The following is a 71611-nucleotide window of genomic DNA, read 5'->3' on the forward strand; positions in this document are numbered from 1 at the left end:
GCCTGCTTCTGGGCGATATTTTGTCAGAGAGAAGAAGTCGACCTGCTCTGGGTTTATGCTGCAACCTTTGGAGACCAAATACTCCTGTAAACGTCTGTGCGCAAAAGTAACCATCCACAATTTTACGCGCTGCAATATTCGCCCAACTAGTTCATCTCCGCTCTCTCGCCGTAGGAAATAAAACAACAAAAGACTTTGTGAGAGTTAAAATAAGTAAGGAATCTGCGTTGTGTGAATGTGCAGCACAAAGTCAGCTGCACAAGTTTCTGCTCTCTGCGGTGCCACAGGAGAGAATGGGCGAGAAATTAAGCGTTGTCCGTTTCAGTGTTTGTGGAGTGAGGGAGGGGTGGAGGTGATGGATGGGTTAGAAACCGTGCATTTCTTTAATCAACAGAGAGAAAGTGAACAACATACGCACATCGATGCAACTTTGAAGCTTCCAAACAAATCGGATTTCATGCTTTTGTTGGTGAAGTCAAATCATTTCACCTGCATTTTTAAAGCTTTGTATTTCTTTCCCTAAAATGTTTCACCACTAAAGGTTATTAGCAGTTATCCAAACAGATCTAAAAGGTCCTGAGCATAATTAAGCCTATTAAGACAAAAAGCTATACTCTTTTGGCACCTGGTCACACCTCGGTGGCTCCCCGTGTCCAATTTATCATTTGGAGAAAATCTATATAGCCATTGAAAGGAAGGGGGGAGTCACTAGGAGCTGGCAGTGAAGGATGACTTCATACGGAAATGAAATGACTGAATACTGAGGCATTTAGAGGGAAAATAGGATTAGATCATTTAATTACCACATGGTATTCACCTTTTGTAGTTGTAAGTTTAAAAACAATGGGTTGTAATAATCAAAGTGATAGTTTATTTATCTGAATTCTTATTTATAAAACGATTCCAACATTGATTTTTAAGGTTTAAGACCAATGTCTTGTTTGGATAAAAACTTAAACACGGTGGCTTTGCTGGGGTTTGAGTGATGAAAGGCTAATTGCTGGCGAGGAGGGCAGATGATGATATGCTCATGAATGCAGAGGCTGTCACTCTGTCGATGGCACCACTCGACCAGGTGGAGAGATAGATGAACAGGAAGTTAAAAACACGGATAGAGTGATGGTGTTTTTTTGGAGGGAGGAGGAAGCTGATTGCAGCCTCAATGAGATGCAGTGAAAGTTCAAATACAACAATGTTTGTTTTTAAGTTTTTTTTTTATAACAAAAAGTGCCAGAAATAACATTGTTCAAAAGACACAACAATAGCAGAAATTACAGCAAAACATGCAATTATTTGACAAATTCATATAAATATTTAAAGGCGCCATATGTAAGAATGTGACCAAAAACAGTTACTACGCTCAAATTCAAAATACCGAGGTGTTTTAGGTTTGGTTTTCTCTGCCATTGTAGCTCTGACGTAACTGGCAACCCGTGGTCGCTCAGCAGCTAAGACTCTACTGACTGAAATGATTGGTAGACAGCGGTAGGTGGCGCCACATGCCAAAACATAAACATGATTTGCGGTCTGCGAAATCTTTTTTGTGAATATTTTGGCTGTACTGTTGTTGTACTGTAGTAGTTCAGTATGTTATATGAATATTCCTGAGTCTCTGTGAAATAGGAGGATTTTATGGCCAGTTGCTTTAGATTTATTACATAATGCACCTTTAATTCAAACACAGAAAAATGCATTTTTTACACACAAAATGAATGTTAAAGGGGAAATAAGTAGTTTATAGTGCCATCTAGAGGAGAGGCTGAAATTTACAACAAAGACCTGCTCCCCTGCTCACCCCCTCCCTTCCCTGAGCGCTACGGTATCCGCAGCTGGTCAAATGTCGTCCTCGTCGTCTTTCTCCATGTCAGCAGATGAGGTTCGTGAGGTGAGGGAGAGGGCGAGCTACCACGGCCGTAGCAGACGAAGCGGAGAGAGTGGAGGCGGGACTTCCGCTACAAGTAAAGAGACGCTTGTTTTGTTCTCTCGCGTTTGTCCTTACAGGCTCCGGTAGAAACATGGCGTCTCGCTGCTAACAGTGGCTATGCAACCGCGGTCCGCGGTCATGTTATTTTAAATGACTTTTTGAAACACTACGAAAATGAAACAAAGAATATTATACAGCGACTAGACAATGCAGGAGCACATAATCTCCTGCTCCTGCATTGTCTAGTCGCTGTATAATATATATATAAAAAAGTGGATTTTGGGTTATATAAACCCATAAATACTACATATTGTACCTTTAAATGAGTGTTAAAATTAAAGCTGCAGTGTGTAACTTTTTGTGATTTTTTTTTTGTTGTTGATGTTATTGTTCTGCCTCTGTTTGGACTTCATGAACAGAGATAATGTAACATTTGCTGTTTTTTTTCATCTGAAAACTGTCTCTGTCAAGCAGTCCTGTCAGATCTGACTGGGGGAGCATGTCTGTGTATACATCAGCAGCACAGGGAAGCGCAGAGACAAGAAGCAAACTACTAATGTCGCTTTTCCACTGTACAGTTCCAGCACATGATATAGAGTCGAGACATAATTTTATACCTGACACACACAAACTCGTGACTTGTGACTTGTAAAGCAGTTGTTTTTGGCGTAACTGAATCATTAGAATCAAGTTAATTAAAAAGATTTGTTCACAGAATCGTTCAGTACTTCCTGCATGACCAGAGCACAGACTCCGTCTGACACTGAAATTACATGCGGCTGAACTGGTTGTGATTCGACTCATGATCGCCGCTTTCAGCAGTGCTGTCACTAAATACACCAGACTCCTCTGTTAAATGTTGAGATTTTAGACATTTCCTTGCTAAATGTTGGACATTAAACACATGTTTTCAAGATTTCTAAGCCTTTTTAACCGATCTACAGTTCAGCATTTAGTTTTGATTCCTGTGTCGGACGTCACTCATGACTCTTCGAGTGATGACAATCTCTGACCAATCAGTGACCGGTAGACTGTCGACAACACATTTTAGTATCCGCTCAGCTCGTTTGGAACCTCGTCGGAGCAGGTACTAAAAAAGAACCAGGTACCAGGTATTAAACCTAATGGAAAAGCCGAAAAGAGACAAGCCGTGCCGCGCCGTGCTGGAACTGCGTAGCGGAAAAGCAGTTTTTTGAGCAGTAGAATTCACTGCTGAAACTTTTCATTGTTGCTACTTTGTGTTTTCAGTCATGCTCCAACCTGTTTGCAGCTGTCAGACTTTACCAGCACAATATTGCTGTTTCCCCCTATTTGTCTTGACATGAAACAAATCACTTTCTGTGTGCAGAGCTGAAATGCTGATCTAAACACAGTTATATGAGAAATTCACGGAGAGAGTTGCTGACAGACCTAATTAACACTGTGCTAACTTGTTTGACAATGGTTTGACTGGCAAACTGTTACCATATCTCTTGGGATTTAAAGTCTGTTATAATTATATACAATTGATTGTATCTACATTGAATTTAGTCATTGGAGCACATCAGAATGTTTTGAGAGATTTTATTGAATACTGTATTGAATTTCTTTTTTTTTTTTTTTAACCCACTGCAGTAAAAACATAAACCTGAGTCAGTGGACTTCGGAACAAAATGTCTCAGCCTCTTTTGTGGTCCGAAATGAGCACATCGTTTTATATACTCGTAAATATTGTCCATCCATATTGTTTTTATACTCAAGGTTAAAAAACGATTTGTTCACATTGTAGATTAATGCAGCCTTTTTCTGTGTTGGTGTATTAGCTATACATGGATAAGGGATGATGTCACATTATGTGCACTAATCAGGATTTTCAGCAACATATGAGTCAGAATCAGATAACAGTCGTTGCTGATTAATCCCCCTCATCCTCATATGACACTAGAAATCCATCCACACTGTGTGAAGTATGGTACAGTATGGTCTCTCTTAAGGTTTTGAACTGAAGCCAATATTTTTAAATGAGCTTCAACCATGATATTCTTATTAGTATTGAATAAACAGCGTGTATCATGTTTCAGATCAGAAAAATAATAGTTGACCAAACTGAGCAGGCAGGTCGCCCACCGATCAGAAGGTCAGCGCTTCAATCCTCACCTCCTACTTGTCAAAGCGTCCTTGAGCCAGACTCTGAACCCTGAATCAGTTTGTAAATGCATGAGTGATGAATAAGTAAGTGGTGGAGAAGGGTTTGATGCATAGAAGTGCTGTATGGATGAATGGGTGACCTGCTGTTAAGGGTTTGGAGTGGCTTAAATAAAGGACTGAATAAATACAGGAGTATACATTTATCGACACTATGGATAAAAACAGCGTAGTTTTCAACAAAATGACATACTATAAATGTATAGTAACAACTCTTATTTAAATAGAAACTTGTTTGTGTGACGAATAAGCTCAAACAAGGCAGTACAATCTTATTGATTTTTAAACTGCTGCATCATAATTGGGTGCTACATAGAAAACCTTAAAATACAGTAGAATTTCAAAATTACTCCTTTATTAGATGTCACTATGTATTTCCTGGTTTTGTTTGACTTTATTTATGTATCTTTGTCACAGTTGACGGCAGTTTGTGTGAGCTGAAATTCATTATCATTTCTAAAAGAACACGTTTTCTGTGGGATGGGTGCAAAGTGAGAAATAGGAGAGTATATCATAGAATAGCATATAAAAGCACACATGCACAGTGGGACATACTGTGGCGCTATGAGTCAGTGAACACTTGTTAGTGGTCAGGCTCTTTTCCTCCAGTTGGCACAAGCCTCTGGTGACTCAGGGAGACTTGTCAACCAGGAGACAGAGTGAGCATTGGCTTCAAAATCCACCAAAAGCTGCAGGAAGAAAACACAAATTGTCTAAGAAAAGCTCTTCAATGTCAGTGTAATTTCTTTCTTCTCTGTTTAAAAAAAACACAAATTTAACATACGTCTATCTATAGTGGACTTTCATCACTCTTTTTCTGGCACACGATCCGTGTCGATTAGCTCACCTCCTCTGCCATATTGAAAGATTCCTCTGTGGTGAAGAGCTCTGACAGGTTGTTTTCACTCCCCCACTTTAGAGTTCATTTACAACCAGTCAGGCAGGAGTCCTGTGGGAGCCTGATGATTTTTGACACCCGGACAAGCAGATGTTCAGAGGACATGAATAAAACATACAGCCCATCTGACCACAGAGCGGAGGCTTTCTGAGGGTTTAATGAAATATGAGGCATGATTTCAATTCACATACACACAGATTGAGGGGAAAAAAGCTCTTTGTCAGTAAGAGTGTGATGCTGCATGAAATATGTATGACATTCATGTAGTCTGACCTGGGTGGCTAAGCAGGGTTATGACAATCAAAGCTGAGACAGGTTTGTCAAACAATTTGCGTGGTGAATGGAAAGGAAAGTGAATGGACCTCTCATTACCAGCTGGGAATATAAACAGAAATATTATGTGACCACTGACACCCAAGTGTTTACCAACTGATAAAACATCAAGTGCGCTACGGAGTGATGAGATTCGTGTAGGTTTCACGCGTCCTGCTCTTTCAGAATTTCACTGTTTATTTTTCTTTCTACTCAGAAAAGGCTTTTGCTCAGCAGTTCTGCTCAGCGGGGGGGACAACAGTGTGCGTTACCACACCACCCACTCAAAGCTGGTCCTGTACTGTATTTAAAATCCAGGAGCAATCACAGTCGCCCAGTAGGGAAGGTCTTTAGTTACATACTGCAGAGCTTTTCATTCAAGTGAAAATCTAAGTGTGATTGCTGATTGTTTTGTTAGATTTCATAGTTTACTTGAAGATGTGAGCATATTGAATATAAAGACTTGTCAGAGCTTTGACAGTAGGTCAGTTATTTATATTGTGCGAGACGGCAGTGGGTGAGTGTTACAGCGAGTTGTCTTTCAACTCAAGGAAGGTCGAGAGTTTGATTCCCAGCTACATGCCAACGTGTCCCTGGCCAAGACACTTCACCCCACGTTGCTCCTGACAGCTGTGCCGGCAGCGTGTGAATGGGTATGAAAGATGTGCGATAGAAAGGGCTGCACATGAATGTGTGAGTGCGAGGGTGAAGGGCAACACTGCAGTATAAACAGCTTTGAGTGGTCATCAAGACTACACAAATACAGAACACTTTACTTATCGACTATATTTTCTTCTCCCCTCCAAGCATGTTACTTTTTAAAATAGAGATTTTAAAGTCTGTAAATATGATGTTGAGTCCCATGTCCCCAGGACGTCCTTGGAAAATAGATTTGCAATTAAAGTAAGGTTAAATAAAAAAAAGTGTGAGGTTGAGAAAGAGTCTATTCATCATATAATAATCTATTAAATATATCAAACCTGTGGGGCACATGCAGTCTGCCACTTAATATCAAGGTATGATGAGTTATTCTGTGTGTGTTGTTTTTTTTTTTAATTTCTAGATTAATTTTGCATCCTAAATATGTCCTAAACTTCTTTTATTTTGAAATTTTGTGAAATAGGGTCACCACTATCATTATTCAATCATAACTATCTATCATAACTGATATACATGGCTTCACTTACATTTGACACAAGGGTTGCGCGCATCTACTGAACCTAAAAATTCTTATACCTCTCTCAAAAAATATCTCGACCAAATGAGAAGTAAAACAAGGATCTGCATTGGAGATCCATTAAGATGTAGACTCATGAAAGCAGCAGAGAGGAAGTTGAAAAATCAGTGGGGATTCTTTTCTCCCTGAGGAACTTGTGGTCACCTTGTCATCTCCTATCATCATGTGATAATCCTCCACTGCTGTCCTCAAGCAGACACACTTTCACTTTCAGTCTCCTGTTGTTGCTGACGTAAAAAATAGTTTCAGGGTTTATCATAATAAAACACATGGTGGGATGGTTAAATACAGAGGTATGCAAAAGTTTGGGCACCCCTGTAAATTTTCCTGATTTTCTTTTATAAATCATTGGTTGTTTGGATAAGAAAATTCAGTCAAATGTATCATATAGGAGACAAACAGTGCTATTTTGAGAAATGAAATAAAGTGTATATGATTTACAGAAAGTGTGCAAGAATTATTTAAACAAAATTAGTACATAAATTTAGGCACCCTTGTCATTTCAATAACTTTAGCACTAATTATTGGAACTCAAAATTGGTTTGGTAACCTCAGTGACCCTTGACCTCCATACACAGGTGAATCCAATCATGAGAAAGGGTATTTAAGGAGGTCAATTGTAAGTGTTTCTCCTCTTTGCATCTTCTCTGAAGAGTGGCAACATGGGAGCCTCAAAACGACTCTCAAATGACCTGAAAACAATGATTGTTCAACATCATGTTTTAGGGCAGGGGTCTGCAACCTTTAGGATGAAAAGAGCCATTTTTGTCGTCTCTCCACCCAAAAATTCATTTGGAGCCGCAAAAAAACCCACAAGATGAAGATAATAACACATATGAAGGTTTTTATACAGACAAACTATATACAATAGTAATAGTCTCTTTCATTTATGACATTTAAGAACTACAACATTTTCTGTTTATACCCAACCTCTATACCCCGTAGACCTGGTTCTTCCATTGTTTCATTGTTTGAGGCAAATTAAAGAAATTAAAATGAACCCACTTTGAAATAAATGAAGCAAATATTTGGATTGTATGTTGTTCGTGCTCAAGAAAAACGGTATGTGGATCCAAAGATGGACAGGACACATCCAAACATGTTCTGAATATTGCATTTTACGTCGACATTGGATGTTGCACAAGATACTAAAACACTTTTATTTGTCGCCTTGATCTCTAAAGCTACAAGGAGCCACTGCAGAGTGGCTGAAGAGCCACATGTGGCTCTAGAGCCGCAGGTTGCAGACCCCTGGTTTAGGGGAAGGATACAGAAAGCTATCTCAGAGATTTAAGCTCTCAGTTTCAACTGTGAGGAACATTGTGAGGAATTGGAAGACCACAGGTACAGTTCTAGTTAAGGCCCGACGTGGCAGAAACAAGAAAAATCTCAGATAAGCATCCACATCAACAACTGCACCTCCTCCACTGCTCCACTGTCCCAAGGCGTCCCCCAGGGCTCGGTGCTTGGTCCTCTCCTCTTGACACTTTACCTCCTTCCCCTTGGCAACGTCATCCGCCACCATGGTCTTAACTGTCACTGCTACGCCGATGATGTCCAGCTCTACATCTCCACCAAATCCATCACCTCTGCCACTCACTCCACTCTCTCCAACCGCCTCACTGACATTAAAACCTGGATGCCATTCCCAGCTTCTCCCTCACTGTCGACAACTCCACCCTGTCTTCATCCCTTCACAGTCGCAACCTCGGAGTCAACTTTGACAAAAACCTCTCCTTCGAAACACCACATAAAACAAATCACCAGAACTGCCTTTTTTTACCTCAAAAACATCGCCCGACTCCGCCCATCACTCTCTTTCTTCGCTGCTGAAACCCTCATCCACGCCTTCGTCACCTCCAGACTTGACTACTGCAACAGCATCCTCTACGGCACACCATCAAAAACCTTAAATAAACTCCAGTACATCCAGAACTCTGCTGCTCGTCTGCTCACCCGCACCCGCTCCTGTGACCACATTACCCCTGTCCTCCAGAACCTCCACTGGCTCCCGGTCCCACAACGAGTTCAATTCAAAATCCTCCTCCTCACACACAAAGCCCTCCACCTCACTGACCTGCTCCACCTCCACAACCCATCCCATAGCCTCCGCTCATCCAACGCAAACCTCCCGTCTCCACCACCAGGACCAAGCACCGAACCTTGGGCGACAGAGCCTTCTCTGTCACTGCCCCCTCCCTCTCTCCCCATACATATCCGTGACTCCACTGACCTCTCAACTTTTAAACCAATGACAAAAACTCACCTTTTTAAAATTGCTTTTAATGTTTAGTTTAGTCTGATGTGTTTTTAGTGTTTTTCTTATTTGATGCTGTTTTTACTGCTTTTATGATGCTTTTATGATGTATTGTTAAGTTATTATTATTATTATTATTATTATTATTATTATTATTATTAAGCAGAGGTGAAGGATGGTGAGAACAGTCACAGTCAACCCACAGACCAGCTCCAAAGACCTACAACATCATCTTGCTGCAGATGGTGTCTCTGTGCATCGTTCAACTATTCAACACACTTTGCACAAGGAGATGCTGAATGGAAGAGTAATGCAGAAAAAGCCTTTTCTCTGCACCCGCCACAAACAGAGTCACTTGAGGTATGCTAAATTTATAATAAATAATAAATAAATATGTGGGCAACACAAGGGACGTTATGCATGGTTAAAAAAGAACACAGCATTCCAAGAAAAACACTTGTTACCTACAGTAAAATGTGGTGGTGGTTCCATCATGCTTTGGGGCTGTGTGGCCAGTGCAGGGACTGGGAATTTGTTAAAGTTGGGGTCGCGTGGATTCCACTCAATATCAGCAGATTCTGGAGAACAATGTCCAGGAATCAGTGACAAAGTTGAAGTTGTGCCGGGGCTGGATCTTTCAACAAGACAACGACCCTAAACACTGCTCAAAATCTACTAAGGCATTCATGCAGAGGAACAAATACAACATTCTGGAATGACCATCTCAGTCCCCAGACCTGAATATTATTGAATATTTGTGGTGTGATTTAAATCGGACTGTCCATGCTCAGAAACCATCAAACCTGACTGAACTGGAGATGTTTTGTAAAGAAGAATGGTCCAAAATACCTTCCTCCAGAAACCAGACTCTAATTGGAAGCTATAGGAAGCGTTTAGAGGCTGTTATTTCTGCAAAAGGAGGATGCACAAAATGTTTCTTTTGTGGTGCCTAAACTTATGCACATGCCTAATTATGTTTAAATAATTCTTGCACACTTTCTGTAAATCATGTAAACTTTATTTCATTTCTCAAATATCACTGTGCCTGTCTCCTATATGATATATTTAACAGAAATGTCTTATTGAAACAACCAATGATTTTTTTTATCTTATTTTCCGTATTTTGGAGAATTTGGCAACCTTCTTGAACCACACCGCTGCATAAAAGGTAGTTGTTTCTGATATTTTTTTAAATATCACCTTTCACAAATTATTTCGTACGCTGGATAAAATGTTCCAAAATGTTCTCCAGATGAAAAAATAAATATAGACCGTGGTGCATTTCAATGGTTATATTTCACATCATAAATAGTGCCATTAAAAACATTTATTTTTATACCAGCAATACACAAATGAAATAAAAAACATTTGAATTTGAGGCCAGAAACCTTTTGCCCATTTGTCTGTAGGTGTGTGTGTGTGTGTATAACAATCTCCTGGGAAATTCCATGCTTCTTTGTTACTGGGCTGTTTTGATTGCTCACAATAAAACTGGAATCCAGGATTACAACAAAGGATTATAACAAAAACAAATCCCCAATGCAACAAGAAGATGAAAAAAAAAATAAGTAGATTGATTTTCATCGAGATGTCAGTCGATGCACTGTTTCGCTGATGGCATCAGAGGGCGGAGTGTCACATTTTCTGCCGATTAGATTGAGCGGCAGCGAGGGGCTTAGTGGCAAATACAATCGAGGAGTGTAAACATACAGAGGGCCACAAGAGGCCGATCAATGCCTCCAGTCTGGGATTGATTAATTACCCCAAGAAAGAGACTGAGGTGTGAGGGCACCAGAGAAACCTGATCAGAACAAGATTTATCACCCAATCTTTGTATCATCACCAACCCTCCCCCCATCTGTTTACTCTTCTTGTACTTTCTTTCTTTTTTTTTTTTGCCAAATGTGTCCTTCTCCATTTATAAACTTGAATGTGTCATGATTAAATGTAAAAGACTCTTGGACATGCAAATAAATGGAGACAGAAAGAACAAGGTCAGTGTTGCTCAAATGAAAACTTTCAAGGATCTGTCATAAGAAATGACCTGAAGAGACTATTGTCCGACAAAATACCTGAAAATTAAGTACTGTACGGAATATCAATTGACAAAAGATGAAGAAGATTACATTTTATTTAAGTGATTTGCTCTGTTGGTTGTAAAGAAAATGAATTTCTCTTGAATAAGCACTATCCACTTTATTAGGTACACCTGTTCAACTGCACGTTAATCCACACATTCAATCAGCCTCATATATTGCATAACTTGATGCATTTAGGCATGTCAAGACAAACGGGTGCAGCTTATATCAATCAATCAATCAATCAATCTTTATTTATATAGCCCACAGTTTACAAAACATAGTTTGTCTCACGGGACTTCACAGGGTTGGTAACATCCCCTGTCCTTAGACCTTCAAGCATTAGAGAGAAAGGAAAAAGGTGATTTTGGTGACTTGGTTTCCTCCATCATGGCTGTTGGAGGAAACGGCTGACCTGCACAACTTGTTACGTTTGATTCCTTGGAAACTCATGACCTAAAGGAGATTCAGACAAGAAGCAGATCAAATAAAGTTGTTACTAAGACTTGAGACTTTTGAGAATGATGCAAATTGCTCCTAATGAAATTCTTTACATGATAAACTATTGCAGGTAAAAATGAAGCAGGTAGTTAACGGCTGAGAATTCAGGAGATAGCAAATGAACAAGACACAATTTAGTTGTTAAAAAAAACGACACGACCACAAATGTTGACGGAACGAAAGTGGCAACGAGAGTCTGGAAGCAGCAGCTCATGTTGCGTTCCTGAGCCCATCAAAACCAGTTGGAGGTGGGATTTATCCTACCTCCAACTAGAAAAAGTGCACTGGAATGCCTGTCGAAGTGGGATCTACTCGGGAAGTCGGGGCTGATCGATCTACCCCCACTTCACCAAAAAAGAAGAATAATGGCGGCGCCCATGGAGTCACATGAATAGGCTATAAACTTTACTTTTCTGAGTGTAGAGTTGTTTTAGACACAGCAATTTTATCACAACTTGTTTTTCGTGTTATGGAGTGAAATTATGTCGTCGTTGTTATCTGTTAGGATGAAGATATGTAGGGCTACGGTAAAAGTATATTCTTGACGTTACATATTGATCACTTCTACATATACAGCTCGCTTGTGTATGTAAGTAGACTGAATTGGTGACAGTCAAAACAAACTAATTATGCAAGTCACAGCTGAAGCCGTAACAAAACTATATCTAAAGTTTAGAGACAATGGTCCAAAAAGGAGAAAATATCCAGTGAGCAGCAGTGAAAATGCCTTGTTAATGTTAGAGATCAGAGGAGACTGACCAGAGCGGTTTGAAATATAGCTCAAATAATCACTTGTTACGACAAAGGTATGCATAAGACAATAATGTGAACATGTCAAACCTTGATACTTCAAAAAGTAGAAGTAACAGATGGCCAGTAAATATACAATAAATAACATAAAGTTAAAATATAAGTCAGCAAACAATAAATGGAGCTGCTGGGCGGGAGGAAAAAAAGGGAAGTCCACAGGGAAGGTTCATGGATGTTGTGAATGAGGACATGAGGACAGTTGGTGAAACAGAAGAGGACACAAGGGAGAGGACAAGATGGAGGGATATGATCCACTGTGGCAACCCCTAAAGGGAGACGCCAAAAGAAGAAGAAGAAGAAGAAGAAGAAGAAGAAGCAAACAAGCAAATAAACAAAAATTCTCAATTTTCACAAATAATTGTGAAAGGTTATAATAATTTTTTTATGGTTTGACATTTTGGGAAATTAGGTTATTTGCTGTATAAGAAATAAAGAGGTTGAGAGGAGGCATAACTGGTTTTTCTTAGCCGCGGCTAGCTTTGGCTATGCTAAGCTAATAGCTGCTCTCATATTAGACAGGCAGATTTGCAAAAAGTATTAATGTTTTTAATGAAGTCAATGTAAAGGTCCTGAAAGGGAGATAATGTTTCATTGAGACAAAAACTGGTCAACTTCCTCCAGTTAATGTTCTGTATAACATCATATAACATGTACACATGAATGTAACATGTACACAGTGGTCTCGTTTAAATTTCTTCAAAACAGGCTGCTGCTGTTGTGGTTTGTCTATGTATTTTAGTGTTTTAATCAGTTTTAAAACGATTTTTAAAAAAGAGTTGATTTGAAAACAAATCTGGCTCACTCCAACCAAACATCGCTCTCGAAATCTCTTTTTCCTTTAAATTGACAACGCAACAGCTGAATGCAAATTAACATGCTTGACATAGTAATTACAACAGATTTAAGCACAACGAGCCACATGTCATGAGTTAAAACAAACAAACAATGCACTTTGTGATTGGAGTTACTGCAGGTAATTCCCCACCTTCGAAAATGCACGTCTTTCACAAACAGCACATTTGAAATGCAGTATTTTAACACAAACTAAAAATATTGTATTTAGATTATGTTTTTATGTTTACGTTTGACTTCCTTGTTACCAGACTGCCATGCTTAGCCTTACACAGTGAGGCTAATTATTATTATTATTATTAGAAGGTTTGAGTTATCTTCAGGATTTGATGGAATCAACACAACTTTAAACCTCCTGACATGTCACATCTCCAATTCAGTCAAGCACATATGCACTTGCTGCATAAAGATGGTATCTTTCAGCTTCTCGGTCTAAAACATAAGCCCCCAGATTTTAATCAAATATTTACTTCCTTCCTTCCATGTGTTTGTCAGACTACAGTCTACACGGACGGTCAATACTTTCAAATGTGATTACTTCAGAAGCATACTTCTAACATCTCAGGCATTGATAAACTTAGAAATATAGATGGATATATTAATTCAAAGAGCTTACCAGAATTAATCATTTATTCCCTTGGGTGGGGGAGTCCATAGCTTATGGAGTCCCCCAGGGGTCAGTATTAGGTCCAAAACTGTTCTCTCTATTAACCCTAGAACACTATCACGCAAATTCAAAACACCATCACTAATGGCGGGTGATTTTTACCCGAGATAATAAATACACCCAATAAAAAGTACTTGTCATCAAAATATATCAAAACATGACAATACATGACAAATTTGAGTCGTGTTCTTTTATTTTAAACTGTGTCATGTCTAACAAAATGAAAGAAAAGCATCATGAGGGGACCATATAAAAATGCTCCAAAATTACTGGGAAATTAGGAATTTGGGAACAAAAAAAATAAAAAAAATTGTGAAGATGAAAACTTGGTTTTCATGAAAATCACATACATTTATTTGCTCGGGTGAAAACCACCCGGCAATGGTGTTCTAGGGTTAATGACATCATGAGGATTGTTATATTTTCAGATGATATAAACATTTACAGCAGCTCATGGAGCATATCACATCAGACATTTAAGTTGAGTTAAGACATGGTTTGAAAGAAAAAGAAAATATCATTCAATTTGAAAAAAACATTGGTGTTAGTTTTGACTGGTAGACATGGCAAGCACCTGTTTTTCGAAACACCAAATGATGATGAGTTCGGCATGTTCAGAAGTTGGTGGAGACCAAAAGCAGGATGAAATAGAAAATGGATTAGCATCATCACATGGGTGGTGCCAAAACTCAAAATAAAACACTGGGCACTCATCTCATCATGTCAGATTTCATATAGCCAAGTACACACAGTGGAGCATGATTAGCATTGTTGCCTCACGGCAAACGGAGCAAGCGAGTGAGCGAGTGAGTGAGTGAGTGAGTGAGTGGATAAGGATTTGGTTAATTGGACATTCTTGAATTGACCATAGGCCTGAACGGGAGAGCAAATGGCTGCTTGCTTCTATTTTGTTGGCTCTGTGATGCACTAGTGACAAATGTGGACCCAGCCTTTCACCTTATGTCAGCTGGGATTGGCTCCAGCCACCCCAAGTGACCCTAAAGAGATAAAGTGTTAGAAGATGAGATGAGATGAGTTGAGATGAGGTGAGATGCCTCTGTGGAATTGTTCTTCGTTTAATTTCAGTCAAGGCATGAACCAATTAACCATTATTAAACACTATATGACAATTAAATATGTCAATACAAAATACCTCAGAATAAACGATATTATATTACATAACGACCAGTCTATAAGATGAATCTCCTCATATAAAACACTGCACATCATGAATAAAGACTGGTCATCGTCATAACAGGGGAAGCCACATGACAGCGTTGATGTGTGATGCATGACTGTCTCTCTGTCGCCTTACATCCTCACCCGATCTAATGATGACCTTTGATTCCCAAAGGATGTCAAGAGATGAGAGGGGTAAAAAAAAAAGGAAAGTGAGCCCACCCAATTAAATTAGGGTGCAGAGGACTGGAACGTGTGAGCACGTCATGCTGCTGGAGTGAATGGTGAGGGGTTCCAGGAAAGACAAAACTCGGTATAATTAGGATTCAGGAGGCCCTTTGTCAAAGATAATTAAAGCTGACAGCTACTGTGGAGTCGAGAAGAAGAGCAGAAAACCCACTCAAACTCCAGGCTTCACTTTAACATACCCTCTACGTAGACTTTCAGTCCCTGCCCCTCACACACATTATCCCTAACCAGTTAATGCCTAACCCTAACCTTAACCTGAACACAATTAAAATGTTAGCCCTAAACTTAACCACTTCCCTTAGGAAATGAGGTTCTGCCTCATGAGGACCAGGTTTTGACTTCTGGTTCTGACAAGGTCAGTGTTTATGTCGGAAAAGGTCTACAGAGGTAACAAACACAAGCACGCACACACACACACACACACACCCTGCAGTACCATTCATCATTCACAGCTCGCTTGGAAACTGCATAGTAGGCGATAAAATAGATGACAGATTAATAGACACACTAAAGACAGTTGTGGTATCTACACATCCAGTCTTTTGAGGCTGACATAAAGCTGAACAATATCATTATTAGAGGTGACGCTTTAAGCAGACAGCTCATATCTCATCCTCTCACAGATCTGTGTGGTGTCTGTGGAGCGACCTCAGTCTTTTATCACTGAAGTGGAGATTGTCCGCAGTGTTTTGCAGATTTTTTTTTTTTTTTTAAGTTTAGTGTCAACATAACAACGATCTGTCCTTCATTCGCTGTTACACCTCGTCTCCTAAAATTACTTGTGACACTGACATCTCTTATTCCATCGATTGACTTGATTGAAGTGACACTGTACAATTATCAGTGATAGTGACATCTGGAGTCATAAAGGTGAATTGTCTTCATTCTAATGAAGCCCCAGACCCAGTTCTGGTCCACTTTGATTTGGAGGAAAAGAAGTTGATGAGTTACTCATAGAAAATGTAATTTGTCACTACATAATATACAGTAAAACTTTGTTTGTGGCACAAAACAAAGAGCAGCATGACTATGTATCGTCCTTGCATCTAAAAGTAAATCTGCGGAATCAAATAATAAGGTGCAGGTGTGAAGATGGCCCGTTAAATCTGTCACAGGTGAGTTCACTGACACAGACGCTGGTGCTTTGTAATCACAATCTCTCACGTTATACTCTCTCACTCGCGTGCTGAACCTGAACGTGGGGGGAGAGGAAAAAAATTGGAGCCGAGCATTGCGTGGAAAACATGCAACAGCATCAGTGTATTGTATATATATGTGTGTAAAACAGTCATCTTTGTCTCTAGTGTGTGTTTTTTTCCGGCATGAATATCAATTTGTGTGGACAGCATTTACAAATAGTTCCCATTTATGTGCCCTATCCCAATCTAATGTGTAATATTGTGACAAACAGAGGACTCCTCCGCTCATGCCTCCATTTCCACAGTGTGTCAGGGAGGCTTTTGATAACCACAAAGGATCTTCTTTTTCTTCGTTTGTGAAGTAAGTTTTCCACTTCAAAACATGCAACATATGAGCTGGTTAAATGTGAAAGTGGGGAAGAATTGAGAGATACAACATGCACGTAATAATTACGAAAAGTAATCGGTAGATTGTACAATAAATATGGTCATTATTTGCAGGTCAAATGGCTGCGTATATAAAAGAACCTCTACAACTTTATCAGATTAACTGTCAATGCTTAGTTTTGAGCTTCTTCTGTTGTTTTTTTTATGGCCAAAAGGTAATTTTGTAATCAATTAATTAGACTTGAAATGTATAAGTCAAATAGTTTCTTCTTTTTCTCTTTTTATCTGATTATTATTGATTTTATTAATTGAAATCCATTTTTACCTCCATGTTTCTGAAAAAACTAAAACAATTAACCAAGACAGTGGGAATTACAAACTACAACAAGAAAGGAAAGAGCCCTCAGTTGACAAATCACATGCCTAGTCACTGGTTCATTACCAGGTGCCAATGTATATAAGTACATACATACATACATATATAATACAAATTTTGTCACAGTTTCTTCACCAATTCCAAAAATAGGCTTATTATCCCCCTTAGTCTGTCACTCATTCAAATGTAGCCATTTTGGTTAGTTCCATTCACTCCCACTGTCTATATATTTTCCAGTTTTATATGCTTATCGGTATTACAGAAACTCAGGAAGTCAGATAAGTGGCTGAGGTCACTGAGATATAAAAGATCCTACATTTTAATCAATTTAAACCTCATGCATTATTTGGACACCTTTGAAATTAACGTTTCTGTTTTTAACAGTTTCTTATTTTTGGCCCCTCCTTAAATTCTCCTTGATTAAATTAAGGCGGGATTTGATTTGAAGGCAAGATGTTAAATAATGCATTTGTGACATTTTGTGACACAGGATCTTCACGGTCAAAAGATTTGACCTACTTGTCTCCTCGATAATTCCGAACACATCTGAAAATGCCTTCCAAAATAATGAGACAAAAGATAGATGTTACATTTATTGTTGTTTAATTTATTTTCTACAAAATCATGTCTGAATAATCATGCAAATGAGACCTTCTTTTTTTTAAATATATTTCCCATCAAGTGCAGCCTACAGGAATGCAATCGTTTAACAGTTTGTACACATACATAAGGTTTGAAGCATCACATTTTCTTTTTTTCAATTGTACCTTTTCTTGAAGCTTGGCAATGACATTAACTAGACTCAGATCTACGCGACATACATCTTTCATAATCCTGACCAATACTAGATGAAGCAATAGTTTCTGCACTAAACTCATACACGTCTCTGAATTAATTTCTGGTCCGGTATGGTTCTGACACCAAACGGTGAATTGTCCAAATGAGAGAGCTGTAGAGGCTGCAGGCGTCATCACAGAGACCCCCAGAGCCACTGTAGAGAAGGCACTTGCTAGTGACAGATAAACTGTAAAATTAATGGCTAAGATTATGTTTGTGGTTCTTGACAACCTCCCTTTGTGCGCAAAGGAAAAGCAGAAATTTAAGAATACTGGAGAGTGAATTTCTGGTGGAACTCCTTGACTTTGTTCAGGAGGATCTCCAGCTTGTCCTTTGGCGGCAAGATGGTCATTCTGCATTTGGGAAAGACAAAAGGTTACATTCAGATTACCAGACTGAAGTGACTCATCTGTATCCAAAGGTCAATCCAACCTGCTACACTATGTCACACATTTTTATTCCCCGTTTATTCCATTTTGGTGCTCTATATTTGATACCCTCTCATGTATGCACTACCGTAATATTCCTATTACTGCTCTGTTCGGAGAAGCTCCTGACGGCACAGCCCTTCAAACACTCAATCTAACTCCTTTGCATTTGCTTCCCTTTTGGCTCGCCGGCTCGTTCTGGAAGGACCGGGCCCCGCCCTCACATCAGAGAAGTTGCAGCACATTTAAAAATAACTGGAGAAACTACTAGCTTTTTTTTTTTAACTATTTACTCACTTCTATTAACTGTTCTGTTCTAAATGTTCTGTACCTGAAGTGGTACGTTCCTTCCTTTTGACCAAAGCCGCTTCCAGGTACGAGACATATTCCAGTTTCTTCCAGCATCTTCATGCAGTAAAACATATCTGGCAACTGGCCCTTTTCCTGTGTGGAACGAAAATCGACAATGAACAACTGGAGCATTAATACTCAATAAATAAAATAAAACTGGACTGTTTTAAGTAGCAAGACTTTGATCAAGAATACAGCAACTTGTGTATAGCAGTTCTGCAGTAAAAACACATTACACTATTTTAATATTTGTTATTATTTTCCTTACACAGGATTTTTAATTTGCAGAAAATCTACTGTAGAAGTGGGCCAAAAATCTTGCAACAATCGTGCCATTAGGGACGATCTGAAGAGCCACTGCGATTGATCAGGTATCAGTAGGTCAAGCTTTACTCTGACCTTATCCTTTGTAAGGCTAATCAGATTCTCAGTGGACTGGCTCATCCGCCCTCCATGAAATAACTACTGAGCAGTCAACCACAGGACAGAATTGAAACCACAAGCTATTGGAAATCATTTGTCCCTTTTAGTAAACAGGGTGGTGGATTCAGAGTGCAACTGTTATTAATTAAGTTATATAACCATGCATTGCATGAGTATGAAATGGTGGTATTATGTGTTTTAACCTCTTGTCAGCCCTCGTTTTGGTTGGTTTTAGTGGAACATGAATATTAAGGGCTGTTGAAACCACGAAGAGGAACAAGTGTGTGAAATAAGTGCCTCAATAGAAAGCAATGTCTCAGTGGTAGAAAAGAAAATCTATGATAACTGTATTATTTATTTTGTTCCTTTCTTTTTTGCTGTTCCTGATCAATGTCATTTCCTTCATTTGATGAAACTTTCATAATGAGAAGGTTGAGGACTGACCCCGGCCTCTTTGATGGCTTTTTCAGGGATGGTAATGCGGGGGAAGGAGTACATGGCACCCTGCACAGGATTGCAGCTGATGCCTTGCACGGTGTTGAGAACTTGTTCGGTAAGTTTAGCCTTCTCTTCTAAGGCACTTAAGGTGGCTGTGCGTTCCTGGAAATGGGGAAGAGAAGAGAGAGATAACCCAACGAAGAAGATAAGAATCAGTAAACACTTGTCATTTCATGTGTGCTTGTGTAAGATTGGACAAAAACATACACTAAATGTAGCTGTAGGCCTGTTTTGATTTTCCTTCAGACCTTGAACTTAATCTCAGCCTCAGAAAACAGTATCAGTCACGGCAGCACACAGTAAAAAAAAAAGCTTCAACTGAAACACTGTCACTCACTTTGAGTGGAGCAGCGCTGAGCTTCGCTGAACTGCATTGTGGGTCTTTTTGCTTTGCTCGCATTACATGCTTGATTCCAAGTAGTAGCCTCAAATGTCGACCAATCGAATCACGTCATGCAAATGTTCCAGTGCCAGCCAATCGAATCACATGTGTTTAAGTCAAACACCACAGGGCACAAACAGAGCTCATGGACAAGGCTATTCTCCCTGTTGCACAACAATGGTGTAAACAGTGGACATTATGTCACCGTGAGATAAGATAAGGTCACAACAGACGAGCAAAACAAAACATTAAGAGATAAGGATTTTGCACTGAAATGCACCGACTTCTGATCCACTGATGTATGTGTATATTAGCAGCAATAGCAACTCTTGCTACGTAGTTAGCCATGACAGACACCGTTAAGCTCGACTCCAATAACAACCTGCACGACTTAAGTTATGTTATGCAAAAATGATGGCTGCACTGTATTTCAGTAACATCAAATCTTACCTCTGCCATATTGTATTGGTTTTAATTAAAATGACAGACTATATATACAGTACTTTGCAGAAGTCTTAGGCCACCATTAGATTTGTTGCTTTAGCAATGCAATAACGACAATAGAGGATAATTATTTCTATTTCACTTTACTGGAACACATCCAGAATCTTTGTATGTAGTTTTTTGTCGTTTAAAAAAAAAAGAAAAAAAAAAAAACATCCACTACAGGTGTCAAGTATTTAGCGTGATCTACCCTTACACTTGAACAATAACACAATAACACAGCTCTGTTAATACTGGAGTGGAACCTTAATTAATGTTACTGGTAAATCCTGTGTTTGTCCTTCTATTTCATTAAAGACATATCTGCTGTAAAAGATGTCTATTACGCCAGGTTTATTCAAGACATGCTTGAGCAATACATACATGTTGCATGAGTTAAACTCATTGACAGCTCGCTAATATATAAGACCAGCTTTAAGTCGCATCACTTTCCAAATTCACATGATCACAGAATTTGACAGATGCCTGAAACGTTTGCACAGTTCTGTATATACATATATATATATTAAATAATAAATCAAAGGTTCTCCCTTACATTTTTCCAGGCTCCTAAGTTCCATGCGATAGAGTCTGAATAATTCATAAGTTGTCCAATTAAAAGCAGCTGATATTAGCCTTTAATTGATATCAGTGTTTATGTTTGCTCGTATGCTTTTGTTTCCCGAAATATACTGTGTATAAGTGTGACCATATGAATCCACATGGGTTTTAATAGGAAAACAAAACAAATGGCAAGATTCCTTTAAAGTTGAAAAATTGTGAAAACGATTGGTTGTTTTCTCTTCCCTTATGTATTCCATCGGACAAAATAACAAAATATTACTGAGAAAATGTAATAGTCAAAGGCAGTGTACTGACTGTGAACGGAGAATAAAGGGTCTTGGGAGAGTGTAAATGATGCACCTTGATGAATTTGTCATATGAAGGCTCCCCGGGCTGAGGAGGGTTGACCACCAGGTCCATTAAAGCCTGACCAGGAACAGGAGAACACAGACGGACCGAAACCAGTTTAGACAGCTGGGCCTTCACCTCATCGTCCATGTTGATGATCTCCATGTAGCCTCCACGGAAACCACACCTAAGACGAGTACGAAAACAAGACGTGACTGAGTAGCACTTAAAAAAAGTATTAAGTTCCTGCATAGAACTGTGCTGATGACTTACTCTCCCATGTAACACTTGGAGGTCGAGTGGAAGGATACCAGTTCCACTGTGTTTGAGTATTCTGGACCCATCTCATACAGAACCTTCTTAAAAGAGTGGAACTTACAACCATCAGCATAGACATTATCCTGGTACACCTGGGAGATGGAGACAGAGTGAGACATATTATGGGATGGAAATGAACAATAAAGTAGGCAGATGTGAAAGGAGAAGCAGTACCTCATCAGCCAGAAGGAAGAGGCGTTCCTTTGCTGCAAATCGGATCACATCTTCAATACACTCTCTGCTCTGGACCTGACCTGTGAAAAAAGGAGGCTCATTAAGGAGAAGGGATTGAAATGGTGATTTACTGCTGACTTGTGTTCCTTTGCTGCCATCTAGTGGCTCCTCTTTGTCGGGCCTTAAAATATAAGGCCCGACTATTACACAGTATGTGAGGATATTTTGGAAAGACAAAAAAAATGTGTTTTTTCAGCAGATCTCAAATTGAAAGAGATATTTTGACAATGTATTTTGCACATGGGAAGGTTTTTCAAAGGTTACTGTCACATTTTCACAACTTCATTAACTTACTTTCATCAGAGGGAATTGTAGCTCTGATGTGAGATATCCAGACAAAAGAACTTAAAATTAACTTTAGACAGAGGGGATTTTAAGTGTGTGCTTTTACACTGTCCTAAAACTAAAAGACATAATGATGTACACCAATATTAACATAATTAAGCATGACCTATTTACCTGTGGGATTTCCAGGGTTGATGATGCATAGAGCTCTCGGGTTGCAGTGTTCCCGCGCTTCATCCAGGGAGCGCTGCAGCTCATTGATGTCTAGACTCCAGCAATTTTCCTCATTAAGGTAATAGTTGATCTGCACAGCACCAAGTTCAGCCAGTGCAGCGGAATACAGCGGGTACTGAGGAATGGAGATCATGACACCAGTGCAGCTTGCACCCTCACCGCACACCAGCAGCTTCAACATGGTCTGAAGGGGCAACACAGGGGATTAGATACTGTACATGTTACAGCTGAGCAACATGGTAAAAGAAAAGCATTATGTGATTAACTTCACTTTTTATGTGACTGAGATATGATTCATTTCTGTGTCTGTAAACAGTTGAAACAAACTGGAACTGCTTCAAAAACAAGTAGCTGAACATTGTGACCTTCAGCATCATGAGCTCTCACAGTCATTTTTTTGGAATGTTTTATTTTGTATCACTATTTTCTCACTGAAAGCACGACAAGTATGATTGTGTTACATTCAAACTGCTTTCGCTTGTTTCGTGTGTTTGCCCTGACTTGATATTCATTTTGAAATGTGTTATATTGTTGTTGTTATTATTATTCTAATAAACGGTACATTTGAACACGTCTGTACAAAAAGTTCAAAAGGAAATTCATGCTGCTACGCCTCTGCTGCAAACTATCCGAGTGAAATGTAAACACTTGGGCCTCAGTGACCGCTCATATTTTGTCAAGGTCAGTTACATAAAAATTTGAGGCAACCTCCTTCTTTACAACAGGGGGCTATATGTTGATGAGACATTTCTAAAGCATCAACATCAGAAAGTCAAAAGGAAGGTTTTCTGTACCACAATGCCGTCACTGGCCCCTGTGGTGAGGTAGATGTTGTCTGGGTCGCAGGGCACACCACCATCCCTCCGCTCAATGTAGCGGGCCACATCCTCTCGCACTGAGTTTATGCCTTGACTGGCACTGTAGGATCCTGAGGGCGAAGCATACGGAGACACATGAAGTTTCTTTGACCTTGGTATACGATAAGGCTTTAATGTGACAAGTACATATAGGGGATATAAAAAGACGGAATGACGCCAGAGTTATGTTGACCAACATGCTTATACATACCCATACTGTTCCCTCCACATGACTGCAAAATGCGGCGTGCTCTATTTTTGGCGTCCTCTGGGAATGTGCCGTCATTCAGTAGTTCAGGGTAGGAGCACAGTGCCAGCACCTTTTAAACAAAAGGACTCATGAAATAAAGAATCAAAAGGGACATTGTATCACATCCTGCACCGATTACAGGAAGGAAAAAAAAGCAAAACTGATTGATAACTTATCAAAGAAAGACAGGAGATCACTCATTAAAACATTCAGAAGTCAGAGGGGAGGATCTATTTTTGGACGAGAGGTTGAAAGAAGGGATTAGGAGCAGACCTGTCGGAAGAAAGTGATTGGCTGTTGTCCCATAGCATGTGCGTCACCGATATTGGCCTTGATGACCTCAGCAAATGGTTTCTTCATACCCTGCAAAATATTAACACAACACATAATGATTAGATAAAAATGCATTATACTGGGCAGTAATTCAATAATATATATCAGGATATTATTTGTTTGTGGTGGCTATTTTCTCTCTCTGAATGTGACACTGTAATCATGACTATTAACAGACTGATTTGAAGCTTCTTTTTTTTTTAAAGTTAAAAAGTTTTTGGTCATGTCACCCAGCCCTACTTCGCACTTTTCTGCATTTTATAGTGACTGTACATTACCAGGCCTGATGCAAAAGTCAAAAATTAACTTGGGTTGCTTTCAGCACTAAAACATTTCTCAACATAACAGCCTGAGAGCCAAGCTCTGTGCTGTGGTTAGTGGTTTGCAGATTAATTGACTACATTAAAGCAGTCATTTTCCTGCAATTCAAATTCAAGTAAACACTGAAAAACGACATAGTCAAATGTTGTAAGTTTAAACGGCTTTTTTGTCGTTTGGATATTGTGTATCTTGCTGTAAGGGTCTAACGTTGACACATTTGCATTTTTTTCTGCTGCTTCAGGGTTACGCACATCCTTAAAGTCCTTCCAGTAACAACATCAACGCAGGAAGTCTGTTTCACTATTATTAAGGAAAACCACATGAAGAGTCAGCATTTCTCACACACTTACTGAAACTGATACCAAAGTGAAGTAAAATATAAATTTTCATGCAAACACATCTCATCTCATCTGCACTGCAACAGCGACAGAAAACATGATCTGGACACCAATACAACAACATGTCAACAACCCCCTTTAGTGTAGGGTGACAACAAAGCAGAAATAATTGGAACACAAAACCAAAATCCAGGTGTCGTTTACTTTCTTCAAGGGCAACAATATTACATTTTATAAAAACTATCTTGTGTACAGCTGTGATAACTGATGGAGGACAAACAGTCAAGCAGGCAGAGAAACACAGGCTCACAAGGACGCACAGACACATGCTGTTAACACCAGATGTTTGGAACAGCATGACTGTGAAAAAAAACAAAAACACCACAAAGTTCAACCCCACACTCACACCCTGTGATAATCAAAACAGGCTGTTTGTTTGATTTGCCCAATCCACTTCAGATTTGGACATCCGAGTGCAGCTCTCTCATTGGTCACACAGAGGAGGCGTCTCTGTGTCTGGACCAATAGAATTATAGGAGGTGGGAGCCGAATCCCTGAGGTTTTAAGTGCCACCCATTCATGATGTGGATCTCAAAGAAACTGAGTTGACCTATGCTCCTGAGAACTGGCAAGAAAGGGACTATGCTTTTTGTCCTCCATCACTGATAAATATTCCTGCAAACAAAGTTGAAGTGCTTTTGTAAGGAGGCCCAGAGCTCTCTGTGTAAAGTTCAGTCAATGTTTATGTTAACTTTGAGGAATCACAGCAAAGACTGATCAATAGAAAGAAAGAAAAAACACTTGTAAATACCTCTGAACCCATACTTTTGTTTAAAAGGCTCATAATTCTCAGCCGTTCATCACCAGTAACATCCAACATATAAATGCAAACTCAGTCTGCACCGAACATGTTTTCTGAGATTTGCAGATTGCGTTTCATTCTGGCAGAATACATGGAAAGAACCTGAAACTTGTGGGACACTGGCTCTCAACTAGCTGCTCACAAGGAATAAACAAAGCCCACAATGTAATAACTGCATGAGTGAGGCCTTTATTTGTGTAGTTGGTAATTAGTGGACTCATTTGGCCGAAACTGGGACAAACCTGCATTCGTGCCTGTTGGGAAAGGCTCTAAAAACATTATCTTTAGTATCAGTTGATAAAAAGTGAGAACACTGCCAGTCTTGTACTGTTAGTGGAGAGGAAATAAAAACCCATCTCACATTGTAAATAAAAGGTGTGTAGGAAACTAGAGCAGGGGATCAGAGTGAGCATGTGTTTAACTCCCAGACAAAAGGAAGAATACCACTGTGACCCGTTTCTCAAAGTAACCCAACCCCATCCAACAATTTAGATAAGTAGTAGGTTATAAAATGAAGCACAATGTGTTTTTGACTAAACCTTGGGACATTGTAAAAGCACAGTTCCTCCCTTTGAAGACTCTTGGTCTGGTGAGAGGACTGGAGTTCATTCCTTTCAGGACATTTTTTTGCATTCTGGCTTGGTGTTGCACCATTAAAAAAACTGGCAGTGGGAACATGTGCAGTTTAATAAATTCCAGTGCTTCTACTGTCTTTTAGAGGGAAATGTGATCGATAAACATGGAGTTGGATTGCAAAATCCATGGAAAGATTGTTAGACTTTTGTTAGAATTGTTAAGACATGCACAGCTCATTAAATGCTAAGGTTTTAAGACCCTCCCACCTCTGACATACCTCGTGTCTATTGTCTCTTTTAGACTCTTATGCCTATTTTAAGTTGCTTTGCAGCTATGGTAGATGTTGCCATGATTGGAATAGAGCCTTAAGGAATGTGTGCTCCTCCTTGAATATTTCCACATTGATACATGTAAAGAATCAATGCTATGAAATATCACAGTTTTTTATGGCAAATACAATTTTGCTATGTTACCTTTTCAGTATATGCTTGAGTGTTAAAAATGGAATCTGACACCTCTGCGATAGTTCTCAGTTTTCCAGTGTGCATTTTCAAGAGTGTCATTTGACCTTGGGATGCAAATGGACAGCTGAACCCTTGCAAGAGCAGCTGAGTCATATTCACAATGTGACTCAAGTGAAACCAATGAAACCAAGTGGGCCCACGGTTGGTGTAGTGGTTAGCACTCTCGCCTTTGCAGGAAACCCCAGTTGGAACAAGGGCCTTTCTGCAGGGAGTTTGCATGTTCTCCCCGTGTGTGCGTGGGTTTACTTCGGGTTCTCCGACTTCCTCCCACAGTTCGAAAAAAAAAAAACATGCAATGTATGTATGAATGATGGTGGTCGGAGGGGCCGTTTTGGCGCACACTGGCAGCCACGCTTCCGTCGGTCTGCTCCAGAGCAGCTGTGGCTACACGTAGCTTACCACCACCAGTGAGAATGTGTTAATTAATAATGGGTAAATTGTAAAGCCCTCTAGAAATACAATGAAGAATAATAATAATAATAACCATAGACTGTGTCTCTGCGCTGGATTACATAATAAATCTAAAACACATTATTAGCCAAGAGGTTCAATGTCTTCCAGAGAAACCAAGCGAGTCTAGTTGCCTATTATCTACACTGGCTGAATATGACTGCAATCATCTTTCAAGTTGATGATTTATTCATTGACCCCATAAACAGTGAAGAAAATAAAACAGTTATCTGAAGAGGACAATCACATTCAAATATACAATGGGTTAGAACAAGAGAATATGAAATCTTTGGTGCAAGTGAACCATTTGTTTAAAAAGGTCACTACTGTCATTACAGCAGCTGCCTTGCTCACATCACTATGCCTTTCACCTGTGCAAGAACCTGTTCATATACCCCTTCCTAAGCAAAGCACTCAAGAGACGACAGTTTTCACACCAGACTGCACTCAGTACACTAACAGCTGGTTGCCACATCACCATACGCAGAACTCGCAAAAACAGGAATGCACGAATGATGTTCATTTACAGTGTCAATAACTTGGGAGCAGGGACCAATAATATATTTGGTATGAAGCCAAAGCAATGCTCAAGAGCAAAACAGAAAGTCTTTATTTTCATTTTAGGACAACGATAACTATATTGCGCTTTTCTGGAAATGTAAAACAAATCTAGAATTGCTGACAGATAAGCCACAGTAGACAGCCTGGTTCTTCAGAATCCCTCTTACTAGCTGCAATTAAAAAACAGGTGAGAATAACTTTGGGTTCGAAAAAAACAAGACAGAGAGATGATGAAATGTGTGGTTATAGCACATTATCTGTATCCAAATCGTCTGACAAGATCAACCTCCTCAGGAATTACTAACAGACGGACTCTGACACCAAGCTGTTTCAGCAATTTCACAAGTAAAACAACAACATGTTTCTTTTGGGCTAGTGTTTAAATGGTAACCGTGAGAACAGGAGAGAAAGGCTGCCCATTTGCAAATATGAAAAAGATATGATGATGAGATACTAACATTCTATTGTCCCCGAGAGGATTTTGTTCTGAGGCTCTTTGTATGAACTGCGATGCTCCCTTCAAAGAGCATATAAATACGGCTGTGACCTAGTTAGATAAATAATGAATTTTGAAGAATTAAATCAAGACTTTCAGGCTCTGAATCGTCTGCAGGAAGGTAATAGTTGGAAGTTTTCAGGACATGAGGATGGATCTGCCAGTATCATCTACACACTCTTGAGTACAGGCTGCTCATACACTGTTGTTCTTCGATGCCACTGAGGCACAGTGGACGGATTCATACTGGAACAGCACAAGCATTCATCAGCAGAAAATGCACAGAGCGCTATTTTAATAGAGTCAAAATAAACACGTCACTGTAAATTTTTAGAGATGGATTTACATTTGAAGGATAAACAGATTCAAGTTGGAATACAGTCAAATTATTCTTACACTGAATTGCACTTTGAAGATTTAAATTCCTCAAAATGACAATAGGTGAAAGTAAAAGTTAAGGTTCTTCCAAAGTTTTTCCTTTTCTTCACTGTTGTTAGATACAATTTTGCCCAGTCGACTGTTACCAGTGTTACAAAGCAACACATTAGAGTAGTTGGATTGACACAAGTAACCCAACACAATAGGTCGCAAGGTAATTCCTCCGTTATTTAGTCATGTTTTTCAAAAAAAGAATGTATTCCTTTTTGCCACAAGTCCATTTTTATTTATCTCATATACTTTTTTAGCCGGCAGACACCTGACTGCGTGCTGTGGTTGTATCACTGTGCACAGCTCAGCGAGCAAGACGGGCAGAGTAAAGTCTGCATACGTATTTGGCATTACTCTCCATATGTTATAAGTAACATCACAGTAAAATGTCGACCTGTGAAGAACCACCTGCAAGCTAAAAGAAATCTCTATAGTGAACCACTGGCAGCGAGACAGTGTCAGTGTCTGTCATTCCTGATATTAGTTTATAGACTTAGGATACATCTACAGTACTCCATTCTGATTACATATGGTGTTTACAAACTAAAATGATCTGCATCCAGATGAGAATTTCATACCAGGAGAAACCCAAGTCCACACCAATACACCTCAAGAAGTACATTGTGTGACTATTCAGGCATACTAAGCGTGCATATTCTAGTTTTAACTGGATGTTAATCATCTCCCCTGCAGTTGTTTGCTTTGTTTCAGAAAGTGTAACTAAATGAGAAACAGCACTGTTCCTGTAAGTAAGAGGAGGGACTTCTGTTAGTGATAAAATGTTAATGCAGCTTTTCAGTCACAACTGGTACTCCAGTCAGGACATTAATGCAGGTCACTGCATCATCACTCAAAAGTCTAAATTTTTTCAGATGAAAACGGAGCCTGTGGCAGTTTTTAATTTCTCAATTTCCAGGACTCTGCAATGATCTCAACATAATTGATGGTATGCCTAACTCTTGAGCAAAATTAACTAATATGGAGGGAGCCTAACAGACTATGGGCCAGACTTGGTCCTTTAATGATGGCAGAGATATTAGATTTAAAATTGACTTTGAATATAAAACAACATGCACAAGGAGGTTTTATTTTTTGGTAGCACATAATTACTCTAACAAGTTACTTTTCTCAAGGGGTAAATCTGCTGAAATCAGGATTTACTGATATGTGATGCCAATGTCATTTATTTTCTTTATTCCCGTTATTTGATAAAACAATTTAATAATCGCAAATCATACCAACAACATTGCTCAATGTAAGTAGAAAAATACTAATATAGTCTGCTTCTATTATGGATACAGGAGTTTGTCAAACTTTTAGACTAAACTAATGCAAAACAAATCATAGGTTGTAATTCTATTGGTAAGTAACACATTGCATTGGAAAAGTAACGTTGCCCAATAGTATGTGATGAAAGAAAGCTATTATAGCACAAACCTCAGAGAGCTCCTTCTCCAGCTCCACGGCCCGCTGCACGATGGGCCCCCGCACGGCGTACTCCACTTTCTTCACCGTGGGGTTCATGGTGTCGATGGTCAACACCTTGGGCCGGGACACCACTCCATTTTCGGACATTTTCTCTTGAGGCAGTCCACGTCGCGTTTCACTCAGACTCGATAAGGCTCTGCCGGGAGAGGAGGGGTACAGAGAGGGAGAGGTGAGTGAGCGGACCCCGGGATTACTGCCGGGCCGCTGGGCACCCGATTCGAGTCGCCCCCGGCTTAAAAGCAGGAGCTTTCTCGGGGACAGCAGCTGCATTCGTGAAGCTGACATGTTGCGGACTCTTCTTCTTCTTCTAACTTGAGCAACTCTGGGAAAACTTATGACACCAACGCCGGTTGCTTCAGACGAAAAAAAAAAAAAAAGTTGTGCAAATGGAGTCAACAGCGCTCTCCTAAAGAGACTCCGACCTTTGAACCGCACACTGAGCTGATAAGGCTGCCGAGACTTCCACTAAACTGCTGGCTCTTTTCCCTAGCTGCGTCCACTGAGTCAATCTTTCACTGTGAAGTTTTTGGGGGTACGTTTCCTGCACACATGGCAACGTAACGGCCAGTGAGCGTATTCCTTTCTCTCCCTCCCTTCATGTGCTCATCATCCCACCCCCTCTCCTCCGTTACTCTACACACCGTGGGGCCGTCGGTCGGGCTCGGTTCTCCGGTTACTGAGCCTAAAGGGTCGGGACTTTGGCGGTGACCCAGTGAGATAGAAGCGGATACACCGGTGCAAGCGTCCAACTTTTGCAGTCACCGCGCCTCACTTTTTGTCCCGAAGACTGTGTGCGCGCGGTTAGGGAATAGGGAGGAGACTTGGATGGAGACTGGGTGATGCACGCTCCTCCTACAAGAAACTATGAAGGAGAGAAAGAAGGAAAATAGTATGTGGGTCCACAGACACTTGTAATGTGTGATAACCAGGCTAAGGAAACATTGGCCAAGGAGAGGATATGAGGGATATGTGGCTGTTAATGAAGTTAAAGAGATGGGATGAGGCTCTCCTAACTACACTGTGATTGGGGGGCATTGTGGATTAGCCAACTATTTGGAAATTATAGGAAAACACTGTGTCAGTGTGGATGAGAGACAATTAAACAACATCAAAAGAGAACAGTTGTGTATTAAAACTGTCTGACCTGGGGCGTTCATGTTTTTCCAAGAAATCAATCTTCCTCTATTTTTGTATTAACAAACTTCTGTACATGTGACACCTGTCCTGGGAGAGGGACCGGTTTCTCTCATTCCTCCCCCTTGTACTAGGGTTATTGTGGAGTTTTTCCTCACTCAGTGCGAGGGTCTAAGGATAGAGGATGCCACCTACTGCACAGACTGTAAATCTCTGTAAACTGTGTGTGTGAGATGTTGGACTATATATATATATATATACAACTGAAATTGAAGGCAGTTGTGGCATTTCTTCATGTAAGAGTATAAAGTGACAGGACCTACTGCTGGAGGGCAGTATTATACCAATCAGCACTACTGTCAGATATTAATCATATTATTAGAAAGACTTTGAACTGTTGAAGGACATAGGACTCATGAGAGACAGACACTTTATTAGGTACACAAGACGACTAGTCACGATAGTCTTTTGAAAACCTTTGCTGTTGCCTATCTATCAATTCAAATCAGTCTGGTTATTCTCCTCTGACCCCAACAAGGTCATCATCAAGTCATTTCTATCCAAATAACTTTTGCTTCTTTGTAAATGTTACAAATGGTTGTACATAGATCAACAGTTTGTGAACTACTCAACTACCCAACCTGCCTGTAAATATTTGCCTTAACAAGAGGGTGAACCGATGTACCTAATAAAGTGGCCAGTGAGTGGGGATGTACTTTATTAATCCCAAGATCCCAATTTTCTTTCACAGCAACGTAGAATCAGGCACATAAAAGACTAAAAAAAGGAGAAAAATATGAAGAATAAAAATGCAAAACATGAGCACGATCATAAAATGCATGTAAAATAAGATCAAATATGAGAACATATCAACGCAAATAATAGTGTCTATAATCTGTGCAATGAAATACAGGTGAAGATATTTGGGATGCATGACAATGAAATAGGAAGTCATACTATATAATAATATATAATTACGAGTGAAATAAGTCAAATCTGAGATAAAAAGTCACGATCATCAGATAGTTACCTAAATTGTGAGATGTCAACATATAAGCCTCAACTGTACCATGACTTAAGTTCTCACAATTCCTACTTAATCCATTTTCTTTGCTACTGTTATGGAATTACATTGTATAACTTTAATGCTTTCATTATCAAGGCTTTAATTTCCTTATTTCACGATGAATTTAAAATAAATCAAATAATTAAAAAAAATGTCTCCACAGTGCACGTGATGGAAACAGGGATTAGGAACTACTTACTGGGATGTTACCGATCCTCAGTGTGACTTTCAGTGAAACTCTGCCTTCACACTGATAAGTGAGAGAGCAACAGGATTCCTTGAAAATAATAGCAGAGATATAAACAGATCAAAACACAGCATTAAATACAAGGTGTATTCATTCAGTTCTGGTGTCTGTTTGGCCAATAGCCAATGCTACTGTTATATCATTATCAGTAAATATGAGCTAATTCCAAGCAGATACTTTGAGGCTTTTTTTCAGCCCTTTTATCAGTCTACTTTATACACTATCCAATATGTGTATATATATTTTGTCAGCAATATAAACAAAAAAATATGAGACATATACCATCTTTCATTGACAAGTACAAATATATAACAACTAAGCAGACATTCATTTCCGTGGTTTATTCATCATATTTGCAAAGAAACATTCACCAGTAGAGTGCAAACTATCAGTGTCATATTATCAGTAAAGTCAAATGTGATTAAAACAATAAATACATGATAGAAAGTAACACACCACATCTTAGGCTTAGGGATGCACAGTATTATCAGCCGATATTGGCTTTAAAATGTATCGTCAGATCCCAACAAACACGACAAGACAGGCAAAATGTCTTAAAATGACTGAAACACTAGTCTGTAGCGCTGCTACCTCCTTGACCTCTATGCAGGCACCCTCGCCAACTATTCGTTTGTTCATCTATATTTGTTTCAATGGAGAAATCTACATCTGCTGCAACATGAGTAGATCAAATGTGTTAATTTCACTGCAGAACTGTATATAGTATACTGTATATCGGTATCAGTTATCGACCCAAGTTCTCCAATAAATGAGATATTGACAGTCCAATATTGTCATCACTAATATGATGTATGTTGTGAAGACACCGTTCAAAATGTTAAAAAGGCAAACAGCAGGCACATTTCGTTTTTCTCCTTTCTCCCACTGTGACTGTGAACAGCCTATAAGTCAGTGAAAATAAATGAAATAGTGTCTTGTCGCCAACAAGCAAATCAAAGCTGAAAGAAAGAAACTTATCTTGTTGTGAAATGAGCTTTGGCAGTAGAGTTAAATGCCTGGTGATATTAACAGTGATGTCTCTGTTTATTGAACTACTTTTATGAGTGGACTTTTTATAAATTGTAGGAAATTGCATCTCTCTGTAATAGATCTGTTTTTCAATGTGCAATTTTATATATTTGGAATAGTCAGCAAAAAAAATATGAGGAAAAACAATATCAGCAGTGTATTCAAATCACAAGTGAATAGCTTGTTACCTGTTTGAGGATTTATTATGGGGTCAAATGTGGTAGATTAGTAGGTTACCCTAGATTGAGATGTTATAGCAAAGTAAACACTTAAAACCCAGTGGCTGTGACGATATCGGAGAGGGTCTGTGTGGCTGCTGTTCGCAGTGCAAAGGTGGGAACTGAGAGTGGCATAACCAGGAAGAGCTGGTGCTGAGCTGTCTGAAGTCCATAGGTTTTGCACTCCTCTGTAACTAGGTAACACTGTAGTGGTTGGTGTGTGAATCCAACGACAAAGTCTTCAGTGTTGCCTTTCTGAGTCCTCTCCTCCGGGGAGACACACAGTGTCTCTTCCTGGCTGAAGTAGCGTGTCATGCTGAAGCTGTAGAAGAGCTTCAGCAGCTCCCAACAGCGGGCCTTGGAAGGTAAAGGAGGGTCGCTGAGCAGATGACTGGTGGGAGTCCGCACACACGAGACTGACCGACGTGTTTCACGATTGATGAGAAGAAGTGCCAACATGTCAGGGCGCAGGGATATAGATGCAGGTAAGCAGCGTTCTCCAACAGCCAGGCAGTCTCTCAGAGTCTCCACCAGTGGTGACCAAAAACGACCCACCAGTCCACTTTCAGCTCTGTGGAGAGAAGGAGTGGGACCACACAGCACACATACATCTGCACCAGGAAGCAGATGGAAACGGAGGAGGCGATGAGCAACTGTGGGGCTGCCATGAGGAAGGAAAACCGGGTAATCACAAGATGCTGATCCTGAGGCTGAGAGGGACCGCATCAGTGCAGAGAGCAGCACTACTTCCTGCGGTGCCAAGCGCCACCACTTCTCAGTGGCTGCCGCTATTCTCCCGTGAACAAGGAGGCAACCAAACTCACTGTCTGCAGCCTGAGCAAATCCATCCACAGCCTCCTGAACAAGAGTGGGGTTGGGGGGAAGAAGTGAATCAGCACAGTGTGTCAGGTTACCCAGGAAGCCTTCATGCCTCTCCTCCAACAGCTGATCGATGAGGCTGAAGCAGGAGCGCAGGTCTCTCTTTAGCCTCTCCACATTCCTCATGTTGGCCAGCTCATCCTGCCCCAATACCAGCACCATGCAGTTCCACACATTCTCCAGGAGGCGCTGCAAACGAACCTCTTCCTCTTTGCTGCTGCTGCCTGCACCGCCCGGTCCACCTCCACTCACAGCAATGAGCATAACACTTTCCTGAAAAACCCGCCACACCACCTTTCCCCCGCCTTCAGTCTCACAACAGGACAACACCACACTCTGTCCACCGCCGAACATGTGAACGCCATTCAGGGAGCCAATGACAGAGAAAGGCAGCTGTCTGGAAGCTCCCCTCGTGAAAAGAGGAACCCCGCTACTGGCTGTGAGACAGAGGAGCTGAGTGGATCCGTCCTGAAGCATCATTGTAGCGTTTAGCTAGCTGCGTGCTTCCCAAACTCCTTCTCTTCAACGGACGCTTTTCAACGCCTGCAGAATATTAAACCTGTCGACAAAGCTACAAAGTAAAAATAAAAAACCTCACCAGCAAGCCGCTAACAGCTCAAGCTGACCCGGCAGTTTTACATCATGTCACCTCTGTGAGCAATTAGCATCATGCGCCGTTAAACCACTTCTGGTTGAAACTGGTCGTCACAAGGACAAAGACACAATATATCATGCAGCATGCCTAGCTATCACGACCGGACTGCGCAGTCACTCACACACACGCTCGGCTCGCTTTTGTCGCGTTTAACATGCTAGTTTAACAAAACAAGTTACCGTCGTTTCCACAGTAACGTTGTCCCATGATGATTTCCTTAGACCGGCGGCGAGGCGAGGACGCTGTCATTCGGCTGGCCGAGGCTCAGTTTTCACACACGAGCTTCCGTGAATCCACCGCAGAGGCGAGAAAACAACACTGACCTGAGATCTGTCCACAAAGCTCGTGGAAGCGCTGCAGTTCATTGCTTGTTTATGTGGATCCGGCTTTTACTTCTCGCGAGAGTGGAACCAATCCTCATTCTGATGCCACACTACTGATTATTGCTGTATTGTCAAGTGATGCTGTTGAATTGGTGCCTTTCTCAAGTAACACGTGTACAACTATGATGTAAATGAAATTATATTATTAAATAGTAAGAATGAATATACAAGCAAATACATTTTGAACAATAATACAGATTCAAACGTAAAATGTTTTATTTTCATAGGTTTTGAGTTCATTGTATTCCAAGAAAGACATTTCATTGCCCTTTCTTGTATCCTCCAATAATGAATTCTATGTTGTTTTTAGCTTGTGGATAATAGGAGCTTTATTTGTAACTGATACATTGTTAGTCATATTTCTAATGGACTAGTAGGGAAGCTACAGATAATTATCAAAAACTAAGGCCAGTAGTGATAATAATAAATGTAAAGATTAATTTAAAGAAAAAAAGCTTATAAAAACATAAAATATTTACGGTGTTGCATTTTATTCCTATAAAATATTTAAAATACCCTCTCTGAAGAGAGGTAACAGTAATCCCTTATGTGAAATTTAAGTTTTACTTATAAAGACGAATTATAAAGTTTTATTTCTATCGACTCCTACTTCATGGGCATAACAGACCTGAAAATGATCTGCGACTAATGTTTGAATATATAAGCATAGTAAAATGATCATTTAATCATTGCTCAAGACACATAAACTCAATATTTAACTCTCCATCATTAAAAGCCCTGGGCCTGTTTGCCAGAAACAATGTGGTCACTGAGTGGTGATGTATGAGGCTTTTAATATCCAGTCTGCTGCAGTCTTGATTTGGTTTGATACTTTTGAATGAATTCCCTTGATATATAATCAACCGTTTGATTTTACCATGAAAGAAATAACAAAACATAATACGGTAGGCCTGTTTTCTACCGATTTAGTACCGGTCCCGAGATGAGGAGTAGGAAACCTCTTCAGCTGTAAAAAACACATTAAGACAGACCCTGCAGTTTATCACAAAATAAAAAAGGCAAGTGAACACAAATGTTCCAGCTGTTTTTTAACTCTTGTTTCCCATAATTTTGTATATACATAAATGTGAATAAGTCCTTACATTATGTTTTAAAACAAATATTCAAACCCTCAGTTGTCTCCCATTAGTCCCATTGCTCTAGAATTCATTGAAACTGCCTGTGGCAGCTGGATGTCACAAACAGATGAATAACAGAAACAGATGTGCCATACTTGTATAACGCTGTAGTAGGAAAGAATGTTTTTTATTCATTAAATACAAAAAAGTCATGAACAGTGATGAGTAAAATAGATCAATAGAAAAGGCACAATAATTTACTCAAAAATCACACTGTGCCATGAAAAATAAAACTGTCTTTCTTCTACTGTGGCTGAAAATAGATGGTTATCTTCCTGACGATGTGGTGTTCTACACTCAAAGAGATCCCGTGGCAGTATAATGGCTTGGCATGAGGAGCAGTGTTGAGGTCAACTTTTCCCTGTAGCATCAAAATGAAGGCCTAGAAAACAAAACAAAAAAATATGACAACAAATTACACATATAGGTAGAGTTTAACATTAATGAACTAAGTAGATTAGTTCATTCATAGCTAAGTTTTTAAATTAAGAATAGGCTTCAGCTTTGTAATGTTATGTTCAACAGCACAGCAAGAGACTTAAACGGACTCCCAAACAGTACATAGTATACTACTCTCATAATGAATTACTAATAATTTTCGTGAATAATGTGAATAAATTAAATGTATGCATTATTTGATGTAAATAATCTGTTCTGTGCATCAGCAAAGTATCAAATAATCGAACTGATATCCAACATCCACATTTTTCGCTAAATATACCATCACCATTTACATATTAGACTTTGAAACATAGTTAGAATACAAGTCTATATTGAATGAGTACATTTTGCTTGTGTGGGCTCGTGAGTTTTGAAAACAAATCACCCATATATCAAGCTTTCTATTGTGGAATAAACTAATATTATTTCAGTTGGGAGGACTAACATAATGAGTGAGTGTCCTTCCACTGTTTCCACTAGAGAAACTAATTTCTCCTCAGCTCTGCACGGTTATTTTGCTTTTGGGGTGGGAAGAGAAACTCACCAATGAACACAGTGTTTTCACAAGAAGGAGCAGACCTTCTGCGGCCTGAAGGGGTTGGTGCTGGAGGACACGCCGGTGAGCAGAGGGTCCTGCAAGGCGTTCTGAATGCAAAACTGCTGAAGGTCCGCAGCTGCCTGGGAGACCTGGTGACAAAATTGTAGTGAATCAAAATGTAAACCATGAAAACAAGACTACGTAGAGGTTGTTTAACAAGAACAGTTAAAGTGAACTTCATCTCCATGGGAACTATTTAGTCCTGTCATTCCAAAAGACTGGGTCAGGACCCACAAATGGGTTGTGGTAGATATACATTTAAAGAATGTATTCATGGCTTTTAATTAAGATTTAATTTAAAATTAAGTAACTTTTATAAAAGGAAATTGTGAATTACATATCTCTTGGAAATACCTGGTGTATCCATTTAAAATCATGACAGTATGGTAGACAAACAGTGATATTTTCTCATCTTTTAAAAAATATTTAACATAATTTGATTAATATTTGAGGTTTGAATTCAATTCAACCCCTGCTGCTATTGTTAAAAGTATTTTGTTGATTCATCACTTCTGCATCTCTAATTTTAGTGTAAATGCACTTTGAAATCTCAGAACACTGGAGTCATTTCAGTATTTCCCCATCTTTATGTACAAGGAACCGAAACAATGAGAAACTGAAATATCCTATGCCGGATATTGTGCAATTACTAAAATGGCTAACTTTTCTGATAATGGATAAACTGAGGATTTCATTTTATAATACAAACCAATGAAAGTTTGCAAAGGAGAGGTTTTGTCACATTTGCTTATGATAAACTTCTATGATTATAAACACAGATTGTTAAGGAATTGCGTGACATATCAATCATCACTCGTTATGTTTCACAAAGGCACCCAACTGCATTTAGTGCAAATGAAATTTTAGCAGTGTTTATTTGCTTTAAAATCATCCAGTTATGATAATCATCTGAATTAAAAGTGAGTTCACCAACCCATTGTTTAAATGCAGAACATAAATTAGCTGATGTGATGTGTCTGATTACATAGAAAATGTTTTGATAAGATTGACTGATTACTTAAGTACATTAATTTAGTAGTAAGACTGTGTTTTCAAAATTATATTACCATATATATTTGCACTAATGAATGTGGATTTTTTTAATCAAAAATAATGCAAACTTTATCCAGTTGAGGAACTCGGGACTGATGATTTGAAGGAACATCTGAGATCAATTTGGTTTTGTTTTGTACTGCACATACCAGAATTTCCTCAATTTTTTCATCTCAAATTAATGAACGGATTTATTTTTCGCTTCGAAATGGTGCACATTTTGCGGAATTATATATATAAAACAGTAATATGCTACATCTGCTCCGGTCGTATTGTTGTTTTCCGACTTTGAAATGTGCCCAGTTTATTTGCATTTTATTTTTCAATACAAATGTGCAACGTTTAACGAGCTTCCATCCCCAGGCCAAAAGATACACCAATTTGTAAAAAAAAAAAAAAAAATGTATTGTCTTTCTCAGATGTTTCTGGCAATCTGACCTCAACATTGAGACAGAATGACTTTTCTCAACAACGCCCTGTTTCCTGCGCCTGTTGACTCGGCTAACTACACATCTTGATGCTGTAGTGCTAGCTTCTAACACAAGCTAGCGCTGTTAGCAAGTCGTGCTAACGGTCGACATTTATCCTTATGAATCCACAGAGAAAAACAACAATTACCTTCACTCTGTTTATGCTCGCCTCCAAACGCAGCTGCTGTACGACTTTTTTCATGGCTACAAGGTTTGAAGAACCCGACATTTTCGAGTTTTTTTTGCTTGGTTGTGAAAAAACTAACGGCGGGCGGGCGGTGGGAGTGGAGTAGATGCGGAGACAAAAGCTAGAACATGATCACTTCCGGATTCCGGTGTTATGCCGAATACTGCGTGCCTGTCGAGAATTGCATGCCTCTGACGGGAACGCGCACGGCTGAAGCTTTACTCTATAAAATGTTTTGTTATACAAGTGTGTAACAAGCTTTTCTACAGGTGCTGGAAAATGGACGCCCCCATTAATTGTCATAAGAAGCATTAGGTTCTCGAAGTACAATGCTTTCCGATTCAGCTGTGCGCGTTCCCGTCAGAGGTATACAATTCTTGGCAAAACACCGGTCTGCACTGCTCACTGACACACACCAGACGGCGCCCCAAACACGGAGGAAAAAAACATTTCAATAAAAATCTCTTTATTGTTCTGTTAGACCATCAGGCTACATCAATGCGATTATAAAGTAAACATGTATTTCAATTAAAACGCATTATACATAAGGATTAAATTAACTTCAAACAATCCATACGGTCTCTACTAAGAAGACTTTAACTCCACTTATTCAAACATGTACTTGGTTGACGCTCTCTCCATGAATATAGCTTAAAATCTCAAAACAAGTGCTATTTTGTTTGAAAAGAGAAAATAAATTAACAATGACAGGTTAATTACACCCAATGTATACTCCATCACTCAACACTTTTGATTAATTGACACTTAAGTTGCACAACGTTTTGAAATCATGCACCAACAAACGGTTTCCCCGTTATCCATGTGTATTCACACACCCTCAGCTGGCTCTTTTCATTGCCAGTTTATCATCCTGATTGATATCATTAGCTTGTTTATTTATATCCATGTATGAGATACTTTTTTTGATATATATATTATAAAATGAAGACATTGTTGATATAAATGAGGAAGAAAAGATTGTGAATTTACCATTAAGAGGACAACAGAGGTGGTCAGCAGACAGAGAAGCAGTGAGCAACTTTTTTCTTTTGTCCTTTTCTGTTTCTCTACAAATTTAAAAATGTCTTGCAAAAAAGTATGATTGAGCTTTAAAGTGCTTACTTGTTTGATCAGCTTTGGTGAATTGAGTATTTATCCTTGTCCACAACAAAGCAACATAGAAAGATAATGTTGCAAATCAAGAGTTCATCAGAGGTGATGGAATTTAGCAGATGACTGATGCTCAAGTCCACCACAGTCACATTTTCTTCTGGTCAAAAAAAAAGGCACAGAGTGTTCTTTAAATGAGGTTGTTTTCATCTTCACCCAGAGAAAAGATACTCAGGTCTCCACATCGAACTCTGTTTTTTGACTTTCCACATGAGTCTTCCTCTTCAGTGGCGCCGGACTCATGCCAGCGTCCTCGATTTGAACGTCTGGAGCAACTGCAATGCGAAAATACAGATTTGAATTTTTTAATTAAATGTGTGGCAGTGTCAAGATATTCACACAGTGCTACCGCCCGAAACTAGGGAAAAGCCATAACGGTTTCATGTTTAATTTTTAGCTGAGCACTGCACACGTCAAAGTCCAACACTGCCAACATTACAAGGAAACAAAGCTTAACTTCGTTTAACTAACTAAATACAGACAGACAGCACATGACTGAATAATACCTGCTGTCGGGCAAAAGGCGGAGTGTCCGGTAAAGTTCGGTTGTGGATGGCACAGCAGCACTTTGTGTTGGTTTGGGAGTGGAGAATGTAGCGTAGGTTGATGATTTGGTCTTTTCAGCTTTAGCGGAAGCCATCCTCATCTCTGGCTCACTTCCTGCAATGCAAACAATATTGTAAATGATGTGATCCTCAATCACAATATCAAGTTGTATTTACACAGATTGGAAAACATGTTAAAACACACTTTCAGTTCTTCCTCATAATAATAATAATAATAATAATACTAAATATAACAGAAAAAATGTCTGTCAGTCACAAAAATAAAACAACCAGCAAGGTTTATTGATCAAATCTCAAAAATATCCACCAGGTAAAAATGTGAAAAAAAACAAAAAACAACAACATGGTGTATTTTGTTCCATGACAGATTTGTGGTTTTAAACGGCTGTAAAATAATGTAATCAATCATTATTATTCTTTATTAAATGGATTCCACTGTGGTATCATCAGAGCATCATATTCATAATTATTGATTAGTTGTTGGTCTATAAAATTCCAGAAAATGTTAATCGCCAATTCCCAAACCTCACAATGACGTTCTCAAACAGTTTTAATAATTTCTTTGTTATATGAAGCAAAGAAACCGAGTAATCAATTATCTAAATCATTGATTATTAACTTGGAAATGTATACATTGTTGCGGTCCTGATATTAATGTCTTTCATGTTATTTTTCAAACTTACTGATTGATATGGCACTTTGACCATCAGATGAGGAACATCGCCGGCGTTCTAGAAATGGAGTCATGTTAAAAAACTGATTCTTGAGCCAAGAAGCACGGTCCTCCTCAAAGGACTTTTTCTGTGAAACACACACACAAAATCAACAATCGCAACGGCCACAGTTTATGCTGAATACAATGATGTTCAGGGCAGCGGAAGAAAGGACTCCAGTACCTCTCGCCCCAGGCGAATAGCAGCCTCTGTGAAGGTTTTTCTCTCCCTTTCAAAGTTTCTCTTCTGTTCCTCAAAGAGCCTCCATTCCTCTTTGAGGCGCTCCTTCTCCTCCAGGGTGTAGCAGTCATTCAGAAGAGCGGCAGTCTCGTCATCGAATGATGTGTTCAGTTGTTGCTGCGAAGGAGAGAGCGAGATGCACATTTGTATTATAAAACAAATCGCTGTTTGAACGAGTGCATATCATCTTAGAAACAACCACTACGGCATCATGACATTGTTTTCCCAACATTACTTCATACACCATTGCTCTCCTTTACCAGAGCATTTTCTCCTCCCTCTTCCATTCCTTGCTCTCTCATGAAGGCATGGCTCCAGTAAATAGTGGGGTGCAGTAGATTTCTTGGCATTAAATAAAAAAATCTATGGTTGCCAAAGCATTTCTTCACACATGTATGCATTAATTTTGAATGTAAACCTGTCCCACATAAACTGATCTTCTTACACGTTTCTATCAGTCATTGAGAGGTCTCTCCTGTTGTGACAAGCATATACATATTCAGCAGACAGAATAGCTGCTAGCCCTTGATTGAGCATAATCTGTAGGGGATTCTTTTTTCTTCAGGGACAATTTACAATTTGCTTTCTAAACTCTTCATGATAGGAGATTTGTGGGGCTAACTTTTCACAGTCGAGGAGGAAATGCATCCGTTTTCACCTCCTGCCACTGCAATATGATTCATAATTGCTGTCATTTTCACAAAAAAAACATGTCCAAATCATAACTTGAAGGTCTGACAACAATCAAAACACATTTTCTCATCTTAAGGGCAAGATTATGGGGCCAGTGAATTCCTGCAGCACTGCACAATTTCACCATAATGCCATCTTGTCGCACATTTGGTCTTTATCAAATAGTTGATTTCGAGTTTGCACCTGGCCATAGTGTGATTGTGATCATTTTGCAATTCATTGTGCAGCCCTATTGAGCGGTGCTTCTTTTCAATAAAAATGGGCATACATTGACCCTGACCAGACCAAAAATATATAATGTATAACATAAGCTATCCCCCAAACCCAACTTTGAAAACATTCAATAAAGTAGACAATTGCTCACATACCTTTAACTGTGATTTAGTCCCAATCAGAAGCTTCTCCTTTATTTTAAAACTGTTTACTGGCACTGACTCTCTCGTTAAGCCCAATTTATACTCCTGCCCTCTGCGTCATCCCCGACCGCACAAAATATTTTTTAAGTGTCTGTCACTCCATCAAGGGACAACGGAGACAGCAAGGGCTGCGATTGGTCCTCAGGACAGACCGAGCTAACACTGCTCTGTGCCGGCCACTGTGCGCACCGAGCGTCCACAGAGGCGGAGCTGATCACTGCCAACAACATCGCTGCCAGACTATAAATACCGCAACCGTGAATTAGTGAACACACACACAGCACACAGTGAGGTGAAGTACAAACTAACCCGGAGCAGTGAGCTGCCTGCATTCAGCGGCGCTCGGGGAGCAGTGAGGGGGTTAGGTGCCTTGCTCAGGGGCACTTCAGCCGCGGACTGGTCGGGGATCGAACCGGCTACCTTGCTGTCCTAACCACTAGGCCACAGCTGCCCCCAAATCTTAATATACACAGCACATGTTTAGACTCTAAATTGCTAATTTCTCGCCTCAAATTATCTTAAAACTGCATTCCGTGACACAGAAAAGTGAGAAATGGCCACTGTTTCAACAACAACAGTCTTTCTCTCTCGGACGCCATTGCTCAATGTAGCCAAAAGCACAACAACCTTGCCACCCCTACTGATCGGGCGGGAAATTGCAGTGCGTATCCGGCACCACCGCAGAAGTATGAAGGCTCGAGGGGTCTCCGTTGTTACGCAGTCGAAGAAGTATAATGTGGGCTTTACCTCTGCCAAGGAGGTTAATTTTGAATGAACTGACACTGACCTGGAGGAGTTGTTGTTGTGCATGAATGAACTCTTTGCACTGTTGGACTTCACACCTCATCCTCTCCATTTCAGACTCATGGGTCTCCACTGGTATCACCTCTTTATTGGATTCCAGTCGATTCTGTGCTTGAGAAGCTAGGCAGAAAAAAATATCATGGTTTAGAGCATGTGCTGTATATACATATTTAATAACTACAGTATTACAAGTTATGCAACAGTGTTGCGTTTACCTTGATTGTCTAACTTCTCCATGTGGTTCCTCAGTTTCCTCCACTGTTGGCGGATGCTGTTGGTGAGCTGCTCCTTGGCGTGCTCACATGACTGGTCCAGTGTCTCTCTGCTAGAGTCTCCCGTCTTCTCCTCCCCATCTGAATCTGCCTGAGAACAACACCACAAAAATGTCTAAATTCTCAATATGCAACATCCTTTGTCATTCAGTCTGAGAATGTGGTCAGAAAATTAGCGTTTTTTACGTTCTACGGTCATCCCATCACTTCAGATATCAACGTGGTTGAACTCTTATTGGCCGCGTTTCCCAGATTTGTTAAGAGGCTCTTAATGCTAAGATCTTCTTTGGAGCGCTCTTAAGAACGCTGTGAAAGAAGAACGCGTTTCCCAGAGTCGCTCTTAGCTTAAGAAGATCTTTCACTAAGAAGGAAACCTAAGATCGAGCTGACCCACTCTTAACAGCCTTCTTAGCGATCAAATGTTCAGTGATCATAGCCGCTAGGGGCGTCTAGATTTCTAGGCTACAGTGATCAAGCCGCATCAGGGACATTTATATCCTCCACTTTTTGAAATAATAAAACAATGTTCAATGTTGAAATGCGCTCATAGCTGTGGAGCACTGGCCCAAGAAACATAGGCTAATAGTAGAGAAGAAAAAACTGTTATTGAAATACGCGTTTATGAGTTTATAGTACTACACATAAAATTATAATAATAATAATAATATAATATAATATAATTCCTCACTTTCTGAGAGGCCCTCGTCCCCCTCAACATCAATGCCCCCTGTGATGCCTTCAGAGGCCGTCTTCCCGATTATGGACAGGACTTTCTCTTCATCGTGAGTGAGGGTCGTCCCACCCGGTGCTCCACCACCCGTGCCCATGGCTTCCCTCCTCACCTGGGTACTCTTCTTCTTGGTCTGGCTTTGGAATTCCCGCCACTTCTTTCGCACAGCACCCCAGGCGCCCATTGTCAGTTCGTAATGTGAGAAATAAAGTGATGAGAATACCTGTTCGTGGCTTTCATCAGCAGTGGCTCCTCTGGCAGGAAGCTGACGTGGACTTAGAATATGCATCATCTCCTTCTTCATCTGCTGTAGCACTTTCTTAAGCTCAGCATTCTCTACCATCAAGGACCTCTGACTTGCCTCGTAGTCACTGAGCAAGGACTTGTACATCTCACCCTCGTGGCTGCGAGGAGCAATTTACAGATAATGCAATTGACGTTGCACATTCTACAAACTCTGTTTCTCTCTATGGGGTTTCTATTATACCTAGCTGTCGCTTTCGCCGTCTTCCAGTGGCTCCTTTTCCCATCCGACCGTCCCAAGCAATTCAGCAAATCAAGGGCTAAAAAAAAAAAACAAGCAAAAATATGTTATATTTCCAGAATAAAAGATGTGATGTAGGAAATGAATGGCATTTGATCATCCTTTACATCTTGCACCAATGTATATAGAACTTAAGATGCATGCTTACCTAATTTTTTGTCCCTTCTGTCCACCAGTAGTTGACTGAGACGTTCCTTGAGCTTTGCAGCTTCTCGCTCTTTTCTCTTGGCATCATGATTGTACTGACAAGCACGGCTGGCTATGATACTTTGGAGCTTCTGAACCTGCAAAGTAAAATAGAATTGTGTGAGTTTCTCAGGCTTCTGCATAGTCACGTAGCTCCTCCTGGCTCCTAGTTGACTCATCTTTCATCTTGTGACTGTACTGATAGATGTGCCTTTGAATTTCCCCCTCAGCACAAATGAAGATTTCTGAATTTAAATTTAGACACTACTAAATTTTGTTTCATGTACCTCATCTTTTTCAGTTTTCAAGCAGCTCTGCAAAGTCTTGATTTTGAGTTGTAGCTGCCTCTCTGTCTCATGGAGACCAGACTTCTCCCTTATTGACAGTTCCAACTGATCCTGAAAGAAAATATGCACAACTATTATGACACAGTGCACAGTGCAATGGGGATACTATGTACAAGAAAGCTACAATAATAGAATGCTGAGCAAAACTACGTCCTTAAGAGGATATACTATCTGAGGACTTATTAAGACAGACTATAAATATAACAACATTGCAGTTTGTAACTTCCTCTGGAATAAAATGAAAATGTGTGTTCTTAACGTGTAAAACTAATGTGCCCACTGTATCATTCCTAACTCCATTTTACTGTAGGAATCATATCATTGACTCTTTCTTTGGTGGATTACTGAGAAGTAGTATGCATCTCCTAGAGATAATGAAAATATATTTCATTGCTATTCAAAATATTAGGAATGCGAGAAAAGATGCATCGCTGTCAAGACAACATACAGATCATAGTCTGAAAGTAGTAACCCAGAGACACCACTCATCTTACATGCCTTCAGTCTGGAATTGTTCATCTGTATATGTTCCAAGGTGCTGGATCTTTTTAGCTGGTCATTCTCCAGCTCCTCTAAATTGCACATATTTCGCCTGTGAATCTGCAGCAGCTCGTACATGGCATTCAGAGCTGGAACTGTGTTCAGGGCGTCTCCGCCTGGTGACCTGGCCTCAATATATGTGGAAGAGAGGCCCAGTGAGGCAAGCTCCTGTAAGAGAAAGGACAACTGTCACTGTCCTGGTTTTGTAGTGAACCACATCGAAGATCAAACCAAATGTGAAGCGTGTAAATAACAGTGGGTTTACTAAACCTGGGCATTTTTACATACCTGATTGATGTATAAAATGCACTGAGGAATATTATCCTCAGTGCAAAAGGCACTTATCACATTGTAGGAGCTTTTGGACAGTGGCACGGAGGAGTACATTGACACAAGATTGTTCGGTCTGAAGGGAGACATTGTCACATGTGATATGCTTGAGATCTCATAATTTCCTAAAACACAAAAAACAAACACGGAGATTATGGAAAGAATACATGTACTACATTGAGGTTTACTATTGGGAGGCTTGAATTAGGTTACTGTTCCAAAATGAGGACATAAATTGGGCCACCTCTAGCAGATCCCAAAAAAGCACAGCCGACAGGTCTTTCAATATTCACAGTATTCTGCCAGACAAAGAAAAGACAAACTTACCTATAGACATCTCTCTTGGCACACTTGTCCACGACTCTCCCATATCATCGACGCATGAAGACACAAGGATGTGAATTCATGAGTTAGCAATGAGGATGTGGATTGTCAGCCAGGCAGTGGATCGGGGGCTCACTCTGGAACAGAGCCCTGCAGTGAAGCATCAAACCATGAGTTCAAATCAGCGAGAGATAATCTGGGCCACAGCTTTGCCCACACAGGATTACCGGACAATTGTGTGCTGGTGAGGGATATATTGTGGTGCAAGAAGGCCCTCCTATTGGCTGCCTGCATCTAACGGGGTAGTAAGATAATCTCTGCTAGAGTTTGAGAAACAATTGTAAGAAACTAAATTTGAGAGTGTGCATTTATGGTTTAGACTTTGTTACATCCAGGTTAATGTTATCATCTTAAAAAGCTGTGGGGAAACAAGCTGAACCAGATATCTATATATCCTCCCCTCCCACTACTTTATCATGCATGTTTTCAGACTCTCAAGCACATTGTATTGAACAAAAGAGGAACACTTTCGAGTCTTGTTCAGTTATACAGCTACTACAGTGAATGGTGTCATGTTGGTGGGCCCAAAGCAACCAGTCAACACGAGGAAAACGCCTGCTTTCCTGATGCTGCCTCACAGCAAACTCTCCAATGGTGTTATCTCGCAAACCAGAAAACACACTCACAAACTGTTTTATCAGACTCCTACACCCACAGGGTAATCACTTTTCATTCAGATGCACCACAAAATATTTCTCAAATAAAAAGTACAGACACCTCCCCACATTCAATATTAACTATAACAAATTACAAATAAGAAAAAAATCAAGAACCAGGGTTAAAGGAGAATACAACTTACAATCAGCTGCATGGTGCTAAATAAGTAGACCTGAAATTATCATTAAGCAAATTAAATGAGGAGCCATTGATTAATGATAAATGAGCACACACGAAATGAGAAGGAACGAAAGATAAATTAAGTAAATACTAGCAATTAAGAGAAGTGTGCTTCAGCTAATTTGTAGTGGATTTACCATCACGTTACTCATTGACATTTCAAGGACTACAATGATTCCAAGCACGATTCGCTAATGTTAGCTTGTTTGCTAAGTTATAAGGTCGCGCAGAAATAATGAACAAAATGACTAATTAAATGATAACAAACACGATAAGCCTGAGTTGGGTGACTCAGTCAAACGGTGCTGGTCTGTTGTGTGACATGAATGAGTCTCTGGCACAGTTTATTTCACCCAAACATACAAACGGAGCACACGTTCCTGCGTTTGCTGCTGTAGCGTCGTCGTTATTGCTAACCTGGATAACGCTCCCGGCGGAGGCGATAAATGGGTCAAACTCAACCCGACAGACAGAGAGTGGCAATAAGTTGGAAAACATGTAGCTATAACCTAAGAAATCACTCATTCTCCCCCCCAAAAAACAATAGTAAAGCCCGTGTCGAGCTTAGTTGTCATCATTTGCATGGCTACACCGACGGAAGAAACCTCACCTGTTTCTCGGAGGTGAACTCAGGATCCAGCTGCAGCTGCCTGTGTTGTTTCTCAAGTCCCGTCCCAGACTCTGTGCTCACCAAACGCTAACGTTATTGGAGGCGGAGTTGCTCGGCAACCAGCACGTGAGCCGTGTATTGGTTTTGAGCGCCGTTTCGCCCCGCCCTGAAGCAAATGATACGCCGAATGATTACCGTAAAAAGGTGACGCAGCATTTTAACGCCCTCCTTACAACAATTTTTACGGTAAAAAAAAAAATCATGTGGTTTTCAAAATAAAACACCAATAGCACTATACGTTCGTCTGAGGGCACGTTTGAAAGCACGTCTGAAATAGAAATCCTTACACTTTCAGAGACGAGAATTCTCAATAAGTTCTGAACAAGACTGATAAAGTTGTGTTCAACACCATTAATATCTATGAGTGCACTGGAAATAATACACTTTTACAACAAGGCAAAGTCTGCAAAACTGTGCTTCTGCGGAAAGTGGTCATAAAATGTTCAAAATGACCGCTAGAGGGCCCTCCCATATTTGAATAGGATAAATTTAAGCCCTCGCTGAATGTTGCAAAATCAATTCCCGGACATTATTTGCAATCCTTTTCATAAGATTGTATTAAACAACACATACAGACTGGTTCATTATGAACAATAGCACTGGCCATGATTTACGTTGTGAATTAGTTCCCAATAGTTTGTATTTAAAAATTGGATGCCAGACAGTTATAAGTATGCATACATAATGAATAAACTTACAGAAAAAAAAACATGGGTGCAGTAATGACTCTTCTAAGAGACTCCTAAGGCCTTACAGGTTAAGCATGGCCAGGTCATGGTTACGCTGAACATCTCTGGAGTTGGTTTCTGAGAGCTGCTCAAATAAAAAAAAAGATGCACGAGTAAACCTCCCAGCAGTATGACACTTATCACATACACAGAAGGGACACAGAGAAATATAATTTAGACGTGATATATATTTATATATACTTGACCAATGTACACCTCTAAATTCCTAGACATATATATAGACCCAGGGTCTCATTTACAAGAGAGACCTGTTCCAGGTAGGCAGCAACAAAACACAAAGTTACAGACTAACTAAACATACAGGAGACACAACACAGAACACAGACATTAAAGTGGTATAGTGCAAAGAAGAATTGGACTGGTTAGGTACATGTGCAGACCCCCACAGACTGTCTCATCAGCCTTCCGACAAGCAATTTGAAGTCCCCTAAAGGAATAAAGCTGGACAGCTTCAGCATCTGCTGGAGCATGTTCCAGGTTGCAGGCGCAGCGTAGGAGAACACCTTCTTGCCAAGTTCCGTACGGACTGACGAGATGGCAAACGAGACTATAAAACAAATTAATTTTTTTGTAACACAGAACGAGAATCTCTTACACACTTATTATTCTATTGTACATACTCAAATTAATAGTATTTCATCTGAAAAATTATGTATTGTGTAAAACCAAGACAAATATTTAAGTAGCTGCAAAATTGCTATTATTTAAGTCGAAGGAAAATCTTTGATTTTGTTTTAAATGTGTTAATCTTGTATGGTAAATCTCAAATGTAAGTTGATAAAGGTTTCTCCCAACTTCATTACCTTTCTACACAGTTTGAGGATTATATTAACTGAAACTGTGAATCATAATTGTACTGTCTTTGTAAGAGAATAAACACATCGTTTTGTTGTTGTTGTTTTTTCATATCTTTTGTTTTGTTCTCTTCTTTCGTTTTAATTTGGACCTTCAAGCGTTAATGTTGTATCTGGTCTTTGCAATATTATCTAGTCATTCAATTATGTATTAGTATCTGTTACATAATACAGTCAAGGAATACATGCTGTTATGTTTCTTTGTTTGTTATCAATAAAGTTTGAGAAAAGGGAAAGGCGGAGTGTCGTCATAGCAGCGCCACTCGGTGGACACCACCAGTATAGCTCTTCACATGTATGATAAACTTTTAACACTTTACGTGAAAACACCGCGTGTTTGAGTGATTTAGTTGTTTGAACTCGGTCAACGCGACAGAGACGTTGACTTTTGACTCACAAATATTTGGATAAATTATATATGAGTGAGAAACTGGCGACGCGCTCTGGTTTTCCTCTCGTGTTGACGTAAAACCTCGATTCAATCAGGAAGTCCGGGTTTGTGATTTTTTTTTTTTTTACTCGGTTCTTGAAAGAGTAAACTCGAATCATACTGGTGGACACGCCGCCTTTAAATCCCATATAATGAAGAGCCGGATTGGTAAAATGACACATTTTAGTTTACCGATGTAGTTTACCTCATTGTTACTTACGCGTTGACTTATTTTTGGCCGTCATTCGTCACCCGGAACACCTGAATTTGCACTTTGCGAGGTGAGAGGGATGGATGTTCCCCATCTCACTGAAGATGAAATGGCAGAAATTAAAAAGGACGTGAGTATGGTTTGAAAAAAACAACAACACCCCGCCTATATAATTATGATTAAAAATAGCCTTGGAATAAAGTCATGTGTGTGGAAAATGTAGATAATATTTTTTGAGAGTTGAATTGTATACTTTGGCCTGTGGAAGGAGGAAATAAACCACCACTCCCGCTGAGTGAACCACATCAACCAAAACCAATTCAGTCTGTACCAACCCTCACACGAGTAACGTGAGTTGTATTTATTTAATTGTAAGGGGTCAGCTTGTCTAGTAAAATAAGATTCATTTAACCAGAGACTATTTGATTTACAGTGAAAACAGGTGGAATCTACTGATTGTGATGAGGCTCTAACAATCTTGTTTAAAGGTCCAGTGTGTAACATTTAGGAGCGTTTATTAGGAGAAACCGAATATAGTACCCATAAGAGTGTTTGTAGAAATGTAAAATAGCTTTATAGCTTTTGCACGCCATGTTTCTACAGCAGCCCAGATGGACAAACCACATGGACAAACAAATGGGGGTAATGACAGAGAGAGAGGGTAGAATGATCACTGTGTTTACATGCATGTTAAAAGTCAGATTTTAGTCGGACTAAGACAATAATAATTTTTTTTGTGTTGTTTTTTTAGTCGTACAAACACGTTAGTATGACTAAAATTGAGCTAGTCTTAGTCAGACTAACATACCTTAGTCAGACTTGGCGTTCTGCGCATGGACCAAAATTTCCTCCCCGGTCTTTGACCTGGAAGTAGAAGAAGTAGACGTATAAACTGCAGTTATGAACTAACAACAAACATGATGGCACAATTAATGTACAGTAGGTATGAAACATATAGAACCACAGCACTATCCATCTCGCTGTAACTGATTCAGTACACACTAGCCTATAGAGTAATACAGTACTGTACCGTACAGTACACTTCTGGAGGCGGAGTCAGACGTGCATGGCCAATAAATCGATTTTCTCCTCCACATGTATGATCATACTGTGCAAGTTGTCCGATTGCCTGTCTTAGTTGGACTACATCCTGAACTCGATTAAACTGTGCATGGAAATGTACTGAGTGTTTACATCCTTACACACCAGAACTTTAAGCTGCCGAGATGGTGCAGTGTAGGCCTGAAAACAAACCCCTTTGAAATCATAATCATTTGACAAGCACAACTAGTAAATTGCAGAGTGTGCATTTGACGTTTTTAAAGGGAAGCTGATTATGCAAACAAGGAAAACTTCATTCTTTCTGGTATGCAAAGGCTACTGTAGTTTCCTGACTCGCTTGGAAAAGGCAGTGTTTAAAGACCTTGGCAGCTCACTTTCATCTCCCTTTGCCTCTTGAACATGACTTCTGTGGATTTTCAGGTGCTGACCAGACTGCGACACTACCTCTGTGACAAGATCAGGGCTGAGCGTCACCTCGACTACCTGCGCTCTCGCAGGATCCTGACGCGGGATGATGCAGAGGACATTAGCTGCCGGACCACACAGACCAAAAGGACGGCCACGTTGCTAGACATCCTTGCTGAAAACCCCCGGGGCCTGGATGCCTTGATTGACTCCATCAGGGAGATGCGCACACAAAACTTCATTATCACCAAGATCACAGATGAGGTTCAAAAGGCCAAAAATGAGAAGATTGCGTCTCTCAGAGGTAAAACGGCCGAATCATCATAAAGCCTGTTGTCAAAAATCAAATCCATGTTCTCGATGCATTCATTCTGATTCTCTTCCCTCTCCCTCTCTATCACTCTACACCAGATGCTTGCAGTTCCTCATCTGAGAGTAACCTCAGCTCTCTTAGCACAACCAGTGACCTCCCAACATCGTTTTCAAATAACTCCACTATGCTTTTCCACCCAGAGGGAGAACAGAGCTCCTCATCCACCGCCTCAGACGTTGCAGGCTCACTTAATCTGCCGTCATTACAGAAAGGTGGAGACCTGTCCTCTGTGGCAAGTGCTAGCGCCCCTGTAGTGTCCTCCTCAACCTCTTCCAGCCTCCCAAGGCCCGGGGACCCCGGAGCTCCCCCGCTGCCGGATGAAGTGGTGGTAGAATCTCCCTCCAGCATAGATGTGGCATCACCGGGTTGCACCAGTAGTGGAGGTGACCCAAATTTTCAGCCCCTGCGGTCGCGCTCGCTCACTCCGACGTCCCAGAAGAACATCTTTTAAATTCTCACCTGAAGGACCCTGTTTAGACCTGGTATTAACATCTACCGTAGGTGATCTGATCATGTCCAGCTCACACAAAGTACAGTGTAAGTGCACTTGAATGTTTCCTCAAATCCCATGATAAAAACCACATGGTGCTCACATTTGTTAGTTTCACAGTATTTCTCATCTATTTGCCAATCTCTGTTAAAAGCTCACACACACACACACACACCAACACATATGCTGTGTCCCAATTAATGGGCTGGAGAGAGAGTTGACCTGGAAGTCAGGCACTGTGAAATGAAATGCTCCAGTTTACCCACCCCGCACTGGTTACACCACCAATCTTCCTTCCTTGTCTTCTAATAAATTGGTGGTACACTACACTTACCGGTTATGTCACCAATTCTTCCCCCTCCAAAACCCTCTAGGCCTCTCATTAACCCATACTTACCAAAACAACGCCAAAAAAAATGTGAAATATATATATTTTTTAGTCATAGTTGTAGAACTCGTTCCAAGCTGTATATCGACTATCTGCAGTCTTGCTTGTTTTGGAATGATCTGCCACTGGTGCGCAAAGAATTCTGGGATATGGTTGTCTGTGAAGGATCCACCAGACAAATCCTTTGTCAGCCATGTGTGTCAGCAGCATTCGCAGGAGATGACGAAGTCCATTTGAAATGGGACAGCCTACATCGCTGCACTGTGACACATTTTGACGACACTTGGTCGACGAAGCCACAGTCCAGAGGATCCAGCCCGTTAAAAGGGACACAGCTACTCTGAGAAACATGCTGTGAACATATCTGTGGTGTCATACTCCTCAAAAACATTATTTTGTTCTTGCAAACAGTCATAATGCCAGGGTGTCTTTGAAAGAGTGGTGGGGGAGCTCAGATCTGAGCAACTGCAGTCACAGAGGACACATCCAGACCGTGTTTTGAGGCCAAGTGTGAAGTGACGTACTTGTTGCTATCCACATGTGATTGGATCAGGAGGATGACTGTTAATACCAGGTCTGAAAAAGGCCAAGAAGACCGTTTTCACTTATTAAAGGGGACAAGCTCATTGTCATAAACCACTAAACTCTACACAAACTCTCAGTTTGTGTTTTTTAGTGTTGCTCCTGCCTGTGATTAGGCAGTTTGTGAGATATTAATGATACAGATTATCACTATACCAATCAGCTCTGTGGAGAGAACTGTGAGACATGCCTTGTGTGCTTAGGGTTAGTAAGAGGCCAAATAAAACTCTAGTTTTTATATATATGTTATTATAGTTTATATATATCGGCTACTGGATGTGAATATGTTTATAATGAGCTGCTGCCTGTGCATTTTCTATCATCAACATTAAAGTGGGTACTCAAAATACATCGAGTTTCACTTCCCATGTATTATGAGTGGAGGAAATGTCACACCCATCTCTGTGACGCATGCAGTGGATTGATGACTTGTGCATGCACTTAGCATTCATTTTATTAGGTACACATGGTAACACTTGTCAGGATTATGTATGTACTAAAGGTCTTCTGTATGAAATAATCAGTCTCACAAAAAGGTAGGGATAGGTAGGGAATATCCCTATTAAACGTTCATGCTACAGTGATATTCTACCATGAAAGCAGGTCATTTAGGTAGAAGGATGCAATGGTGATTTCTTTATCTCAAACAAGAGCTGACAACAGTAGTGACAACACCACAACAAAAAATCTCAATGTCTCAATAACTTGATCAGTTTTAAAGTGTTGTCTCGGTCTGAAAATTTGAACATCACGATGGAGACGACTGAACACAAATTGTCATTGAGCAAGAACTTTTAGTGGTTCAATAACAATGTAACCACTACATCAGACGGTTGTTGTGATTTTTGCAGTTAATCACCTTGTTTGAGAACAGCATGTTATTCAATATGTACTGAAACACTGAACGATTGGATGTGTGCATTCTAAAGTTTAGAGAAGGTTAACTTCAGTTCACCTGTAATTGTTATAGTGCAGGTGCATTCTGAAATTTAATCCAAAAGCCAAACATCCCTAACTTTTTGTGAGTAGTGTATAACATGAACAGATCCTACAACCCTCGACTTGATTGCTTTCATGTAAAATGTTCAAAACAGTAAGTTTTTACTGTACTTTTAGGGGTTAGGGTTAGTAAATGGTAAAATTCGAAATAAAATGAACTTTGACCATAAAGAAGGGTCAATTTTTGTTGTTATTAGCATTAGAGATACAGTAGTTTACACAAAATGTTAATTTTGATCATTGGAGGCCTGTGTAAAAATCTTTAGCTGTGCTTGTTCTGTAACTGGGAGCTCACTCTTTGTTTTGGAAAAACTGGAAATGCTTAAACTGACGCAGACGGATGACAGTCATCGTGGTGAAGGCTGGTGACTGCAGTGACTGTCTCATCCTCACAGACGGCAGCCTTTGTCAGATTAGAGGCTCCGCGGCTCACAGGTGTACAACACGTGTCAGCAGGTAATTCATGCCTTTGTTTTGACTTATCCTCAAACCTTTGTCTGTATTATACATAAATTAGAAAGGATTAAATGTAACAATGTAATTACAAAACATGCTGTTTTAAGATTTAAATGTGTGCTATATTCAGTGGTTGAAGTTTTTTTTTATTTCCTATCTCCTTTATGTTTACCATTTTGGTAACAATTTACAGCAGCAACATGGTAATATCAGAATCAGAATACTTTATTTATGCCTGGGGGGGAATTGTATGTTAACAGATAATGCAGATTTCTTTGTAATTAAAATTGTAATTTGTGCTAATAAGGAGATGCCATATGATTTGTAAAATAGTACTATATAACAAAGTCATCCTCTCGTATGTCCCACTTTTCAGCATGACTAAGCTTTCTTTGGTGATTACTGCTAGAATAGGGCGATAGTACCATAATATTACTTCCCAATTACAAAATCATGACCATAATATTACAGCACATATACCATATTGTTACTGTAGTTAAGTTTGCCACTGTTTGTAGTTTAGTTTAATTTGTGATGAGATGACACGACAGGATATACATGTGGACACAGACACAGAGTGAAGGTAGTCGCCTTGTGCAGGAGAACCAGTTTGATAGACATCAGAATGACTGGAATGAATAAACACCTTCTCTTTTACCTCTCGACTCCTTTCTGGTGCACGAATAACGTGACAATGAACACATAACTAAAGCAACACTACTGCAGTTGTGTATTGTGCACTTCAGTGTCATGGAGGACTCACAATCTCTGCTGAGTGCTCACACTCTGGAGTCAAAGGTGGTGGAGGACTTCAGACGAAGGCTCAAGTACTTCTTCATGAACCCCTGTGAAAAATACAGAGCCAGGGGTCGCAAGCCATGGAAACTGATGTTACAAATAGTCAAAATTGTCATCATTACAGTCCAGGTATTGTATGAAAACAGTGACCCTAAATGTGAACATAGGGTGGATAAATAACCGTCTCACATGCACGTTATTGTCTCCCGCTTCAGTTAGTGACTTTTGGACTGAGCAACGAAATGATGGTCACCTTCAAAGATGAAAATCTCATGGCTTTCAGACATCTCTTTCTGAAAGAATACAAAGATCACCGGCTTGGGAGCTACGCACTTTACACCAAAGCAGATGTGTATGATCACATCTACTACGTTATCAACAGGGTACTGGAAATGCATTCACCGCATTTGCTTTGATTTTATATTTCAAACCAAATAAACGCTATGATTGATGCTTTTGTTCTTTGCAACCATTTACTAGCAACTACCAATATCGCTGTAATCTCTGTTTGCCTTGACATAAAACAATTACAGGGTGACACAAGTTCAAAATACTGCCTCTTTTAAGTCTTGGAGCTGATAGACTTAATCCACAATTTATGAATTATTTGACACTAACATACATTTGTTCATATTTAAAATGCATGTGCTACACTTTGAACCCAGTGTCACCTGAGGATTTCATGGCAAATGACTTTAATGGTATGAAAACTTCTTATTTGCAGTACACAGGACTCCAAAACCTGTCTGTAGGCAATCTTGCATATGGAAGAGTGGAAGGCGAGTACACCCCTTTGACTCTCTGCCAAGAATTGTACAGAAACAGCAGCATCAATCCTGGCAATGAGACCTTTGACATCGATCCACGCGTCGATAAAGGTACCTCAGCACAAAACACAAGCATCATGCTTTCATATTGTGCACATTTTTTTTTTAAATACGATATTTATTTATGGAAGCTGATTCATGGCACATATGGAACATAATCACACCATGGATTTACTTGTGACTCGGTAGAAAAGAGGAACCTAGTTAGTAATATCAACAAAAGCGTGGTAGAAATGGAGGAATGAATGTGAACTAGTTGCTCTGTTGACTTGAGGTGGAACTCCTTTGTAAGCATGTGGTCTGTGTTTCCCTCTCACAGACTGTATTTCCATATACCCTGTGCAGTCACTTGAAAACAGTAGCTTGGCCACACAGTTCGACTTCTCCTTAGATTTCAGAAGGTGACAGAACTTAAAACACTGTTCTCATAGCTGCTGATCCAAGTGGTGCCTGCCTGCTAATGTGTGCTTGTGTGTGTAGGCTGCTATCAGTGAACATCTACCTCACCCTGAAAACCATCAACCTGCAGACTGTGCGGCATCATGAGCTCCCAGACTGTTATGACTTCCATATAATGGTTGGTGACAATGTTTAAAAATGGCCACACATGCACTGGAATTGAATTCATGAACATACTTTTCCATCCTCAGAAATAACTAATAACAAATTTTTTTGTGTTTGTTTTGTATCACAGATCATGTTCAACAACCACGCACACAGTGGGAAGATAAAGGTCCATGTTGAAAACGATGTCAGGATTAATGAATGCAGAGAATGGAGTGTGGAAGGCACTTGTGAGTTTTTACTCAAACTAATGCTGCTTATATTTAGATTTATGTAATTTCTTGAAACAGCCAGCAGGGGGCATAGTGGCATTCTTTTGCGACAACTTTTGTGATCCACCTCAACCTTTGCTTTGTCCAAGAAAATACATACAATACAAGAAGTTTGCTTTAAATTTTAAACTTTAACTTTTTTATCCCTCAAAACTTTTGCATTAGGGAGCTGTATTAAAAGAGCTCAATCATAAGCATATAAGAAAATAAATGTTGATGCCGATTTGGTAGCTTGTTCCAATTGTGTGCAGCACAACAGCTAAATGCTGCTTCAACATATTTGGTTTGAATTCTAATTATTGTTATATATGATTATTACTATTACAAAGACAAAGATAGTAGATTCTGGGAAGCGCAGTGGGGAGATCACTCATATATCTGTCACTTGGCATCAATCTGAATGTGTTTTCTGTTTTTTAACAAAATTACTGGTGATACCGTAGAGACTTTTGTCTCTGAGGAAGGAAGATGGACTAAAGCCGTGATTAAACTATCTATATCTTAGTATATCTAGATTTCTTTAATATGCTAAAATGTATTTTCCCACTCACTATTGATGCATCTGTTGAGTTCACTTATGCCTTGGGCCGGCTCTGCCAGTATGCAACGACTAAACTACAATCTGTGGCTTTCCTTCAGCTGGGAAGAACGATTATCTCCTCCTGTGGTTTGACGCTGTGGTTATCCTCGCTTGTTTCACTTCTCTCATCCTCTGCACACGATCTGTCATCAATGGAATCCAACTGCAGTTTGTAAGTTCTAATATGCTCTTCTCATGTTTGATTAATTCATTTTATGGTCTCGGACAGTGTTATCATTCATTATACTTACCAAGTGCTTGTCTATTGGATAAACTTTTTTAGGTTTATGTGCAGCTATTCCCAAACTCAAGAAGGCCTGGGCTCACTTTGAAATGTGAAAATCCTCTGAGGTCCACACCCAGAACTTAAATCAGGACTGTGAACACAAAAAACTTGGAGAAATAATTCACATATATATCATAGATTTCATGTGAACATGGGATAGATTAATAATCAGTCCACTTGACTTGATTTCTGAATGTGTCCATCTCAGCTGACGTTGGGCGATAGGTGGGGTACACCCTGGACAGTTCGATCTTTCAACACATGCGTTTGGTTATTTCAGCAGTGCTCCATGTAACATTTGAAAGCCTCACAACAAAGCACTCACTTTCAAAGTATTTTTCCATTATACAGTTCTCGCACAGGCTCATTTCCATTAGTGATAGTACCTAGTCTGGTGAGGTTCCAAGCGAGCTGAGCTGATACTAAAATGTGACGTAGACAGACTGCCGTTCACTGATTGGTCAGAGAGTGTCGTCAAATTGGAAGAGTCGTGTGCGCGGCGTCCGACACAAAAACATTTTCATAAAAAACTTTAGATCAGTTAAAAAGACTTCCAAATCCTGAAAACATGGGCTAATCTCCAGCATTTAGCAAAGGACATTTCTAAAATCTCAATATTTAACAGAGGAATCTGGTGTATTTAGTGACAGCATGTGTCATGGATCTGCTCTCCGGTCATGCAGGAAGTACTGAACACATCTTTTTTAATGAACTGATTCTAATGATTCTGTCCACCGGAAAAAAGAACTGCTTTGCTCTTCACTAGTTTGTGTGTTTGTGTCGCGTATAAATTGATGTCAGGTCAGTTTTGTGCAGTCATGTTATGATGACTCTGCCCACATTGAGCAGGTACTATAGTAATGGAAAACACCATGTGACTGATACCAAACCAAGTAGAGCCAAGTCGAGCCGAATAGTGCTAGAACCGTATAATGGAAAAGTGCAATTATAGAAACCTCTTATATGTACTCCAGTAAAGCCTTGCTTTACAGAGAGTGCCATTTTTCCACAGAAGGTTCACCGCAGAACATGGTATTATATAATGAATTCACCAATACGTAAGCACATTTTTATTTTGCATTAGCATGCTGCTACTTTGAGGCTAACCTGGCAAACCTGTTTCCAAAGTTAAGCTAGCGAGGCTACGATTAGCATTAGCGTAGGGCTAACATAATACAAACACTGTGCAACCTCATTAGGGACAACACAAATGTTTTTTTTTCGATTAGCATTAGCGTAGCTAGCTGTTTTGGGGACAGTATCTATGTTCCCCGGGTCCTATGTTCCCCGGGTCCTATGTTCCCCGGGTCCTATGTTCCCCGGGTCCTATGTTCCCCGGGTCCTATGTTCCCCGGGTCCTATGTTCCCCGGGTCCTATGTTCCCCGGGTCCAGTCCCGGCGGCATGGGCGGGCATTGGGGGGCCGTGCCCGCCCACAGAGTCAGCCGTGCCCCCCCTGGGCTTTTTATACAGTCCATGGCTGGGAGCTTTTTATTTTATTTGGGTTTTGTTTTTTACATCGGAGTGGCCAGCTCTCTATTATTTCTATCTTGGTTTATCGATCATACAATTCAACCAATCCAACCAACGAACGAAGGCAACATGCTGGCCAATCACAGGTGGTGGGGGCGGGTCACCGATGAGATGGTACGCTGTTAGCACTTGACGTTTATGGTCGCTAGTTACTAGCAGCGCCATTCACTTCTACTGGAAACCGAAACACTGAAGTAAAGAGTAACACTGGCGTAAACATTCATCAGGGGGTGCCACAAGTCTTCGTTTCGCTCGCAGCATTCGCTGTCCACCAGTTAGCTCCGTAAGCTCCTTGTGTCATTTAGCGCGCCTACAGTGGAACTGGAGCGGTCTGTTTATTAAAGGAAAACAGCAGCGCTACAAATAACCAGCGTACCTGTGTAACTGCGTATGTGTGCCTCTGTTTTTAAAGTTTAGCGTTACTTTAGAGACACATTTTAACAATCGGGAGCACGTAAACATGACGTCACACGCATCTTTTTCCGGTCAGTTGCCATGGAAACGTGTCATGCGGCGTATAGTGCCCAGCGCCCCAAAATATTTTTTTAGATTTTTTTGTTATCATGTAATATTCGTGAAACATTTAGGTAACCAGTAGGGCTGCAACAATGAATAAATCTTTAGAGAGGTTTTTTTTTTTTTTTTTTTTTTACAATTAATACAAACTTTGTGATATGTCTTCTTAAATGTGAATATTGTCTGGTTTCTTTGCTCCATTTGCCAAAAAAAATCCTTAAAACTAGGTTCCAGGTGAGCCTAGTTTGAGTGAGTGTAACTCGCCTGCATGATGCAGGTGAGTTACACTCACTCACTCACAAACTTTAGGTTACGTGTAGGCAGAAGGGAAACACTGCTTTGTGCTGCTCCTTGTGCTCCCCAGCTGCTTTAGCTACTTCTTCCAGTATGAATGTTTACTTCAGTGTTCAGGTTGACATCCGTGCTTCTTTTTCCAGTAGTGAAGCAGCTGCATGGTGCTATCTTCTTGAATACATGCTTTATTTGATAAATGTACACAGCACGACACATTTTTTTTTTTGTAGATTTTGTGATGAACTGCCCCTTTTTAGTAAGAGCAAAATTATTTCTCCACACTGTAGGAGTGGTCACAGAGCCATACTGTTCACCCTGAAGCAAATAAATAAATAAAATAGGCTATAAAAAATAGGTTGAAAAAGTTTGCCCCCCTGAAAAAATGTAATGCCCCCCCTTAAATGTTTTTCTGCAGCCGGGTCTGCCCGGGTCCTATGTTCCCCGCCTTGTATGTGACCGGGTAACATAGGACCCTTTCTCTAACCCTACCCCTAAGGGTACATAGGACCCGGGGAACATAGGTACGACCCCGCTGTTTTGTCAGCCACAATTTAAAAAGCTCCAGGATGTCACTGTGTGTGTTTGTGTATAGACATTTAAAAATGACCCTAGGGAGTGAATCCAGTTTCAAAGTACATGCAGGGCAATCTTGCACGTCTCTATTTGTGATATAAATCATATTTTTAAAAATGTGCAGTTATTCAAGGCAAGGAAACAGTTGTATCAGTTAAACAGTTGAACATCTTTATTGCTTTCTATCAATTATGAAATGAAATATTTGTGGGTTGGAAAAGTGATTCGGTGACGTCTTTTTCCATCTGCTTGTGGAACAAGATTTGTTTTGGTTAAGGCAAGACAATTTTACATGGTAAACATTGTAAACATTTTAAAACATTGCCCATATTTTTTATTTTAATTGACTTCACGTGAATGCCGTACCATGATAACTTTATCAAACAAACAAACAAACAAATCATAATCAAAAACATTTTAGATGGGATTTAATAGAATTAAGAAATCTGAACTAACCTTGTTGAACTTTACAACAAATGCTGAACAAACTTGTGTTGGTAACAGCACACAAACAAACAAAATAAATGTATTATATATATATACCGTAAATATCATTTTAAACCCACGCCCATTATGTCCCGATCACTCATTGGATATCACATCAAAGATAAAACTTCACTCATGAATCTTTTTGTTTCACAATTGTCAGCTATAAGCTTTATAAATGCGAGAAATAAGACACTGGTTTAATATCTGAGTCTGTACCGAAACTGAACATCATTGGCAGGCTGCATGGATCCAATGCCCCATCTGGTAAAACCAGGTCTCTTCTCATCAGGATTCTTCAGCTCAAACTCAAAATAGACCAACATGAGGAAAACAAACTGCTTAATCTGACTCCAGGCATAGTAACGCCCAGGACACATTGAGATCCCAGTGCCAAAGGGCATGCTGTAATACTTCACCTTCTTCCCCTTCTTGTAGAAATCTGTTTTCTTGCTCCCGTCTGGATTGAGAAAGCGGTCATATTTGAATGAAATTGGGTCAGCGTGGACCTCTGGGTCCATTTGAACTGCACTGTAAGGGAACACTGCCACTCGGTCACCTTTGCGAATGAAATATTCACGACCATCTGCCATCTTGAAAGTCGTATCCTGAAGCACATCTCTCGGGAGGAGGGGTGCAGCAGTGAGTCGGAGACTCTCTTCCACAGCACTGTCCAGGATGGATGCTTTCATCAGCATTTCATCAGTCAGGTTGAATAAAGGACCACCACGTCGGACTTCCTGTCCTGATTCCTTCACAATCCTATCTACCTCTTCCTTTACTGCTGCCATGGCCTCTGGGTCTTTCATGAGGAAGAAGAGCAACCAGAAGGAGGCTGGCCCTGGGTTGCCCTGAGAGGCCCAAAGAAGTACAAACATGTACCTGTCAATCATTGACTCCTTCATACCCGTATCATTTCTGAACTGCTGTATGTCCCATATCCAGCGGCTGAGGTTGTCCTTGTTCTTCAACTTTTCTACTGACAGAGCTTTCCAGAAAATCTTCTTCAGCCTCTTTGTCTCAGATTTTTCCTTGGGTGTTTGCAACTGGATCATCTCGTCGGGGAAGAGATGGTCATATTTACGCCACTCGGAGAATAAGGCCGCCATCTCAGTTCTATCTTTCTCAATCGCTTTCTCTTCACTTCCTTCTGACTCAGGTGGTGTGTTCCCAAACAGAGACAAGAAGCCGGCCCCAAAATTGATAACGCAGCTGTACATAAAGAGTCCATCCTCTATCCAGGTGCTTTTGTCTGCAGCTGCATCAATTCTGTGCAACATCAGATTCTGAAAATTAGTCATCAATGATTGTATCATTACCTTCAGGCCATCTCCCTTGAGATACTTGTTGCTGGAGCTCTGGACAATGTGGTGCACATCCTCTTGAGGTTGATAATCAAACACTCTATACAAAATACTCCTTGCAAGCTTCTTGAAGTCAAATTTTTCTCTACTGTCCTTTTCAAATTGTGCAAATGATAGAGGATCCTGAATGAATGTAGTATAAAACCCTCCCAGCTGTATTGTGACAACATCGCCATGCTTTTGCTTCATCCTCTCGAGGAATTGCATTGTATTGCTGCGAAACTCCAAGAGATGACCCAGCCAAGGGATGAGCCCCTTATCCAAAGGGGGCTCTCCTGGCTTCCGCCTTCGAAACACACCAAGAAGGTAAAGTCCTCCGATCAGAGAGGCAAGAATGCCAATTAGGACAGTGAGCAGGAGTCCCATGACTGATTTGCACTACTACACACTGACATGTAGAATATGGACTAAAGCTTCACATCCTGCTGCATAAAAATATTTTATGCTCCTCCTTTTGTGTGACATCATTTCCAGCTTTAGGGAAGTCATTAACTATGTAAACCTGACACAATTTGCATGTGAGGACAGAGTTTCCTCTTTTTAAATGAAAGAGAATAAAAAAATGTTTTTTATTTGAGAAATAAAAAAAACCCAGTACAAATTTGATATAATCCACAGTAACATTTAATGTGAACAACAAAACACTAAAAGTCATATAACCACAACTCAATTCACTACTTAATCTTTTTTATGTGAGGATTTAAATTATTTGAACAGCTATAGTCATGTCAAAGTGTTTATGTATTTAAAAACAAACAATACAATAACATTTCAAGATGTTATTGTATTGTACACACACACACACACACACACACACACACACACACACACACACACACACACACACACACACACACACACACACACACACACACACACACACACACACACACACACACACACCTTTAGTGTCATACCCTGGGGCTATGCCTTCAGCTAATTCTCAAATATACTGTAATCCTTTCCATCATACTACTTCTAACATATATAAGTAGCATACTAGCCCTTTATTTTATATTATATTATATATATTATTATTTATTTTATATATATTGTATAAATAATAAAGGGCTAGTATGCTATTTATATACATGTTAGTAAACACCTAGTTAATGGCGAATACTGTATGAATTCCCTAATCGAAAGTGTTACCCATAATTCATGGCTGAGAGAAAATGATAGTCAATGATCATCATGGAGGATCATGCATCTCATAATGCTGAGGACTGAGAGGTCCTTGAGATGGGCTTTGTGAGTTTGTAATCATTTTTGAGTAATTGTGGAAGTGTTTATTTACCCTCTCGACTTCTCCTTCCCTAGGGGTTGCCAAAGCCCAAACTGGTAAATGAGACCATTACCTCCTCATTACCTCCCAGTGTTGTTACACCCAACATTTATGACTTCAAAACTGTGTAGCGTAATTATTCGTTTTGCCCTGTGATGGACTAGTGACGTGTCCCAGCTTTCGCCCTGTGTCACCACCCCGACCCTCGAGTGGAAGATAAAACGGTAGAAGATGAATGAATGAATGAATGAATGAATGAATGAGCTGTTTTACAAAATAAACATTTCTACAAGATGCTTCAAATGCTGAATTAAAGTGATGGAACTTTCCAACGATAAGATTGGGCCTCAAATATTAACATTTTTCCTTGGTTTGAGTTCGATTGACTTGCTCTAAGCGTCCTTATCTCTTTGTACACAGGAATTCAACACCTTCTTCAATGCGTACTACAATAAAGCTGTCACGTGGCCAGACCGCATGGAGTTTGTGAATGGCTGGTATATCCTCATAATTGTCAGTGACACATTGTCCATCGCTGGATCAGCACTCAAAATTGGAATACAAACAAAGGTTTGTCATTGCTTATATTTCCACATATTAGTCACTGCAGTTTTGATTTTGGAGCTTGGCATTTGATTTCTCTCTTTGGCAGTTCCTGACAAACTATGACGTGTGCAGTATCTTGCTGGGAACTGCCACAATGCTGGTCTGGGTTGGCGTGATCCGTTACCTTGGTTTCTTCAAGAAGTACAATGTGAGAACTTCAGCGTCGCAACTTTTTGTTTTCACATCATACAACTGTTTGAAGCTGTGATGGCCCTGAAGGGCAAAACACCCCTACAGAATAACTAAGCACAAACACAAATAACTAACCACATACACAAATAACTAAGCACATATGCAAATAAACAATTAAATAAGCACATATGCAAATAAACAATTAAATAAGCACATATGCAAATAAGAACACATGCAATTAAATAAGCACATATGCAAATAAGAACACATGCAATTAAATAAACACATAAGCACATATGCAATTAACTAAATACTACACATATAACTGCACACATCTGCAAATTTGCTAAAAAGCAAAACAAAAACACTGACACTTGTTTCCTCCTAGATCTTGATCCTAACCCTCAGAGCTGCGTTCCCAAACGTAATCCGATTTTGCTGCTGTGCAGCCATGATCTACCTGGGATACTGCTTCTGTGGTTGGATTGTGCTTGGGCCTTATCATGACAAAGTATGGAAGTCATAATTGATGCCAAGAGTTATCTTGGCATTATGAATTCTATTTTAATATAATATACAGTACTGTGCAAAAGTTTCAGGGCACCACCAGCTCTGTTTTTTTTTTCTGTATGTCAAATTCTGTGATCATGTGAATTTGGAATGAAGTGATGCGACTTAAAGCTGGTCTTATATAGTAGCGAGGTGTCAATGAGTTTAAGTCATGCAACATGTGTATGTAATGCTCAAGCATGTCTTGAATAAACCTGGCGTAAAAGACATTTTTTTTTTTACAGCAGATATTTCTTTAAATGAAATAGTAGGACAAATACAGGATTTACCAGTAACATTAATTAAGGTTCCACTCCTGTATTAAAGTGATAGTTCGGAATTTTGGACCTATTTTCCAACTCAGCCGGTGTGATGGAGACGTCTGGAGACGTTTTCAAGAAATTTCATTCAGTTCTTCTAGTTGCCGAGTTCGCTGATGCTATGGCTAGCGTAAGTCAATGATACAAGTTAGCATGGCATTAGAAACACTCATACAGACTCCACAGTGCACCAGAGGCAAATCGATTATAACGGCAGACTATCGATGTACATATCTGTGTTGATAGAATGTTTGAAATAAAACCAACCTTGCAATTTGAAGGATTTATGTCTCAGCAGCAGCAGCAGCGCGTCATACTTCCGGCAGCGGCGGACTGAAGTATAGTGCTGAGAAAGTAGTCCCTCAAAAATTCATGCGATGCGACGTTAGTTTTGTTTCAAATATTATTCTATCAACACAGATATGTACATCGATAGTCTGCCGTTACAATCGATTTGCCTCGGGTGCACTGTGGAGTCGTTATGAGTGTTTTTAATGCCATGCTAACTTGTATCATTGACTTGCGCTAGCCATAGCATCAGCGAACTCGGCAACTAGAAGAACTGAATGAAATTTCTTGAAAACGTCTCCAGACGTCTCCATCACACCGGCTGAGTTGGAAAATAGGTCTTATGTCCAAAATTCCGAACTATCCCTTTAACATAGCTGTGTTATTGTTCAAGTGCAAGGGTAAAAAACTGCATGCATATTTTCTGGATGTGTTCCAGTAAAGTGAAATAGAAATAATTATCCTCTTGCTAAAACAACAAATCTAATGGTGGCCTAAGACTTCTGCACAGTACTGTAGATGATAGCATTGTGATGTTCTCTGATCGATAAAAACTACATTTGTCAACATTTTTTTCCGGACATTGGACAGTTCCGGACCTTTGACAGGGTCACAGAGTGTCTCTTCTCTCTCATCAATGGAGACGACATGTACGCCACCTTCCTGCACATGAGAGACAAGAGCTACATGGTGTGGCTTTTCAGCAGAGTCTACCTCTACTCCTTCATCTCTCTCTTCATCTACATGGTGCTCAGCCTCTTCATCGCACTCATCACTGACACCTATGAGACCATCAAGGTCAGTTTGAGTCACCAGAGAGATAGATAAGGTTTTATCCATCTATCAATCAGAGTGCATCAGACATCATCATCATTTTATATTTATTTATGAAAACAGCTCTGAAAAGCAAAAGCAAAATTATATTAAATTATTATATATGATTAATATTGATATATTAGTCTAAGTAGTTTTATTTGTACAGCACATACCATCCAATCCAGAAAAGGTAGTTGCCAACCAACTCACAGTGCTGGGACCTGTACTTTATACTCTGTATATGCTGGCTGTGGTTCATATGATACACAGTTTGAATATTACACATCACTTTTATGCGCATGACACACAGCTCCATTTTACATTTAATGAAAAGAGAAGCCGAATCTCACCCATTGATAGATAGATAGATAGATAGATAGATAGATAGATAGATAGATAGATAGATAGATAGATAGATAGATAGATAGATAGATAGATAGATAGATAGAAGCACAGGAAGCACAGCCTGCTCTGCCCTTTTTTGTAGAGTGAATTGAATCGAATCATAGTGGATGCCTTTAACAGGTGGAATATTGCACAGGAAAGAGGCACACCCTCCAGTGTTTGTTTATTATTGCAACAGCCCTGGGATATGTAATGTTTTTCAGGCTGTTTGTTCTGGCTTTTATTGTCCTGTACCGTCCTCCCCGTGGGATGTGGTAAAGTGGCCACACAATTCTCATGCTGGGTTAAAAGTCAACGAGTTTTAAGACAGGATTTAAAAGTCTTCAGGGTAGAGGCCAGTTTGACATGGGTGGGGAGCTCATTCCACAGTTTGGGTGCCAGCAATGAGAACACTCGGTCACCTCATTTTACAAAGAGTAAAATATAAAATGTATCCTAAAATCAACATTGTTACATCCCTTAAAAAAAAATTTCTCAGTCGCTTTGGTGCTTTTCTCACATCACTATTTACATTTGCACAGCAGTTAGTGCATTTCTCAAAATAATTAGTGCAAACTGCAAAACCTAGTGGATAACCTGCAAAAGCATGTTGCTCAAAGTGGATAGTCCATTCCTCAAAATCAAGTATTCATGTCAATGAACCTGCCAGTGTCATCAAAATGAGAAGCCTTGACACCATCGTTTATGAACAAGATAGTTAAATGGCTTTGTCATGTTTTCATTATGACTGTTTATTCTCTCAGTGTTTTCCAATGCAAAAAAAAGGTCAGAACTCAGTGACACTACCTGAAAATGCTCAAGACAGCAACTATACACTACTTGTACAGCCATTTGAAAACTACAGTAAAGATACACATTGCTGTAGTTAGTTGAGTAAGATATTATGAGATGTTGGATTACTGTCCAATACTATACATACCTGTTCTCCCTACCAAATGTTTGAATGATTGAATTTACAGTGGTTCTTCAACATTTGGTTGCACCCTCTGACCAGCCTCAGCCATTGTGAGGCCGTGATTGACAACATGGTCCACAACTGTAGCTCTAATTTCATTAGGAATCTGCCTATGTGTTTGGTCTCCTCTCCCTCTTCCCATGTTTTGTCCCCTTCCCCTTCCTTCACACATCCTCACCCCTCTTCCACAATGCTGACCTTCCATGTGTCACAGAATTGTAGAAATGGTACTCACTATGTCCTTTTAATATTACAAGCCATGTTTCCACAGCCTTTAAAGTTCTGTTTCAGTTCTGTTCAAAACAGATGAGTCTGCTGCTGAGAGAAAGAGAGAGGGACGGACACAGTGAGACAGCATCTACTCAGCAGAAAAGCCAACACAAGCTAGTGAAGATAAAGACAATAAGTCACTTATTTTTAAATGTATTATTTCATTTTGCATAGAGTCTGCCAGTTTTGCCAAATGTGAACTCGTCCTGCATTTATTAAATTCCCTCGACTACAAAAAAAAAGTGTTTGTCACCAACCAACCATGTTGTTTGAGTGGCCTCCTCACACTGAAACGATTCTTTTCCAGCATCACCAGCAAGACAAGGTGCCCGTGTCCCAGCTTCAGGCCTTCATAGCAGAGTGCAGGGACCAGCCTGAGTCTGGAAGATACCTGACTGATGAGGGGTCAGCATCGTGCTGCTTCTCACCAAGCTTTTGCTGTGGATGAAGTGAGGACTGCTAGAAGGTGCATTTTGCACATAAAGGAGGCTTTGTTTGACCTGCTGAAAACTGCTGAAGTGAAACCCAAAACTACAGAAAACGGCTGTATATAGCCACCTTCATATCCTCATGGCATCACTCTCTGTGTCAGCATACATTGATTTCTTCTTCATTTCCATGATGGGTAACTTTCCCTTTAACCTTTAGAACACAGAGCATTTTGGCTGCTTTTTTCCATTACTATATAACTATATTATAGTATATATACAGAGGCTACTGAGACAATTAAAAAGAAGAATTCACCTTTATAACTATAACTATATAACACACAGCAAAAAGTACACACATTTTTTTTTAAATTGGATTGAATTTGTGAAATTTGGAAATATGCCACAGTTCAAAGTTCACTTGGCTCATTTTTATCAACAACAAAAAAAACTTTTTGTGACTTCTGCACAATTATTGCTACTTTATATCACTCCTAAACATGTGATCTGAAATGAATCATAACTCAACAACACATAAAAACGCATATTGTAAATCCTGAATATGTGACCTATTAACACACTTCCACAGGATGTCCATATAAGGAGTTTATTTATTATTCCCACCAATTTACCAATAGTGCACCTGCGGCACAGATCTGTGCCACGTGAGCACTAAGGGTTAAAAAAAAAGAAGAAAAAATATCCCAACAGAAAAATATATAATTTAAAGCAGAGGTATCAAACTGGTGGCCCGCGGTCCACATTCTGCACCCCAATCCATTACATGCGGCCCACCACTTAATATTAAGTTACAATAAAAACATGGCCGAGGACCTCACCTTCTTTTAAACACAGCTGCCAAAGAGGTGAGAACAGTAATAATAAGACATTTGGTCTTAATGATCACATTATTATATGTATTACATTCAACATTGAATTAAATCACAAATATAAGCTTGTTGTTTAGTGCTTGAATTACAGTTGTCAACATTATTATTGTCTGTTGTTGCTGTATATAGATTTATTTAGCATCATAAAAAAGTTTTTATCATTAAGTATAGGTCATTCCATATCAATATAGGCTATTTTACTTTGAAATTCTGTACATTTTACTTGTGTAAATCTGTAAATATCATCACAAATATCTTTATTGATTGAATATTGTGTTTTCATTTTAAAGTTAGAGTTCGCTAGACTGGCCCCCTCTTGACCAGACAAGATGCTCATTGTCCCCCAGGTCATTGGAGTTTGACACCCCTGATTTAAAGAAAAGAATCAACCTTGCCCTACAGCATATTATGTATTATTGTTCTTTAAAAATAAATAAACTGTGCAATACAGTAATTTGACATTGGTTGCTCTTCATCTTTTGTTTGTGTAACTCATGTTGTGGGCCCATGGTTGGTGTAGTGGATAGCACTCTTGCCTTTGCAGCAAGAAGACCCCGTCTGGAACAACTTCGAGCCTTTCTTGCATGTTTGCATGTTCTCCCCATGTGTGGGTTTTCTCCGGGTTCTCCGGCTTCCTCCCACAGTCCAAAAACATGCTATATGGGGATTAGGTGAATTGAACACTCTAAATTGACCGTAGGTGTGAGAGTGTGAG

At 39.9% G+C, this 71611-nt stretch overlaps 7 protein-coding genes across 8 annotated transcripts; 2 read left to right on the top strand and 5 right to left on the bottom strand.

Moving 5' to 3' along the window:
• Positions 1-17661: 17661 nt before the first annotated feature.
• Positions 17662-35436, bottom strand: gpt (glutamic--pyruvic transaminase). 2 transcript variants are annotated; one of them, XM_083890255.1, is made up of 12 exons: positions 35328-35436; positions 29870-30056; positions 23816-23905; positions 23504-23612; positions 23230-23363; positions 22376-22619; positions 21857-21936; positions 21638-21774; positions 21377-21551; positions 19534-19689; positions 18647-18759; positions 17662-18240 (listed from the first exon to the last, which is right to left on the bottom strand). In XM_083890255.1, exons 2-12 carry the CDS (start codon positions 30005-30007, stop codon positions 18150-18152), a joined length of 1467 nt encoding a protein of 488 aa, XP_083746381.1. In that variant the 5' UTR covers positions 30008-30056; positions 35328-35436; the 3' UTR covers positions 17662-18149. The 2 variants fall into 2 exon arrangements, with proteins under 2 accessions (XP_083746381.1, XP_083746380.1); XM_083890254.1 differs by lacking the exon at positions 35328-35436 and having other exon boundaries at positions 29870-30446.
• fuz (fuzzy planar cell polarity protein) lies at positions 33666-34973 on the bottom strand (the record flags this gene model as incomplete). The annotated part of the gene is made up of 1 exon (XM_083889297.1): positions 33666-34973. The coding sequence occupies one exon, from the start codon at positions 34971-34973 to the stop codon at positions 33666-33668; it is 1308 nt and encodes a 435-aa protein (XP_083745423.1).
• Positions 35437-36809: 1373 nt separating the features above from the next.
• LOC310927055 (guanine nucleotide-binding protein G(I)/G(S)/G(O) subunit gamma-5-like) lies at positions 36810-39521 on the bottom strand. Its single transcript, XM_083889296.1, has 3 exons — positions 39381-39521; positions 37656-37798; positions 36810-37052 (listed from the first exon to the last, which is right to left on the bottom strand). Exons 1-2 carry the CDS (start codon positions 39459-39461, stop codon positions 37673-37675), a joined length of 207 nt encoding a protein of 68 aa, XP_083745422.1. The 5' UTR covers positions 39462-39521; the 3' UTR covers positions 36810-37052; positions 37656-37672.
• A 1137-nt stretch (positions 39522-40658) lies between these two features.
• Positions 40659-48848, bottom strand: ssx2ipa (synovial sarcoma, X breakpoint 2 interacting protein a). Its single transcript, XM_083890404.1, has 14 exons — positions 48802-48848; positions 47298-47444; positions 46929-47095; positions 46599-46808; positions 46041-46151; positions 45716-45851; positions 45511-45586; positions 45247-45427; positions 44237-44384; positions 44005-44141; positions 42052-42225; positions 41839-41956; positions 41096-41249; positions 40659-40864 (listed from the first exon to the last, which is right to left on the bottom strand). Exons 2-14 carry the CDS (start codon positions 47338-47340, stop codon positions 40720-40722), a joined length of 1800 nt encoding a protein of 599 aa, XP_083746530.1. The 5' UTR covers positions 47341-47444; positions 48802-48848; the 3' UTR covers positions 40659-40719.
• A 2257-nt stretch (positions 48849-51105) lies between these two features.
• Positions 51106-53539, top strand: bcl10 (BCL10 immune signaling adaptor). The gene is made up of 3 exons (XM_083890236.1): positions 51106-51235; positions 52588-52876; positions 52984-53539. Exons 1-3 carry the CDS (start codon positions 51185-51187, stop codon positions 53394-53396), a joined length of 753 nt encoding a protein of 250 aa, XP_083746362.1. The 5' UTR covers positions 51106-51184; the 3' UTR covers positions 53397-53539.
• A 3071-nt stretch (positions 53540-56610) lies between these two features.
• mcoln3a (mucolipin TRP cation channel 3a) lies at positions 56611-70026 on the top strand (the record flags this gene model as incomplete). The annotated part of the gene is made up of 12 exons (XM_083889606.1): positions 56611-56787; positions 56874-57041; positions 57383-57536; positions 57805-57886; positions 57966-58062; positions 58180-58279; positions 58961-59073; positions 65658-65807; positions 65890-65991; positions 66364-66486; positions 67724-67930; positions 69886-70026. 12 exons carry the CDS (start codon positions 56611-56613, stop codon positions 70024-70026), a joined length of 1614 nt encoding a protein of 537 aa, XP_083745732.1.
• LOC310926857 (7-alpha-hydroxycholest-4-en-3-one 12-alpha-hydroxylase-like) lies at positions 62789-64318 on the bottom strand (the record flags this gene model as incomplete). The annotated part of the gene is made up of 1 exon (XM_083889063.1): positions 62789-64318. The coding sequence occupies one exon, from the start codon at positions 64316-64318 to the stop codon at positions 62789-62791; it is 1530 nt and encodes a 509-aa protein (XP_083745189.1).
• Positions 70027-71611: the final 1585 nt, after the last annotated feature.

Source organism: Microchirus variegatus (genome assembly GCF_963457635.1).
Source record: "Microchirus variegatus genome assembly, chromosome: 5".
NCBI classification, from domain to species: domain Eukaryota; kingdom Metazoa; phylum Chordata; class Actinopteri; order Pleuronectiformes; family Soleidae; genus Microchirus; species Microchirus variegatus.

Bases quoted from the DNA above. Each gene is read 5' to 3' on its own strand.
- gpt (XM_083890254.1), bottom strand. From the start codon at position 30,205: ATGTCAGCTTCACGAATGCAGCTGCTGTCCCCGAGAAAGCTCCTGCTT. The intron at 23,364-23,503 runs GTATGTATAAGC...CTTCGCCCTCAG, and splicing joins ATGTGGAGGGAACAGTATGG to GATCCTACAGTGCCAGTCAA. The intron at 19,690-21,376 runs GTGCATCATTTA...CCCCATTTCCAG, and splicing joins CATATGACAAATTCATCAAG to GAACGCACAGCCACCTTAAG.
- LOC310927055 (XM_083889296.1), bottom strand. From the start codon at position 39,461: ATGTCGGGTTCTTCAAACCTTGTAGCCATGAAAAAAGTCGTACAGCAG. The intron at 37,799-39,380 runs GTAATTGTTGTT...TTTTGTCACCAG, and splicing joins CGAGCATAAACAGAGTGAAG to GTCTCCCAGGCAGCTGCGGA.
- ssx2ipa (XM_083890404.1), bottom strand. From the start codon at position 47,340: ATGGGAGAGTCGTGGACAAGTGTGCCAAGAGAGATGTCTATAG. The intron at 47,096-47,297 runs GTAAGTTTGTCT...TTTGTGTTTTAG, and splicing joins GCCAAGAGAGATGTCTATAG to GAAATTATGAGATCTCAAGC. The intron at 45,428-45,510 runs GTATAATAGAAA...TGCTCCTCGCAG, and splicing joins ACGGCGAAAGCGACAGCTAG to CCACGAGGGTGAGATGTACA.
- bcl10 (XM_083890236.1), top strand. From the start codon at position 51,185: ATGGATGTTCCCCATCTCACTGAAGATGAAATGGCAGAAATTAAAAAG. The intron at 51,236-52,587 runs GTGAGTATGGTT...GTGGATTTTCAG, and splicing joins TGGCAGAAATTAAAAAGGAC to GTGCTGACCAGACTGCGACA. The intron at 52,877-52,983 runs GTAAAACGGCCG...ACTCTACACCAG, and splicing joins GAAGATTGCGTCTCTCAGAG to ATGCTTGCAGTTCCTCATCT.